The sequence below is a fragment of the Physeter macrocephalus genome, chromosome 1, assembly GCF_002837175.3.
Source record: "Physeter macrocephalus isolate SW-GA chromosome 1, ASM283717v5, whole genome shotgun sequence".
NCBI classification, from domain to species: Eukaryota; Metazoa; Chordata; class Mammalia; order Artiodactyla; family Physeteridae; genus Physeter; species Physeter macrocephalus.
The window spans coordinates 82509387-82581475 of NC_041214.2; the positions used below are offsets into that span (position 1 = coordinate 82509387).

Below are 72089 nucleotides of genomic sequence, written 5' to 3' on the forward strand. Positions count from 1 at the left end.
ATATCGGGATATATGTATACGTATAGCTGATTCACTTTGTTATACAGCAGAAACTAGCACACCATTGTAAAGCAATTATACTCCAATAAAGATGTTAAAAAAAAGAATGTTGTGTCGTTGTACTCTTGTACAGATTATTTCCTACTCCAAAGGTCTGAAACCTCATGTCTCTTCTTATTGGAGATGTGGTGTGTGTGTGTGTGTGTGTGTGTGTGTGTGTGTTATACACACACATATATATATGCATACATATACATATGCATACATATATAGATATCACATTGATATGAGTGTGGTCCTCATAAGGCTTGGGAATCGAAAGCTTTGCATATGAGATCAACTTAAGATTATTGGATGTATTTCTGCATGTTATATGTTATGTGATTGTAAGGATTTTATTTACTCTGGGAATATGAAAGATTAGAAACCTAAAGAAATTAAAATTTTGGTTTAATTCAACAAGTATGGATAGCGTATGTTGACGATTGCTTAAAGAGTCACAAAATTGAAAAAGACTTAGTCTCTGACATCGGGGGCTCAGAATTCAGAGGGAGCCATGCACAAATACATAAATATAAATCAGGCTATAAAGGGTTACAAGAGAAAAAGAAATAAAAATATCTGCCATAGTAATATACAGAAAGGAGAGATTAACTTTAACTAAGAGAATCTGAAAAGGTTATCAGAAAATAATGGTGTAGATATGCTCATGTATAGCCAGAGGAAACAATTTGAGCAAAGATGCTGATGATTTGCCCACTTCATTTATTCATCCAGTGTTTATTACTGATCTAATGCCAGCTAGCATTAGAGAAATGGAAGGCATGTCTCTGCTGATAAAGAGCTCTTAACCTGATAGGGAAGAGAGACACAGACAATAACAGTCTGATGTAAAAGGGAAGTTATCTATGGCAGTGAATTCCCCGAATCTCTGGGAGTTATTTTAAAAATTTATGATGTTTGGAAATCACAATCTCTGTGGGTATCTACTTTTTGGTAACCACTCCCCAGGTGATTCTGTTGAGCAAACTGTTTTTAGAGTCAACCAGCTATGAGGTAATGAAACCTGAGTCCAGAAGGAGACAGAGGAGTTAGTTAAGTGTTAGTTAAGGAGAGGGGAAGAGCAAGGATCTTCCAGGCAGAGGAAAAAGCTTTCTCCAGATGCTGGAGAGATAGTCATTGGTTCAAAGTAACATCGATGCATGTTAGAAGTCATAACATGTGAATTTGGAGAAGCAGAGAAGGGTCAGATTGAGAAAGATCTTGCATGCTATGTTAAACACTTTGTATTTTATCCTTAGAGTGATGAGAATCTTTGAAAGGGTAATGGGGAGCAATGTGGTAAAGGAGGCATGAAGGAATAACTCCTAATGCATTTGATACCCAAAGAATATTTTTCACTAATGTTTGAATTTTGTAGTTGGAATATTTCACTAAAATGGAGGAATCACATGATTGGTCTCCTTCTATCATAAGAGTTTCCACTCTTGGGCTCCATTTTGGGCTTTATCAATTTTAGTTAGTTTTATCTCTGTAAATCAGTTTAGCTTAGCAGAATTTAGTTGGTCCCAGGTTAAAAAACCAAAACCAAAACCAATTTTTGCTCTTCTGTTTTAATAACTCCTTAGATATGCAAGTAAATTATAGTTACTAGTGTGTATTCTATGTGTGTAATTAATAATCATGATATACTGTAATATCTCAGTGTGTTCTAATTAATGATCTCTGATCACAAAAAATTCCAATAAATTGAATTCTTAAGCACTTGCTATAAACAAGATATCTGTGCAATACTGCAGGTGATAAGAGGATGAGGAGGTGCCCTCTATGGCCTTATGAATCTCTCAGGCACTATGTAAAGTGTGAAGTGGAGGGGTTTTGGGTCTAATCAATCTCAGTAACAATTGAGTCACCTAGGATAAGATATTTTCCTGGAGGCTCAGTTTCCTCATCTGTTAATCCAAGGTAGCTTTCCAATTTTAACCATGGGTTTCCAGTGACCTAGTAAAAAAAAGTATGGTGATAATGCAATATGGAAGTCTATAGTACATAGTGATATCAGGACCACCTTCCCTGGAGTCAGTCAGACCTGGGTTTGGATCCTGGCTCCATTATTTGCTAGTTGTGAAAACTGGGATAAGTTACAATATCACCCTAATCATCTGTTTCCTTATCCATAAAGTATATGTTTATAATAGAACAACCTCTTACGATTGTTGGGAGAATGTAAAAAGATAACACTCAAAAATCAATTAGCTTAGTCCATAGCATGTAATAAGCCCTCAATAAATGTTATACAAGCTAAGAGTTAATATTGATTTAAAGGAGAGATTACCTAAAAATAGGAGCCTTGCAATGCACTGAAACAACGATAACATGTGAGAAGATCCTGGAAGATGGAAGAGCATCTCAGCAGGTAGGTTTGGGAGACAAGAATGCGAAGAGGCAAGAATGGGAGGAGAAAGTTTTCCTGAAGGAGGGCAGAACTTCACAGTGTTTATACACGTGCATAAAACAGGACATGAAGTACAATGGAACCTTCCACCCTTCATGAGTGATGTCACTGCCTCCCTGAGGGCAGATTGGTTGAAAGTATTTCACTGATAAATTCAAACAAGTTAAATGACATGCTTCATAGTTTCAGCACAGAGCTTTCGTCCTACCGGGATGGTAATCCAAATATCACGAGAGCCAGGTCTTGATTCTTTCCTATTCAGTGGTGGTTAGGACAGATCTTATATCTGACTCCTGCTTTAGGATTAAGGAGTCAGAATGTTGGACAGGTAACAGGTGGAATGGAACTGTCCCTGAACACTTGCCAGGTTTAAGTGGGTCTGCTGTCCTCGGGAGGACTTCCACTTCCCTGACTTACCTCCATTGGCTTTTATAGTTTCCATTGGATACTTGCCTCTCCTCCACTTTGGTTGCCTTGGATCCAAACCCTGATTTTGCCACCTTCCAGCTCCATCAGGTTGGGTAAGTAATTAAACAAATGATCCTTATTTTCCTCTTCTGTATATGTGATATGATGCCTCTCCAATTGTGTCTTTAATACAAAATGAAATAATACAGATGAAAATGCCTAGAAACTCCAATTAAATTGATTAAAATTAGAAATGTTGATACAGAGTTTTTTTCATAAATTCTTTAAGCACTGGTATATAGACCTTTTTGCTCATTTGATGCATAAGTAGAAAAATATACTTGATTTTTTTGTTTTAAGCCTCAGTTATATAGATTGGCTATCTACAATGATCAAATTACTGGACAGTTGTTAAAGGACCTTTTTAACATTTATTTTATTATTTTATTTATTTTGTTTTACAATATTGTATTACTTTCTGCTGTATAGCAAAGTGATTCTGTTTTACATATGTATACATTCTTTTTCATATTATTTTCCATTATGGTTTATCACAGGATATTGAATATAGTTCCCTGTGCTATACAGTAGGATTAAAGGTCCTTTATTTTCATGTAATACAAGCTAAGAAAGTCTAAAATGTACCTTGGACTGAAACCAAGTATATGGAATTCCAGCCCAATATTTTCTATTAAAATGCCCTGCATCTAGAACATAAGATACATTCCAAATAATCTATATTATAACTGGGCCACCTTTGAAGGACTTCTTTAGAATACTCATGCTAAATTTATAGCTTTTTCTCACAGAAAAACATCAAATATCTATTAAGAGCCTAAATACTATTGAATATCTTTCCTCCACTAGAATATTTTGTTCTTTGATGTATTTCTAGTGCCTAGCATGATGCCTGGCACATGGAACTTATTCATTCATTTATTCATTCACTCAATGAATGAATGAATTCACTCAATTTATTGAAACCTAATATTCAATAAAGCTACTCACATAGTTCCTCTTTCTATGGGGCTTAAAAATTTAAACAAACAAACATTCCCAGCACGTGAGCTTCTACAATGATGTCATCACTGTACTCGATATTGTGGAACATTTTAAGTATGGGCAAAAAATGAAATAAAATAAAAAAGGATTCCTGCTTGCTTATTGGTGCTTGTCACAACTCATTTCTCAATAATGTGATGCACATTCACACACCTCTCTCTTTGCTCAAGATGTTTCCCTTGTCTGTTCCCTTCCTTTATGTTCAGCGAGTTATTATCACTTAAGAACCAAATCAGCCATTTTCTTTTCCACAAAGCTTTTTGTAATGATTGCCTAGAGATATCAATCACTCCATCATTTATGCTCCTAAAACATTTTTCAAAAACATATATTTCAATACAAGATCTACCTATCTATCTATCTATCCATCATCTATCTATCTATCTCTTCATCTCTTCTCCCAATCAACTGCAAACTTCTTGAATGGTGTTTTATTAATATTTGGATATGAAGTAACTAACCCTGTGCCTGACACATACTTTCTACTTGGTGAATTTTGTTTGTTTGTTTGTTAAACATCATCTGGAGACATCAAACTAATGTATAGAAAACCTGAAATGATGGCATGCTAAACTATGTGATTAATGATTACATGTCAAACAGAGAGGTGAGTGAGCTAGAGATATCATATAAGGCTTTGTGAAGTTACTATTCATCCCTTGATTGATGATTAGGATTATAATAAATGGTGAGAAAAATAAAAAGCGTTCCATCCAGAAGAGATAGCATAAACATATGCTAAGAGACAGAAGTAACCAGAGGTTAAGAAAGAAACTGCATAATGTCTAGAATGGAAACTGTTGAGAAGGGCTGAATGAGCAAAGAGAGGTGATATATAATCTTCTTATTAGATGTGTATTAGCATTCTCCAGAGAAATAAATAAACACACACACACACACACTCGATTATGGAGGTGGGCAAATCAAATCCCAAGATCTGCATGGTGGGTAGGCAAGACCCAGGTGACCCAGGACAACTAGATACAAAGTGCACAGGTCTGAAAACCAAGGCCAATGGTGTAGTTCTCATTTTAAGGTTGGCAGGCTCTAGACCCAAGTTCAGTTTCAATTCAAGGCTGAAGGGAGGAAAAAAGCCAAATGCCAATTCTAAAGCAGTCCAGCAGGAAGAATTCTCTCTTATTCAGGGAAAAGTCAGAGCTTTTGTTCTACTCAGGCCTTCAATGGATTGGACGAGGCACACTCACATTAGGGAGGGCAATCTGCTTGACTTAGAGTACTGATTTACACGTTAATCTCACCCAAAACCCCCTCACAGAAATACCTGGTTAACTTGACCAAATATCTGGTCACCCTCTAGCTCAAGCAGTTTGACACAGAAAGTTAACTATCACAGGATGTATAGAGGAGACATTAGAAAGATAATTTTCATCCAGCATTATTAGTAAGAAGCTTTATGAAAAAGACTTCTTTAAGGATATATAGGTTTGGGATAAGTGGACTTTGGGTTTTATTGGGGGTCATTCCTGATAACAAAGCAGCATGAACAAAGGTGTAATTCAGGAAAGGACAGGGTATTCGTGGTTCAGGCAGTGGTCACCTACATGAGCATCAGTGAGGATACAGGGAGGGAGTGGCAAAATGACCCATCCTTGCCTCCTCTCCCCTCAACAGTCAAGACCTTTGCATTTCTGTTCTCTTCGCATTCCCTCCTGCTTTTCCAGCTCAAAGTTGATTGTGAAAATACTGCTGGAAAAAAATATGAAGATTTACAAAAATTAAGCTGGTGGATTTTTTAAAAATTAGTAAAATTTTAGCTCACCTGCCAAGGAATTAGAGGGACAATCAAGGCTTGGAGTTGCTTCCCCTTGGTGGGCAGAAGAAATAGATCTTGCAAATTATCTGATACAAAGTAGGGTCCCCAGGACCAGAGCTGCAGTGGATGCAATGGAGGTTATTCAGATTAGCCAGGAGGGTGAGCCTGAGCTATGCCCTAGGGAGCACCAAAGGTAAAAGCTAGGGAATACAATCAACTTCCCAAGTCCAAGGGGTCAGCGCTGGGATTTAAATGACAGATAAACTACAAAGGCTCTGGATTCAGGAAGACAGGGCAGTGGTACAGGGTGATGTGCAGCAAAGTGCAAGGGACAGAGTGAAGAGGGAGGACCCGAAATATTTTCCTAAAATATAATTAATTGACTAGAACTTGTTTTTATTCGCTTCCCCACACCTGGTTGGTAGCAGATCTTCTGGTTTAAAGGTTAAGGATTAGGGAAGTTAGGAATTAATTTTATAAGTAGTAGTAAAAAGGGAGGCTACCTGACCTGTCTGCTACTTGACCACTCTCGCTCTCTTGTCTAAAACCTTCAGTGGCTCTCAACAAGTAGCATGTTAATCCACGTTCCTTAATCTAGGATTGAGGATCTTCTGCAATGTGACTGTAACTTGCTACTCCAGCTTTCTTTTCCTCTACTGTCCTAAACATATACTTAACTCTCTGCACAGCAGACTTAGGGTTTATTCATCATATACTTTGTCCTTCTGCCTCTAGGCCCTTTATACCATTATTTTTATCACTGATGTCATCTAGCTCCAGTGTATTGAATGAAACCCCAAATTAGTCATCTATTGTCTTAGATAGGGACTTTGTGCAATTTTCGTTCCAAATGAGCTGAATTAAGAATACATCAATTAAGTCAACTGGATTGTAAAGGTGAGCACAAGGGCAATGATAAGGACACAACCTGATAGTTTATAAGAACATCTCCTACAATTTCCTGACAATTTCAATATTTTCCTGCTCAACGTGGACTAAGTATACACTGAAACTTCACCATTCATATAGCCTTCATAATTTACAAAGAATAACTGAAACTGACTCCCTAAGTGAATGCTTAAATATGTGGAGAGAAAACAAGCAGAAGGAAATGCAAAATGGTGAGCAAAAAAATCACAATTGTCAAAGTGAATGCGCTTGAGTCAAATGAAGAAAGTTCAACTTGTGAAATAAACCCTAAATCTGATAGATTTATTTAATAATTTAAATAATGAACATAAGGATATATGTGGAACAGTGCAGGCCATTCAAGAGAAAAGTTTCATGTTAGAATGGCTTCATGAGTTACCTGTTAACTCAAAGAGAATAAAATGCTAACCTTCGATACCAGGTTTATTACATTGCAGTTCCCCTAGAGCACCCTTGATAGCTTAATCATACTCTACCATGATGAAAATCTTGTTTTTCAAGGAGAAGTAAGTTACCGAATGAGTAATGATACATGCATTGCTGCTGAGGTTGAGATGTGATTTTTGACTAATGATTCACTGAGTCATGTTAAGGTTTGCTTAAGAAAGACTCAAATTCTGTGTAAGGTAAGAGATAAATTAGGAGCACAAGTTTTCCTGGACCCCATGCTCTCCAAGCATTCTCCAAATCAGAGTACAATTATCCCACCATGAACTGATTCATGAACCCTCTGCCAATGGTAATCCTTTCTCTGTTTGAACATCTCCAGTATCAAGAAACCCATCAGACCAGACCACCTCCCTTTCAGTCAGTTCTGATTTTTGGAAATTCTTCCTGAATTGAACACAACTTCGCCTTTCTGTGCTTTTACAATATTTTCTAGTTATGTTTTCTGAAGCCTCCTAGAAAGATTATTATTATTATTATTATTATTATTAAGGATTATTATTCCTTTCCCATTTGACAACCCTTCCATTATTTAAAACCCACTGTCGTGTTTACTATCTCCTTTATTTAGATTTAAAATACCCTCTTCTTCCCAACTTCCTTCAGTTATACTTAATATGAGATAGCTGCCAATCTCCTCACTAACTTCACTAACTGGAACCTTCTCCTCTAGGTGGGCTCCAGTCTTTCTTAAATGATGGTACTCAGGAGTAAACTCAGTGAATCCAGGTGTGGTCTAGCCAGGATGAGCACTAGAGTTTCAGTCTAACACTAAATGAGTGTGTGTAGAGGTTTTTCCATTGGAACCATCTTAGTCCCAGTTTTGACTGAAGTCACTACACAGTAAACACCACACTCCAAAATGAGATGAGGGACCCGGAGGAGGAGTTGCAAAAGAGGTGTCTTAGAACCAGTTTTGCAACTCTTAGTGGGCTAGCTATCTCCACCCTGCCCACTCTTCCCCATCCCTTGACAAAAAAAGACAAAGTTATCCCCAAGAAAAGAGATGAATATTAGGAGAGCTTTTTGGAGACTGACGTGTATTGAGTACCACTTCCCTGGTACCATAGAGGAGAATGATAGTTCTAATACCTTACTTTAAGCCCAGAGAAAGGAGTTCCAACTTGTCTACACTGAAAGTCTGGTATTTGTTCCCTGGACCTGGAGACACATAATGGACTGCTGTCCATCTCGGGCCCAAGAAATATAAAGGGCAGAGACCGTGGCAGGTGCGTTGCTATGAGGGAGGCCTGCACGAAGTGGGATTGGCTACAAAGGGCTTGGCCTCTGTACAGGAGTACAGATGTTTACATAACTGGAATGAGGCTGTGTCTTTGTGCCTTGAAATGACCCAAAGAATTTATATTACCTAAGAATGACAGAAATGTCATGGGACCTACCCTAGATTTCATCCTAGAGGCAGGGGAAGAAATGACTCAAAACGAATGGATTTGAAAGGATCATGGGAGAGAAAAATGAAATTTCTTCATGGTTACACCTTTTGTTTCCTCTGTGTTCAATTGAGTTGTTTTACTATGTATCTATGTATCTATGACCTCTATGTGTACGTACATATATGCATACACCACGTACACATACCTATATACACGTGTATATATATATATATATATATATATATGGCACATATGTAGAAGAGCAAGATTGTAACATAAAAATAATAATAGCTATAATTTATTGATTGTTTATTATGTTCCAGGCACTGTATTAAGACCTCTACAAATGTTATTTATTTTTCACAGCCATCTTAGACAGAATTTGTCATTTTCATTTTATTGAGCCAGCTATTAATTTAGAAGCAAGTAGCGTGCCCAAGAGCTCACGTATGTTAAGTGGCTTAGTCTGAACTTGGGTCTGCCTGACTCTGAGGTCCAAACGATTTAACCACTGGTTTATTTTGCCCTTAGTTATAGGCAGTATGGCCTTTGACAACAACAAATGATTTTATTATGTACTTTTTTCCAGTGAGCATTGGGCAATTAAAAAGGAGTGAGAAGATTATTCATAAGATGTGGTATAAATCAGCTTATTCCTCCTAAGGACGTATAATGAACATAGAAGGAACAGTGTGTGACCCTAACAGAAACAACAGTTGGCACAAAAACAACTTGCTGTTTTTCTCAACTGAAAATGCAGAGCTACTTCCACCTGCAGGCTAAAGGGACAACTGCAGTATTTCCAGCTGAGCAGAGACCGACAGTTAGGGTGCTGGACCGAGGGCACCACTCACTTCATCACCAGGTGGCTCTAAATCTTCAACCAGGAGTAATGCACATACTGGGTGAGTGGGAACACAGTGCTAACAAATCGACCACGATGTCTTAGGGATCCTGCAGAACGAAAAGCTCTGGAGCTGCAAAGATCATTGAGCCACTTCTGCCAGCCCAGTTTTTATCCTGGGGGACCCTGGATGATTCAGAAAGAGCAAGCTCACTTTTACTATCTCTTCTGTCGAACATGGGGGCTTTGAGGATTAAATGAAATTCATCACCTAGTTGTTGAGAGCCTACTATAGGCCAGGCAGAATTTTAAGCATTTGGGGTACATTGATGAATAAAATGAAGCTGTCTGTCTTCATGGAGCTTAGGTGAGATAATGTATTTGAAAATATTTTATAAACACTACTGGGTCACACGCAGAGGGATGATTGTCCTTTGTGTTTATACTATAATGGGAATCCCTGCATTTTTTTTTTTTTTTTTTTTTTTTTTTTGTGGTACGCGGGCCTTCCTCTGTTGTGGCCTCTCCCGTTGCGGAGCACAGGCTCCGGACGCGCAGGCTCAGCGGCCATGGCTCACGGGCCCAGCCGCTCCGCGGCATGTGGGATCCTCCCAGACCGGGGCGCGAACCCGGTTCCCCTGCATCGGCAGGCGGACGCGCAACCACTGCGCCACCAGGGAAGCCCCCCTGCATGTTTTTAACCAATATGCCTGTGTACTACTATTGGAAGTCGTACTATCACTTAAGACTGTACTCAGGGTTGCCTGAACGGAGATCTTCACTTCCTCTCATGTGCCGGGCTCTGGTCCACTCACTGTAGCTTCTCAAGGACAGGGACCAGGTCTTCCATATTCTATTTTCTCTGTGTCTCCAGGACCTAGCACAGTGCTGGTCAGAGTAGGCTATACGTATATGTGTACGGAGTGGAATGGAACTAAACTAGGATTGAGTAGATAAAGCTAAGTATTGGAATCGAGAGCATGGGCAGAAAGAATTGATTTAATTACATAGGCTCATGAATGTTTTTTTGTTTTTGTTTTATTGAAGTATAGTTAATTTACAATGTTGTGTTAGTTTCAAGTGTACAGCAAAGTGATTCAGTTATGTATATATATATATACACACACATATATATGCATATATATAATTTCTTTTTTCAGATTCTTTTCCATCATAGTTATTATACTGAGTATAGTTCCCTGTGCTATATAGTTGGTCCTTGTTGTTTACCTATTTTATATATAATAGTGTGTATTTGTTAATCCCAAATGCCTATTTAACCCGTCCCCTATCCCACTATCCCCCTTGGTAACCATAAGTTTGTTTTCTAGACTCGTGAATGGTTTATTCTGCATATGCACCTCCGTGCTCACAGCTCCCAACACATTTGTCTCCTCCTTTGAAGTACACTCACACTCCACCCATGGAGTCCTTCTTACTCATCCGTTAGTCTGCATGTATCTCCTTTCTTGGATCTCCTATCATATTATGGCCTCACCCACAGAAATGGACCCTTAAGCATGCTTGTCTTACGCTATTCTCTAAAAGTACTATACTTTGATTCAGGAACAGCTCTATAGTCACATTAATAGTCTCCCAATCCTTAACCACATAAGATGTCCAGTACAATTTAGGGAATGAAATAAATTAAGGTACAGCCTATATATTTCCTGTGAAGGAATCTCTGATTTCCAGAGATATATGTGTACTGGTGTGTGTTTGCATGCATAGTGCATGCATGGTGCTCAGTGTTTTTTTCCTTTACTTCACCTTCTTCATTAAGTCCTGATATTTGGATTTGGGACCTGTTATGGTACTAATTAGGGAAGACTTTGGTACCAAAGGTGTAATTCTGGTGTCCCCCTCCCACAGCTTTGTCTGTGAGATATAGTATAGAATGAGTCTGTAAAGTAATATGCTGGTTTTAATGCTGAGTTTTCTTCTCTTCTTCTTAGTCTCTCAAAGCATGGTCATCTTGTTCAGAATCAGAATTTTATACAAGACTTTTACAAAATGTGAACTCTTGACTTCCATTCCCAATTTTCCGAATCCACATCTCTGAGGGTGGAGCTCCCAAGTCTGCATTTATAACAAGTGGCTTTGGAGATTCCATTGTGCACTCAAGTTTAAGAACCATTGCCCTGGGGTGCACTGTTAGCAGGAAAAGTACATTGTGGAAGGTCCCTGGGTGGCAAGCTAGCAGCCAAGTCCAGGACTCTTCCTGTAATGGGCATGTGCTTTTGGAATTGGTTTCCCTCCCAGATCAGCAGAGCATGAGCATTTTATTTTATTTATTTATTTTTTTGCGGTACGCAGGCCTCTCACTGTTGTGGCCTCTCCCGTTGTGGAGCACAGGCTCCAGACGCGCAGGCTCAGCAGCCATGGCTCATAGGCCCAGCCGCTCTGCGGCATGTGGGATCTTCCCGGACCGGGGCACGAACCCGCGTCCCCTGCATCGGCAGGTGGACTCTCAACCACTGCGCCACCAGGGAAGCCCAGCATTTTAGATTTTAGGGTACAGGTACAGATTCACTTGTGACTCACTGAAGCAGCATGTGTGCGTTGTAGCTGCCTTACACCATAGGTAATTCCATTCTTTGAATGGGTACTTTAAAAACTAAGTGTTCTTTTCCCCAATTGTTAAGTGAAATAAGTCAAATAAAATAAATAAACTTAAAAGCAATTGTAATGTCGCTCACAAACTAATGATAACTACTGGTAACATAGATACTTTATTTATGGCAGTAAATAGACATTCCACATATGGTTTTACACATGATTTTACATTTATATTTACAGTTTATACTTTTGAACACAAATCAATTAGAAAACAACACATTTGAGTCACAAAAGTTTATTATTTTAATATAGACTTGAAGGATGTTTTATCAATACTGATTTTAGTCTTTTACCCTAAATATTATGACTGAATCATTATTAAGTGGAAAAAAGTAATCCCTTTCTGAGCTGTCACTAAAATAACTTTCTTTTTTTTTTTTTTTTTTGCGGTACGCAGGCCTCTCACTGCTGTGGCCTCTCCCGTTGCGGAGCACAGGCTCCGGACGCGCAGGCTCAGCGGCCATGGCTCACGGGCCCAGCCGCTCCGCGGCATGTGGGATCTTCCCGGACCGGGGCACGAACCCGTGTCGCCTGCATCGGCAGGCGGACCCCCAAACACTGCGCCACCAGGGAAGCCTCCATTTAGCTACTTTTGTCAGACACTGTTCTAAGTGATTTACAGATACAGTATCGTTTAATTTTCCCAAACATTTCATGATGTCTGTATTAATATCCGCATTTTACAGAAACCACAGACCAAGTGCCTTCAGCCTGTAACCTTCAGAGCAAGGATTTATACCCAGAGCTCTTTGGGTTAAAATGCGCACTCTTTCCCACTGAATGGTGTCGAAAGGTTAGGAGCCATGGCTCTACCTGGGGCCCAGGTGCTTGGAAACCCTTTATGGGCAGTTCTGCCCAGCACTTTGGAATGCAAACTCCCTTGAGCAAGCCCTTGTTAGCATAGTTTCACCAGTGACCTGTCTGTCTAAGGTAGTCAGCGAATATTAAAATAGTCCTAATAATAAAAGCACTCAGTCAACCATATAGCCCCCTTACTGAGGGGAGGAGGAGAATAGCTCACTTTCTCTGGAGGGCCTGAGAAAGATCAGTTTACAGGCGTCAGAATGGGGTGTGACCCTTCTTCCTTCTCTCCATCTTGGCGCTGGCACGTGCCTCTGGTGACCATCATCTCACATTAGCCCAAGTTCTGGGCAGAAAACATTACCAGGGCTCCTTTTCTCCCCCACCCAAAACATTCTCAGTCCTTTCACTGACCTGGCTTCTGATTGGAGGCTCATTGCTTCAGATAATGACCTCCAGGACCCCTCTGTGGGTTACAGCCTTTTTGTTTTACTCTTACCGCAGCTTAAGACGCCTGCAGTGGGGAGTAAGGAAAAGACCAGCATTTTCAACATCCCCAGGTACAAGAAGAACAGAAGACTGACAGCATTCCAGCTACCTGCATGGGTCCAGGGCTGGCAGCTGCCCATGTGTCCCTTGCAGACAGGCTGTTCGTTAAGATGAGGGATCTTTTTCAGTATGTCGCCTGCTTCTTTGCATTTCTCTCTACTGGGTTCTTGGTTGTGGCCACCTGGACAGACTGTTGGATGGTGAATGCAGATGACTCCCTGGAGGTAAGAAGTCAGCAGCTTCTTTTACTGACCCGAGCTTGTCCAACTTTTCTCTAAGCCCCACTGGCCCATTACATTCACTAGGACTAAGATAGTAATAATAACCAACATGGTTGGACTTGCTTCTTACTTACTACTTACTGAGTCTTTACATTATTAGCTTATTTAATCCTCACAGCTCATCTATGAGGTAGGTATTGTTGTTATCCCATTTTACAGATGAGGTAACTGAATAAACCCTTTTTTCATAAAGGTAAATTTACACAAGTGTAATTATATAAGCGTTCCAGAAATTCACCTCTTCCATTGCTGCATATACCAAATTGAATAACATTCCATTAACATCCTTTCTCACAAACAGAAATTTGCTAATCTTGAAGACAGCATTAAAAGTAGTATGATAGACTTTCTTTTTTTTATGATGATCACAAGGAGTGATCATCTAAATGTTGATCAAGTGATCAAACTCAAGTTATATAAAACCTACCCAATTACTGTGCAATGGAAAAATGTCATTGTAAGGCGTTTCCAAGTAGGAGAAAACATTCTGTGGGAAACCAAGTTTTTCCAGTGTGTCCCAAAGTACAGGAGACACATATGGGTTTAAGAAACCCTCTTTTAAAAATGAGTTGCTCTTGGGAACCTACTGTTCATGTACAAGATGAGTGAGTGCTTCATATTTGAAAATTTTATTTTTCTCACTGGAGAAGCTCTGAAAGAAGTAATTTTCAAATTTAGAATTATTTTCTGTGGCTATAGGAATCTGAGAGAGGTAAAAATCAATTCTTCAGACTCAGCAACTATTCATTTGTAAGGTTTCAAAGAGCATAGGTGAGAAAAAGAAACAATATATCAGGAACTCACTGAGAATATACAGCAACTCACTATGTTATCCTATGTACATCCTGAATGGAACGATTTACTCTAGCAAATGCTATACTTTATGAAGTTTAAGAAAGACACCTGAGGGTAAGTTTTTATATTTTTTCTTCTAATTTTATTTATTAAACTCCCAAGTTGGAGTTTCGAATGGAAAGTAATAATCTCTTATTTTTCTGTGTATTATTTTTGTGTTTTATTTTTTTCTTGCATTTAAATTTCCTCTGACTCTTACATGTATTTCAAAACCAAGAGGGTTTTAAGTACTTCTTTAGAACTAGAAAATTATTTTTCTGAAAATTGTGATAGAACTGAAATACTATAAAGGATGTCTGCTATATGTTAGTACAGTGGTGCATTATCTGGCCATGCACATAAGTGGTGAATGAAAAAAACAAACTAAAACAGTACTCAGAAAAGTGCAGATAGAAATGTTCTGCTGCCATTAGCTTGCTAGAGTATGGGCTGCCAATAGTAGGTGATGAATACAGAAATATGTTGGACTTGAGCTCACTTAAAATTATGCTTTTAAAAACATGCAAAATCTCATCTAAAAGCATTCTTAAAATATTTTCCAAAATAATTTGAAAATCTTTCTCCTTAAGCTGATGGAACTGCTAACTTCACTTGATAAGAAATGAAAGTTTAGAAAGGGTCAGACCTTGCTGAGATGGATTGGGAGTTCTGGCATTTAAAGTGCCTTCTTGCTTTCATCTCAGTACATACAACCAATCTGCCCTCTGTTCTGTGCAAGAACACTTCTAGGTAAAATGAGTGGAATGAGTAGTCTAGTTTATTCACCTTGAGTAAATCCTTGCTAACCTTGGACTATAGTTTAGTAGTTCTTAGCTTCTTTCATATTTCCCATGCTTGAGATGTATTGCAATAAATCTTCCCCAAGAAGCCTCCCCATTAAAAGAAGAACACTTTAGTAATTTGTAGACACGTGGATGGATCTAGAGACTGTCATACAGAGTGAAGTAAGTCAGAAAGAGAAAAACAAATATTGTATATTAGTGCATATATGTGGAACCTAGAAAAATGGTACAGATGAACCGGTTTGCAGGGCAGAAATAGAGACACAGATGTAGAGAACAAACGTATGGACACCAAGGGGGGGAAAGCGTCAGGGTGGTGGTGGTGGGATGAAGTGGGAGATTGGGATTGACATATATACACTAATATGTATAAAATGGATAACTAATAAGAACCTGCTGTATAAAAAAATATTCTAAAATTAAAAAAAAAAGAAGAACCCTTTAACAAATGAGGCCCCCTTCTCTCCAACAGTCTCTTTATTTGTCAGTATTTTTAAAGGGACATGGAACTCTCATAACAATTACTCCTTCATTTGGCCAGCATATAAAGTCATAATATTATCCATAAATGTCAAGGTTCTGATACTCACTGACTCAATTTTACTGTTCTGTCTCTTTGCTTCCTTCCTTGTGTATATATCATCGTTGGTCCATATTAACAACTCACTTTAAACAACTACTGGACAAAAATTGACACAATAAAAGGGCTTTAAAAAAAAAGCATACCCATAGAAAATTTAAAAAAAAAGGAATATAATGAATTTTTCTCTTTGTTAATCTTTGACAGTGATGTAGGCATCAGTGTTGGAAAATGGATTCTGTAGTTCAGTTCAACATAACAAACATGAAATGTATGTCATTTCAAATGTGCTACGCTAATCCTCCAAGGGGAGTCAAAGCTAAAGCAAGAGCCATTCCTGCCTTTCATGAGTGCACGTTTAGGGAGGAACAAAGATGCACATGAAACTCTAATAAAGGGTGAAGGCCAATTCATATTTGAGAAAGAAATGAACAAAGTGCCACTGCAGCAAAGAAGAGAGAATGATTATTTCCTGTCAGGGACATTGAGACAGGTCTCAGGGAGGAAAAGACATTTGAACAAAGTGTCAAAAAAGATGCCAAGGATTTCAAAAGTTAGAAATGGCAGCAGAGGTCTTCCAAGAGAGAGGACAAATAACAAAACTACAGGCTAAAGGTGGGTAAGAGGGAGCAAGAAGCAGAGCTCAGATATACTTTTGCCTTACTAGAGAATACTCAAAATACTACAAAATAGTATGGGGCCTCATTTATACCTGTCCTGAAGAGGAAAGTTCTTTGCGTTAAGTAAAAACATTAGGAAAAAGAAATAGCACACGGAATTGTGCACAGCCCCACTTCAGGGACCAGGGGTCCTGAGCTACCATGCTGCTCCTGTCATCCTTGATTCATGTGTGTCTTGGGGAAGACTGTTGTGTGAAGAGAACTTGGGTTTTGAAATTATTCCAGCCTGTGTTCTCATCTTAACTGTCTTCTATTGAGCAGTCACAGCTCGTGTCTTTGGCTCAGTTTCCTCAATTATAAAATGAAGTTGAACTCAGTTGTTTTAAGGTCCTTTTTAGTCCTACATTCTTTAACATCAGAACTCCTTGACTATGACTATGTCTAGAGACATGACTATGTCTTCCAGAGAGATGGCCAGCCGCTGGAGGACTGATGGCATCTAGAGCCTCCCTAGAAATTTCCACTAGGAAATCTAGTGTGAATAGTCTGCATTTTTCTGTTAACTTTATATGCTCTTTCTTCTTATTTCCACTCTACTTCTCTCCTTACTTTTTTCTCCCTTCCTTTCTTCTTTCCTCCCTGCCTCCTTCCTCTTTCTTCTTCTTCCTCTTCTCCCTTCCTTCTCCCCTTCTCCCTTTTCCTCCCTTTTAAAAAACATTTCATGCCCTACTTCTCTTTTATTCTTCTTTTTCTACCCCCACCCTTCTCCTTCATCTCTTTATCTCTCTTTTGTGCTCCCCTTTTTTTCTTTTCTTTCTATAACCTTTCATTCCACAAATGCTCTTTGATACCTACTGTCTACTTGGTACTGTGGTGGGTACAGGTTATGAAGGAGGATGAAACTTGGATCTTCCTTAAGTTTCTCCCAGCATATTGGGGGAGACAGACAGGTAAACTGATAGACAGTATGATATGACCAGTGCTATGATTACAGATAACTCTTAGTGGCCAGCTCACTCAATCGTGTATAATCAGTGAAGGCTACCCAGAAGAAATATCTAAACTAGGCTTGAAGAACAAGTGAAGAGGGCAGAAAAAGTAGAGAGTATTACATGCACAGGACATGATATAGGCAGAGATCTAGGTATGAGAGTGCTGTATGTTTATCACTTTGGACATATTGGAAAAAGTTTCCAACATAGGGAGGAGAATATAAGGGCTGGATCATCGAGGGCTTGTGTTCATGTAAAATATAGATCTTATACCATAGACAAGGGTGGTTCACTGTAAGCAAACATATATGTGTGTTTTAGAAAGAGCAATCATTCTGGCTAATGTGGGGAATGATTAGAAAGGGTAAAATGAATTATAGGGAGATCAACTAGGCAGCTTTTCCCATAAAACAGGAGGAAAACATTGATGGTCTGAACTAGTGTGGCAGCAAGCATAAAAATGGTACAAATGAACTTGTTTACAAAACAGAAGTAGAGTCACAGATGTAGAAAACAAACTTATGGTTACCAGGGGATAAGCAGGGAGAGATAAATTGGGAGACTGGGATTGACATATACACACTACTGTGTATAAAATAGATAACTAATAAGAACCTACTGTATAGCACAGGGAACTTTACTCAGTACTCTGTAATGGTCTGTATGGGAAAACAATCTGAAAAGAGTAGATATATGTATACGTATAACTGATTCACTTTGCTGTACATCTGAAACGAACACAACATTGTAAATCAACTATAATTCAATAAATTTTTTTTTAAAAAGACATGAAGATATGGGAAACTAAAGAACTCAAATTGATGGGATTAATAATTGATTGCATGTGGGGGAAGAAAGCTGATGGAGAAGAAGTAAAATTTGAAATCCACTTTACTGTTTTGGGGTAATTGGAGGAAGGATGGAGCCACTCACCTAGAGCTTAAATGGAGGAAAATTAGTCTCTATACAGAAGTCTTTAAGCAGCAACATCCCTGGACCATGCCACTATTTTTTTCTTACTTAGATTGTTGCACAGCACCTTGAGGGGGCCAGGAAGGGAATGCTTTTCAGTGTGGATGTTTACAGGTTGGACTTGATGTTACAGGGACCTGAGATTAAATCCCACCCTGCCAGGCAGTAGCTGTGTGAATTTAGACAGATGTTTAAGTTGTATAAAACTGCATTTCCTCTTCTATAAAGGGAGAGTAACAATATGCACATGGTAAGTGTCTTGTGAGGGTTAAATGAGCCTGTGTATCTAGCTGACCGCAGTACCAGGCAAGTACAAATCAGTCCATAAATTTTAGATATATTATTGTCTATTTGCAGTTTATTGTTTTGTTTTTGTTCTGGAGGAGTAGATGACATTTTGTACAATGTTCACTGAAGGGAGAAATATGAGATTTAAGTTTTGTTCCTATTTTCTCTATTGATTCTCTTGGACAAATTTTGTTTACTTCTCTGAGCTGTTGTTTTTTCCATTTTTACACTTATGACTGTTCCCTTTTTGTCTAACCAGGGGAATAAGACAGAGAATAGAGGCAAAATAGCATAAGTTATATATTAAATACATTTTAAAAGAAAATAAATTATGAATTAATAACAAAAATATGTTAATTACATCATAAAATGTATAATTCTTCATTATCCACAGTAAAATAGGAAAGTAGCTTCTTCACAAAGTTACTTGTCTCTCAATTATCAGAAAGAAAAAATGTTTTCACAAGTTTATTTCACTTTTCAGTTCAACTTTTGTTAATTATTTACTGAGAATTTGTCATGTACCAAGCACTGTTATGATTAAAATTTTATGACCTCAAATGAAAGGCAATCCACATTTGGATTTATTTTATCTTCATTACCAGGTTCTCCCCTGGGATTTCTATTTTAATTAATGATGCTACAATTCTTTGATACATAAATATTGAAATTATTAGAACTAGCATGTACTCTGATTATATATACTTGTTTTGCTTTCCAACTGATTTTAAACTCCTTTAGCAGACATTTGAGCCTAGAAATATTCTTTAATTTGCCTCATGGTCTCCTACAGCTCCTAGCACCCCCTTCCACATAATGGGAACTCAGGATGCATTTGTTAATATGAAGTGAATGGGTACCTATTATGATACTTGACATACTTACTAAAAGAATGAATAAGTGAGTGAAATATAATGTGAAGTGACAATTGGAAATCTCACATTGAACACTAAATAAGGAGTATCTCTGTAGAAAGACCATCACTTTTTCTTAGGGAAGATCTTTCATCTTGCTGCAGTTAAATTTTTTCAGGATATGGATTTGGTCCTTCTTTTTAATCAGATAGGAAAAAAGAGCTAATCCCCTGAGATGTATAATAAAGTTGGTGAAGAGTGTATTCCTACCTAGAAAATATACCTTTTCTTTCTGGTGCTTCAAAGATGGAAAGAAATTAAGAAAAGGAGAGAGAGAAAAGGAAATTAATATTTTGTAATAATTCACTCAATGTAAATTGTGATCTCCGCCACTGGCCAGTAATCTTTGCAAAGTTGTGATTCCATACTTTCATAAGGAAAACATTCTAAAATGATTAAATGTATGACTTAAATTAAATAATAAATATTAAAATTGAAATATTTATATAGTCCATATATGTAAACTAGGTAATATGACCATGAAGGCCACAAACATTATATTAATGCCTACTAAGTTTGCATTATCCCATTCTTGCCGTTTATGCCTTTAGCCAGTGCTCCACAGCTAAGCAAGAAGAGTTAAACCAAATATATTTTAGCAAATAAACTCATGGTACATAAATGGAGTAAAAAAGAAAGGTGACATCTATTTTATTTATTTTAATCTTGTTTTCTCATCCTTATAAATACCTGTCTTGAGTTCTTTTAGGCCCTGGGATAGTAAGAAAAAGAAAAGAAAATGTAAAAATTAAAAGTTCAGAACTCTAGCATGAAAAATTCAAATGCCTTTTTGTTCAAAGTGAAACTGTTTCATGTTTTAGTAGTAAAACATTATTTACTATAGTATTATTAAAACTTTTGCACCCCAATAAATATATTCAATTAAGTACTGGAAACAAGTAAGTTGTATCTTCAGCATTAAAGTACACTAGCATAGGGATGGTAAAGTGGTGTGAAAACTATAAATCTCTATTTTATGCATATGCAAGGTGGTTTTTAAAAGAATATATCTGCATGACATCCCATTTTTCTTTTGGCTAATGATTATTCTTCCTATATATATTTACACACAAATCCCAATGCATATGCATTTATAACATAATGCATAGTGACGAAGAAAAATCTTGTTTGATTGTGGTCAACCAAGAAAAAACATTTACTAAGCCTGCTGTGTATAATTACTATATATATTGGGTTGGCCAAACGGTTGGTTCGTTTTTTTCCATAGGATGGCTCTAGTAGCACTTAGTTGTCTTTTAAATTCATTCAAAACAATTTTGTTAGATTGTATGTGACAGCTGTCATATCAGCGTGCATTTAAAAAAGACATCAAAATTGGTGTATTTTTGTGTAGCCATTTAAATATTGAAGACGGAAGAAAAAAAACAACGTTTTCAGCATATTATGCTTTATTATTTCAAGAAAGGTAAAAATGCAACCTAAATGCAAGAAAAGATTTGTGCAGCATATGGAGAAGGCGCTGTGACTGGTTGAAGGTGTCAAAAGTTGTTTGCCAAGTTTCGTGCTGGAGATTTCTCTCTGGACGATGCTCCATCGTTGGGTAGAGCAATTAAAGTTGATAGCAAACAAATCGAGACATATTGAGAACAATCAAAGTTGTACCACATGAGAGATAGCCGACATACTCAAAATATCCAAATCAAGCACTGAAAATCATTAACACCAGCTTGGTTATGTGAATCGCTTTGATGTTTGGGTTCCACATAAGGTAAGCGAAAAAAACCTTCTTGACCACATTTCCGCATGAGATTCTCTACTTAAACATAATGAAAACGTTCCGTTTTTAAAACAAATTGTGACGGGCGATGAAAAGCGGATACTGTACAATAATGTGGAACAGAAGAGATCGTGGGGCAGGCGAAATGAACCACCACTAACCACACCAAAGTCCGGTCTTTATCCAAAGAAGGTGATGTTGTGTATATGGTGGGATTGGAAGGGAGTCCTCTGTTATGAGCTCCTTCTGGAAAACGAAACGATTAATTCCAACAAGTACTGCTCCCAATTAGACCAAATGAAAGCAGCACTCGATGAAAAGCATCCGGAATTCGTCAACAGAAAACGCATCATCTTCCATCAGGATAACACAAGACCGCATGTTTGTTTGATGACCAGGCAAAAACTGTTACAGGTTGGCTGGGAAGTTCTTCATTCATCCACCGTACTCACCAGATATTGCACCTTCGGATTTCCATTTATTTTGGTCTTTACAAAATTCTCTTACTGAAAAAAATTTCAATTCCCTGGAAGATTGTAAAAGGCACTTGGAACAGTTCTTTGCTCAGAAAGATAAAAAGTTTGGGGAAGATTGAATTATGAAGTTGCCTGAAAAGTGGCAGAAAGTAGTGGAACAAAACAATGAATACATTGTTCAATAAAGTTCTTGGTGAAAATGAAAAATGTGGTTTTTATTTTTACTTAAAAACCGAAGACACTTTCTGGCCAATCCAATATATATATATATATAAATTTCTCCTATGTAACAGGAGGAGAAAATGCCAATTAATTAAAGTAATTTTAAGTTTCTCTCTTCTCAAAAGATATATAAAATATATGGAGGCATGACAGGCACACTCAAAACTGCAGAAAATAAGACAATGCAGGCAAATTTGTGTGTTGCTACTTGTAAATATTTTCAGAGGGATAAGAAAGGGGAAATTGGCAAAAGCTAGGATAGAGAAAAGAGAAACCTTAATTGGAAACTGCTAAAGAGGTTAGAATAAGAAATCCCAGGATTAAGGAATTAATTTATGCCATTATAAACTCAACTAGGAAGAGGGACCATCAGTCCCTTTTCCTGAAAGTTTCCTGAAACTATTTTTCTATGTGGTAACCTGTGTATCCTTAGTATTGTGGTAAACACCTTCCAGAGCCAGTTGAGTAGATAGGGTCCAGGCTGACACCAAATCAGCATAAACTCTCTGGTCTCAATAATATTTCTTTAACTCCTGGATTTAGACATTCTAGTCTGCTCAGTCAAGTCAAAAGGACATATTAAGCCTCAATTGTGTGTACAGTATATCACTAACCATTTTCTATGCCAAGTGAGAAATGAGAGTTAATGTGTATGAATTAGAAAAATTGACAAATATTTTCCCTCAGTAAACATCTATTGAGCATCTATTATATACTGAGAAGGAGGTTTTGTAAGCTCCTTGAAGCAAGGTGCCATGCCTATCTTGGTCATTGCTGTATCCCCAGCACTTAGCCGGTTGACTGACACATGACAATTAGTGAACATAGTTTGAAAGGCAGACTTGGGAGACAGATGCACATAAATGCACATAAAAAGATAATGCAATATTATAAATGCTATAGAAATATGGACCAGTTACTGTGGGATCCAAGAAGAGATTAACTCCAGCTGGAGAGTCTGGGAGAATCTCATGGAAGAAGAGATATCTTTGAGGTGAGATTTAAATGACAGGTAGAAATTTGAAGATCCACTCAGCTCCTGCTAATTGCTGCTATGTGCAGCCAGGGAGTCCAGGTGGCCAGACTGACCAAGTTTCCAAGGGAAGCCAGAAATCTGTACTCTTCTGTAAAATCTCTATGTTTCACTGTTGGCAGGTAATTAATATTAAGAAATTTAGGTTGGCCTCATGTTTGTGACTTGCACTTTTATTGCCACACTTTGGATAAACTGACTTCTTCTCACTTCAGGACCAACAGATATTTATTGAAATGATATAAAAATTCCCTGAGTATTATTTTATATGTTATTTATTAATATATGAATCACATGTTAAGAGCACAAAGCTTAAATTTGTAATCGTCTATTTTGGACAACGCTGTGAGATAAAATTATTAGTTAACATTGTTTTTACCCGTTAAGTAAGGTTAACCGTAATATTTTAAGCATGAGTCTGCTTTGTAAGAACCTTGTCTTAAAACTTTAAAAAATGTAGATTTGCTTGTTTTAGAGCATTCTTAATAAGCCATTGTACAACAGGAGGATAAGTGAAGATTCTAAATTATAGGCAAGGAGGCCTTTCCTAAATGTGATAAATAACAAACAGTCTTTTAACCTTGTATTTTGTGCACAAAGGCACCTTTAAGGGTGTCTCCAGTAAGTGCTATATTAACACAGAAGTTTAGTTAATTACAGCCGCTATTCTCACGTACCTTAACTGAGTGTGAATACCAAGCAATCTAATATTGTGCCCCTAAGCATTAATACCTAATGAAATTGGATTCCTTGTTTCCTTTAATGAGCTCATTGCTTTTCTAAATATGGTCATTGCAGGTAAATGATAAATAGCCTTGAAAATGACACACTACTGGATTATTTTGGCAAGAAAAAAATAATCTTTTTAGTTTAAATATCCTCACATATATAGCTCAGCTCATTTTCTAAATAACCTCACATTTAATGAGAATGACTATAGTAGGTTTTATTTGTTTGTTTTAGTGGCTGAGTTAGACAGCAGGAAATTGGGGACAGTCGCTCTCTGTTATAGAATAGTGACTTCAGGTCCATATAACCTAGCTCAAATTGGAATGAACTGGATCCAGTGTGTTCCTGTTAATTGAGAGACTGAAGGGTAATAGGCTATGAGAAGGCTTGTCTTCTGTTGTGGTATAATAGTTCAGTACAAATCGTCTCTACTATCCATTTCCTAGGGCTGCCATAACACATTGCCACAATTTGGTGACTTAACACAAGAGACATTTTTCTCTTACAGTTCTGAAGGCCAGAATTTTGAAATCAAAGTTTTGGCAGGTCTACACCGCCTCTGAAGGCTCTAGAGGAGAATGCATTCCTCGCCCCTTCCAGCTTCTGGTGACATAGGCATTCCTTGACCTGGGCCTATGTCACTCCAGTGTCTGTGTCTGTGGGCACATTGCTTCCTTCTCTTCTGTCTGTCTCTCCTCTGTGTGTCTCTTCTTATAAGGACACTTGTCATTAGATTTAGGGCCCACCCTGGTAATCCAAGAGGATCTCCTTTTCTCAAAACCCTTAATTTAACTACATATGCAAGGTCCCTTTTTCCAAATAAGGTCACATTCACAGGTTCTGGGTATTAGAACATGGATACATCTTTTGGGGGGCTGCCATTCTACCCATTACATCTACCTTTCTCCACTTTCATCTGGTTAGTTAGTAATGCTGAACTTAGTCACTACTCAGGCTACTATGCTGTTTAAGTACTTTTCTAGTATTATCATTTATTGAGCAAATCATTTATGTTGTGTGTGTTTGTAATTTTTAATTCTTATAGTCACCCTAGCATTAGCTCCTTTATAAAGATAAGGAGATTGAGGCTCAAAAAAGGTAAGGCCTTGCCAAGGATGCAACACAGCTAATAAGAGTATCAATTTAAAGTCTGTGTTTTTTTAGTTAAAACTTAAATTTCATGTGCATGTAAGTTTAGATATTCACATCCTTCTTTAGAAATTGATATATCAGGTTTTGCAAGATGGATTTTCTTTATTAATATTTTGGTCTCTGTGGTGCCTCAGGTCAGATAATATTCCAATATTCTAAAACTTCACTACTAGATTTAATCTTAGGAAGAGCAAGCCAAAGTGATGTTTCATAGAATAATGGCCATAGGATGAGATTAAAGTTAGGGCTTACTACTTCACCCAAAACTATCTTCCAGTTTCCAATTCTGGAGTACTTTCACCTGAAGTAAAATTGGAATTTAAAAAAATAGGTTTTAAGTATACTGCAGTGCTTAAGAGCGTACACACAGACTGCTGTGTTTGAATCCTATCTCCTCCATTTAACTACACTTTCTGGGGTTATCGCTTAACTTTCCTGTGCCTCATTTTCCTTATTTGTAAAATGGACAGTAATAATGATAGATCACAGGATCCTTTAATTAATAAGTGAGGTGATAATACACTTAAACAGTAACTGCTTCAGAGTATAAATTCAATATAGAATTATTAATTATTACCAATTATAAGCATTTTACATGCAAAGTGAAAATAGAAGTACAACATTCAAAACTGTGATGGAGTAGCCAACAGTAGAGTTTTATTTGGTGCACAACACAACTTCAAAGCAGAACATGGGTCAAAGAGTTTCATAGCGCAAATATTCTCTGATATAATTTTCTTTTGCAAATCAAAATGTTCCATGTTCCTTCCTTTCTTCTCCACACCAGTTACAATCTCCCTGCTTTTGCATTTCTCTTCCCACTCTGCTCTGTTATTTATTCTTTCTTTAAGGAAAACTTTAAGCTTTCATTTTCCAAGATAATTTGTGGTTAAATCTTATTAAACTATTCCCAGATTGCCAAGGTAATGTGAATCTGTAATCAAATCAGAATAAACAATCATATTAGTTCTGTTCCATATGTATGAGCTCTGTCAAGAATACTTGAAAACATTTTCTGTTGGCATCTTTACAATTCTAGGAAATCTGTTTTGACTTACAGCTTATAGGTAAAGTATGAGAAGGCTCAGGACACTTGTACCTTTTAGCTCTAAGTGGATACTTAGAATCATCTGTACAGCATTTGTAAGTAAAAGTGATTTATGACTGCAAGCTTGTATGAAATTAATGTTCAGTTTGTTTACATCCATCTCATAGCTTAAACATTGGTAGTCCGTCAGTGGAGCAAGGAAGAAGTAGTATGGTCTTTATATTTCATTTATGGTCGTCTTTATGTATAACTTTCTTTGACCATTATTTTAAATTTATGAACCTCATATATAATAACATGTTTCTTCATGGGACTCATTGTTCATGATGAAGAAAAATTAATGTACATTCCTAGTAGACTCAAGATGTCAACAGTTATCACTTATTGTTATATTGATTTTTATTTTTTTGGATAAGTAAATGTTAGCATACGGTAGTGAAATGAATTGTCTCCCTATTAAACTGACTCGATGAACCAGCCATAGGCATTTGCATATGTTTAATTCTGATTTTATCCATTTTAGGCATGACTTCTTCCCGCTCCCCACCCCCAAATCAGGAAGTAATTTTACTTCCTGGTGGGGAAAGCCTTGAATTGTTAGTGCTTAAGGGAAAATACTCTAAAATGCATTGTGTTTGTTGTAAATGAAATTCTGATCATGCTTGTAACCACTGTACTTTGCTATCAAACTCACAACAGCCAAGTTCTTCCTTTGATCAAGGTGAATTGAAGTGTGTCTGCCTGCGTTGTTTCACATGGTGTCTTCTCCAACATCTAGGTGAGCACAAAATGCCGAGGCCTCTGGTGGGAGTGTGTCACAAATGCTTTTGATGGGATTCGCACCTGTGAGGAGCACGATTCTATACTTGCTGAACACCCCTGTACGTATGCCGTAGACATCACCCTTGTCAGGGAGGGAAGACCAAAGGAAATTGAACTCAGGTTTCCATTATGTGTTTTTGTTTTTTACTGTTCAATATTAAGGTTCTGTCCAGTTTTAAATGTTTCAATTAGAAATTTAGTTTATTTCTAAAATGTGAATTGAAACATTTTTAGCATATTTTATCTTTTCCTATGTATTTATAAATTCCTTTAGGGTAAAAATATTATCTTATTCAGTTCTGCTCTCCCACGAAGGGTCTGGCATAGTGTCTTATACACAGCAGGCTTATAGTAAACACTTTTTAAATTGAAATGAAATCTTCAGGGTGCAGTGATTTTATGATTAGAATTGACCGGTTAGATGAAAAGCATTTCGGAGATGTCTTTTAGCTATGACTTAGGTCAGATAGAAAGTTTACAGTATTTCAATGGATGACTTGCTAAGAAAGAGAGACAGTGGATATAGAGGGGCAGAGACAGAGACAGAAAAACAGATAGGGAGACTGATAGGCAAAGAGAAACACAGACTGTGGGATCAGAGAATGAAAAACATTAAAATATGTGACACATTCTTAGCAGAAATAATAAAGCCATCTCCTTCATCTTCCCTACCTTTAGCTTTAAATTATAATTAGGTGCTAACAAGGCCCATGTTTCCATGAATAAAAGATTTCATAGATTGAAAAACCTTATTGCTGATTCTCTCAACTCTTCTCCATACCATTTTTTTATTTATTTTTGTGTTTGTTTGTTTATTTACTTATTAGAACATCCAATCGTGCCAAGAAATACTGGTGCTGTTATTAAAGCAAATTGGTTTTAGTCTCTTTCAAATCAAATGATGGGTGGTGGTACAATATCACAACTTCTTTTCTCAAGATAAATGAAAAGTAAACCCTCAAAATGTGACCTTCCCCCCTGAATAGCTATTTCGGTCCAGCGAAAAGCACTTAAAAGGAGCTGTGCTCTACAAATATCTTTCTCTGCCATTTAGAATTTGAGTGCCTGAAACATTTTTTAATTCATAAAGCTTTTATTTCATTTTTTAGAAAAAGACCTTTTATGTTTTCCTCTTTTTTCTCTTCTTGCACTAACCTAGTTCTATCTACAAAGAAGCATGATTTGGTCAATAGGAATGGGCATTCATGTTCACGTGGACCCTAGGCTATTCCAGAAAAGCAGTGCTATGGTTAGAGTTGAGAAGTAAATAGAAAGATGAAATATTTCAAACTTTTAAATATTCTTTATATACATTTATGTAAGAAGAAAATAAAATTATTCATAAGCCTACTACACAGAGAAAACCACTGTTTATATTTTAAAATGGTCCTTTATCTTTTGCCTATACTATCTCACATTTGTCTTTTGATATATTTTTACCTATTACTTTCAAATAATATACTAAAAATCCATTAATTTTCTTTAAAAAATTCTATCATATGCTTAAAGACAAGAGAGATGAAAATGTGTTCTAAGAAAATAATGTAACTGTACCCTCTAAGTTAGGATGTTACCTGTAAGAGAGTAGATTTTATTTTTAGTCTTTGGTATCTTTTATACAATCAAAATTAGATCACCTTTCTCATTACCTTGTATACTTAGAGTATTTAGACCCAGATGTATTTTTTAGGGCTCCTGTTGATACTGTTAATTTGAGCCCTTCTCCACCCCCCAAATCAGGGTATTTAACATTATTCTGGCAGCCAAATCTCAGATAATCTCCAAAAGGAAATTCCTGGCTGGCCAACATTAGCAATCTCTTTCAGAGCTGCCCTCTTGGAACTGGGCTAGCCATGTGGCCCCTGGATGACACCATAGGCATGAGTCCTGTAGTTCCACAGAGCATCCCACTTTGTATGGGAACAAGGGACAGAGAGGGGAAGACCAGGGCCCACAATGATTTCAGGGCACCTCATCCAGATAACAACCCTGGCCCTGTTGATCCCAGGTTCCAGAAGAGGACTTAGAAAATTTCAAGGGAGGCATTCCAAAATGTGGGACCGCTTGGTTTGGGGCTGCTGAATAGGAAGCTCACTTATTTGAGGATCAAGGAGATCTGCTAAAATAAAGTAAAAACTGATATCACCTAATGAGTTACATATTTTTCTCTTTCCTTAATTTTGAAGAAAACAAAATGAACTTTAGATTTGGCCTAAATTTGAAATTTGAGCCTAAATTTTAAAAAATAATGTCACATTTTGAGATCTTAAATATTCACCTATTAATAAGATAGAAACTGATTTTATGCATTGATTTCCTCTCTTAGATGGATTATAAAAATATTTTATATTTGAAAAGAGGAAAATTGGCCACATTTTTACAAGCCATCTATAATTAAATAGCCCCTAAAATTGTCTCATCATTGGGGAAAAATTATTTCAATACAAGGAAATTCCAGATCACTATGAAAATAAAACATTATTATGATACCATCAAAGGAATAAATTTTATTATTCCTCTCCAGTAGCCAGCTAAAGTAACAATAGTTCTGACTTCAGATAATTAACCCTCCATTTGTGACAACATTATTCTAGTTTTAATTTAGTGTCACTGGGACTCACAGGTGAGGAGGCTTTCACAGTCGATGATGCTCCCATTGCAGATGACTGCTACTATTCTACTTCTATTTACCTGATCTTCTCTTTCCTGGACTTTCTACCGCATATTCTCATTGACCATAGCTTTAAAATATGCTTCGTTGACAATGCAAGGTTGAAGGGTTAATGCAGAGTGTTGGCCAAGACAGGTCACAACCTGAAGGAATAAAAGACAATATATAGTCTTCTGTTTAATAACAGAAGCTCCTTCTCCTTCTAAAGATCTGCTGATGGCTCCTACCTGAACTGGCATGAGATGTCTTGAAGTATTTTATTCTGCTCCCCTATTTTAACCAATTTGTTACATTTTTTTCAATAAAACTTCAAACAAATGTAGTGATTATTTATTTATTGAATATTTATTGGTTGTCTTCAGAAGAAGAGATACTCTACTTTCAATTCAGCATTAAGCTAATACTTGTGAATGAGACCCATTCCAAAACAGGAGGCAAAAAGGAAATAGTTATTTAGTCCCCACCATATGGCAGGCATTTTACTAGATGGCCAACAAGACTATAATAAGCAGTCCTTAACCAAATAATACTGTTGATAGTCTCATACTATTTTTGCATTTTATGAAAAATTAAGCGTATTTATTTTCAAGTTCATGCATATTTAAAGTCTGATTTTATTCAGTGGGCATGTGTTAATGTACGTGGTTGTCTGTTTTTTGGTGTACCTCTGTGTATTAACGTGTCTCCTTCCTCTGACTATGCTGAAACCACATGCTCTGATCTTCTAGTGAAGCTGGTGGTAACTCGGGCGCTGATGATTACTGCAGATATTTTAGCTGGATTTGGATTTGTTACCCTGCTCCTTGGTCTTGACTGTGTGAAATTCCTCCCTGATGAGCCATACATCAAAGTCCGCATCTGCTTTGTTGCTGGAACCACATTACTTATAGCAGGTATTGGTCTGGACTAGTGATGGGGATAAAGATACTCAACTAAGGTCTTGGGATGAAGAAAGGTGCTGTTCTGAAGTAGTTCATTTTAGGATAATATTTGACTTGCTTTTCTAGATTGAAGGAATAAGGAGCACATCCACCAACCCTGCTTTCCTTAGTTTTGGAATCAGATAATTAATCTTTTGTTAATATCCCTGGTCAGGGTTTATTGAAGTCCTCAAACTATTTTTTAACTATTTAAAAAGTTATATAAAGCTTTAAATTAAAAAAAATTTTTTGTGATTATTCCTGAAGTGAAATCCTAAAATAAGCCTCCAGCCACCACCTTTTTGCCTGTACACACCCTTACCAGTTCTTCTTGGCAATGAACTAAATTGTACCAAATCCTGTGTTAGACTTTTCTCATGTGCCAACTCACATGATCATATCTGTAACAATAAACAGATTATGCTATTATCTTTACTTAAGAAGCTGGTGAATAAATGGAGTTATGAAGACATAAATCAAGCATGAGTAATAAACAATAAATCAAGAATCACTTTATATGGTGTTTATTAGTGAAACAGCAAAATTGATATTTTACTGAGGTCTGTCATCAAATTCAATTTAGTCTTCCTTTATCACCATGTCTTTTTTGGATCATAATACAAGTTGGGAGGAAGTACACTGTGAAAGAAATCAAAGTGTAGGAAGATTGAAAACCAATGAGTCCACCCTCCAGAGAGAAAACCATCTTCTTTTATGGTAGCAGCAAAAAGTTAGCAAATGCTTGCAGATATATATATATATATATATATATATATATATATATATATACACATATACATATATAAAATGTATGACCTTAGGCCAGTCTGTCTCCTTTTCTTGGTCTGCAAATTAGGGTGAAGCCTCAGCAATAATATCTACTCCTAATTGTTGTTGTAAAGATCCCAATGTGGACAGAGTAAGCCCATAGCTGAAAGTCTCACCCATCACATAGTCAAGAGTGGGGTCTCCCTGATATTTTCACACAAGGCCCTAAGGATCCTTAGGTTGTACTAAAAAGACACAAGAATCTATACTTTGTTTTCCTTTTAAAGATATTCATTCCCATATCCAGCCTAGTGATAACATAAAGCTTTTGTATGTAACAACGTGTTCATGTAACAAATTTAAACATCATTTAATGCTTTGCAATTTTATTCTAGAATGCTTTTTGAGACATCACTAATCTACTGCATTTTTTTTATAAAATAGCAAAACGAACTAAATTTAAAGAAAAATAAGCCACTGAAGAAAATCCCTGCAGGAACGGCTAAAAAGATACTAAATTAAATTGCCAGAGATGGCCAAAGCCTTGGAATCATCATTTGAAATTAGTATGCCATGTATATATTTATATATATATATACACACACACATATATATATACACACATAGATATATACACATAACTAAAAGTGGGGTCTTGTTGCTCGCCGCTCAAAAGCCAATAAAGAGGTAAAGATTGTGGAAAGGAAAGTTTGCTTTATTTTGGATGCAGGCAAACAGTGGGGAGGGCAGACACCTGTCCAAAGGCTGACCGCCCCCCCCACGCCCTGAAAATCGGGGGGCAAGAGCTTTTATAGGTGGAGGGAAGGGGCTACATGTAGAAACAGTACAGTCAGCTCTGACAGCCATCTTGAAATCGGTCATCGGTGGTCTGACCAACATCATTTTGATTGTTTTAAGTACAGTTAATCTTCAGTCCCGTGGTCAGTTTGTTCCCATTTCTTTGAGGCCAGTTCTCCGAATTGTGGCAGCTTATGTCATGGCTACAGTCTGCTCATCATGTAGTTAACTTCTTCCACCAGGTAGGGGTTTCAGTATCTATAAAACAGCCCACAGGATATGGCTCAGAGTACTATCCATAGCCCTTGAGAAGGAACTAAAGGTCCTTGACTTTGCTTACTGACTAAACTATCATTGTTTTGTCCTGTCTGACTGCTTTTTTTTCTTCTGCATTTTCTCACATCTCTGATTAAACTTATTCTTTGGCTAAAGTTTTTCCACAGACAAAAGGCAGGTGGAGGACGTGGGGGAGAAAGGACCATAAGGTCCTACTCCGTTTCACACACACACATATATATGTGTGTATATATATATGTGTGTGTGTATACGTATATATACCAAAATCTGTTTCTAAGTTTCAAAAAAGAGTTTTCATCCTAAACCTATGGGTTATAGTATTATGGAAAAGGTATGGTAATTTACACCCTGTATTTTAATGGTTACTATGTGTTCATGATCTGGTCCTTCTTAAACTTCTTGCATTAAACAATTGGGAAAATAATGCAATTAAATTGTGACTTCAATAGATACCACAGACAGACTTACTAGAGAAAAAATGTGAGAGTTTCTTGGGGGTTACAGATTTCAGAAACACCATTTTCATATAGCCTTTTGTCTCACAACTCCCCACTCTTTTTTCTTACCTCTGAGCCCTGACATGCAATTTATACCTTTAAAGCAAGAGGACTCTAGTGGCATTGTTTCAATACAATCAATTTTCAGAAAGACTAATCTGTGAGAATTAAATTTTATTTAAAATGAACAAAATTTCTTAGTCTATCCTAATATGGTGTGGGTGTGTTAGAAAAATGTTCAATTTCTATTTTAGTTATTTGTTTTTAACCTCAAAGTACTAAAATGAAGGACTTTAAAAACATAGTTTCCATATGGGTGCTGATTATGTAGCTGACATAACTTCAGTCATGGGTCTGGGGAGCCATAGAATACGCTTAAATACAATACAGTAGAATACTCTTAAATCTCCTTGGATTTCAATTTTTAAAAGGCCTGCATTGAGTTATTTGTAGTGAGGTGGATGGACCTAGAGTCTGTCATACAGAGTGAAGTAAGTCAGAAAGAGAAAGACAAATATCGTATGCTAACACATCAGGGAGATCAGCTCGGTGCTTTGTGACCACCTAGAGGGGTGGGATAGGGAGGGTGGGAGGGAGACGCAAGAGGGAGGAGATATGGGGGTATATGTATATGTATAGCTGATTCACTTCGTTATACAGCAGAAACTAAGCAATTATACTCCAATAAAGATGTTAAAAAAAAAAAAGCCTGCATTATTTTTAGCAATTTTCATCTCCTTCAGGTGCCCCAGGAATCACTGGCTCTGTGTGGTATGCTGTTGATGTTTATGTGGAACGTTCTTCTCTGGTTTTGCACAATATATTTCTTGGCAACCAATATAAATTTGGTTGGTCCTGTTGGCTTGGAATGGCTGGGTCTCTGGGTTGCTTCTTGGCTGGAGCTGTCCTCACATGCTGCTTATACCTCTTCAAAGGTAAGAACAAAATAAAATAGCGAGCTTCCTTGCCTCCAGTATCATTCCTCCCAACCCAATGGAAATACATCTCACCAGCTCAAAGTAATGTTGATAACTTGATCCCTACCTATTACCATTAGAAATTTCAGTTGTTCAAGGACAACTGATTTGCAACACTAGAACCTTACTATCCTGTTAGTGGTATATTTGTTGAAAAGAAAAAAAAGAATACTACAGCTACAACTGTATCTAACATTCAAATATATAATGGTTATTTTGATGTGTCATAATCTTATATATCTCACTTCACCCAATCAACTAAATTTATATCTAGAGTTAAACAGAAAAGTAGACAGAGAGCCAAGTCAAATGCATACTTGCTGTTAAAGAGTGTAATGTGTTACTATTGGGTTTCTCAAAATGTCACTGAAAAAAAATAAGGAAATCCCTCTTCTCATAAGAAAGAAAAGAAAAGGAAATTACTTGACTGAATTTTAAATCTAAAAATAACTTTCAAGTTGAAAATCTTAGAGTTTCTTCTAGGTTCTTAGATGATTCCTTCTTATAATATTTATATTATTGCCACTTTTGGGTAAGAGTATATAAAATTACATTTTCCCCCAAAGTTTTCTGAGCCATAATTATTTTTATATCGCTATGTTTATCTCTTCCAAACAGATGTTGGACCTGAGAGGAACTATCCTTATTCCAGGAGGAAAGCCTATTCAACTACAGCTGTTTCCATGGCCCAGTCATACGCAGCCCCTCGGACACAGACTGCCAAAATGTATGCTGTAGACACTAGGGTGTGAAGTGACATATATCAGTCTGTGTGTATATGTTGTTCAACTAACCAATCAATATGTTCAAGTTAATAAAATAGCCGGCCAATCCAGGAACAGTTATCTAGACTTCCTGTTCAACTAAATTAATTGCTTAGCTTAATCAAAAAGTTTGATTCTCCTATCACTTCTCCTTCTCAATTATTCTTATATTCTTCCATATTCTTTTACCCTCTCTCTCACACACATATACACACGTACACTTTCCCTGTATTTTAAGATAAGGTTGCTGGGATATAAAACTGTTTGTTGTGATATTGCTGCTAGAGATAGTGACATGGTGATATTAAAATTAAATGACACTTTAAGAATAGAAAACAACTTTCAAAAGAGGTCAGAGATTCTAATCTTTGAAAGGATTGACAAGCTCTTAGCTCTTTCCCTGGCTTTTGGCTCACTTTTTGTATTCTCAACTGAGTGAGTTATTTGATAACTTTGAAGAAGATGATTCTTCCAAATTCAAACAAGCATATCAACACTTACCATTGTTCTGATTTTGTTAAAATAGAAAAAGAAAATAACAGCTTCATGTACCAGCCACTGGTAGGAGTTAAAGATAAGAAGGTCCCCCTCTAAACTCTAAATATCAAAAGCAAATGCTAAATTAATACCAGAGTCAGTGCTGACCTTCTTCCTCATTAACCACATTAAAGATCTGTGTATTTTTTAATCACTACTCCAAGTTTGCCTATATATTGTCAAATATTAAACTACAGCAGTTAATAGCTAAACCGGGGAGTTCACTTAGTATTGATTGGGCATCCAAATGTATCTCAAGAATGTACCATATTAGAATTCACCAATTCAGGTGTCCTCTCACCACTGGATCCTCAGCACCCAGCAAAATAGCTGACATAGGATAAAATGTAAAAAATATTTGTTGCTTGAAAGCAATAAAGGCTCAACAATTCTCTATTGAAAAAAATCAATTTTCCTCACAAAATATGTGCTTTTTTGAAAAAATAGAATTATATACACACTTAAAGAAATCAATGAATAATTGCTAATGGGATTTTGTTCATATCCATAATATAACCATATTTCAATTTTTTTAATTGTAGAGTTTTTTTTTAAGTTATAAAATTTAACCTCAGGTTTTCTGGTTCCTTGAAACTCACATGAATAGCATTAATAGCCATACAGTATTTTAACAGACTATCAACTGAACTAAAAATTAGTTCTTTGGAAAATGGAAATTTAGTTGTGAATGTCTGAAGCTCCCAAAAGAAGTGTTTCCAATTTAAAAAGCTAAAAATAATGTGAGAACGAGATGATGGAAACTGGTACATACATTGCTGAGAATGATGTTCATGACTTCACACGACATCTCTTTACTAGTATCTCAGGAGAATTTATAATATAATCTTAGAATTAAGAGCAACTGATTCACTTTTATTTCATGGATGTTATTAACTGTAACTGACATTTAACAAAAGTAATTGTAGATTATGTTTACTAGTTATATGGGTATTATTCTAAGCATTTTAAAGCTTATTTTGTGTTGTTCTTTTTTCTCAACTTAGCTTTTAAATTTTTTATTCCCATATTTATTTTATGATATATTGTCTGTCATGTTTTATATATTCTAATAAGTCTCTTGAAATACTTCTGGGGAAAGGCAGGGTAAAATTAATTAAATAATTAATTAGATTTTAGAGATAAAAATTTTTCCCTCCTGAAAGATTTCATTTATATGAGGAAATATTTCAGAGGATTATGGTGATAATCAAAATCTATTAATGTTTTGAATATTTTTCTCAATAAAAACATTTTGTATACCCTGGGAAGAATATTAGTATTTTTAAAAAAATATCCCTTGGGAATGTTCATTCCTAATCCACTGTAATCTAATGAAGCATTCCAAAATAAAGCATAACAAAGAATATATTTTGTACAGCAACTACAAAATATATTTGTTGTATAGTGAACAGCAAAATAAATATCAAATTGTGAAGAAGCAATAATTGACATAGTGGTAGCTCAACATGCTCAGAAAGAAAAAAATAACATAAGCCCAAAGTATACTCATATCTGGTTATTAGGTTGAATCATTAAAATAGCCCACAAAATTCTGAGTACTATAATTTAGTCATGTCCTGTTAATTGCAATAGGAAAAAATAAAAATGTATAAAATGAAACAATCTTATTTACCTATCCCTTTATTAATCATGACTTTCTAATATCACATTTTAACTGAAATTAGCCTTTTTTTATTATAAAAGTTATATATGTGCATTGTAGAAAGTTGGAAAACAAAAACAACCAAAAATGTATCTTGTTTAAATACCATGGGACCATATTCTCTCCACCTATATCACTACTCCTAAAACCCTATTGAACATCTGCACATTCTTCCAGATATTCTGTTTATACACATAACACACAAAGACTATATATTCTTCTTTAAGAGATCATTCCATATCTGTGGCTTTGTAACCTAATTTCCCCCCATTAATTATCATTGTCTTTTCATAGCAATAAATTTTCATCTTATTGATAACCAATCCATGTTTAAATTTACCCAAGTTTCTCAAAATGCACCATACTACTGGTTTGTTTAAACCAGTATTTGCATTTCCTCTGATTATTATGCCCCTTAAGTCTCTTTTAATCAAGCTACATTTTTTCACCATCCCTGATTTATTAAAAAAACAAAAAACAAAACTGAACCAGCTTTCCTATAGTTTATTCCACCTTCTGGATTTATCTGGTGATGTCACTTAGCTTGTTTCTCTATACCTTGTATTTTCAGTAAATTGAAATTGAAATCAAAAGGCTTTGATGGAATCAAGTTAAATAGTTTCTAAAATAAACCATAGGTGATGTGAAGCATATCTGGAGACCTAATATCTTGTTGATTTAGCCTTATTATGATAAAGTTGTTCACTGGATTAGGGTGATGCTAATCTGATCCCTCCATTCATTCTTCAGTTGTACATACTTTTCCTTTAGTGACAAAAGCAACTGATTATTGTGGTGTTATTTTGGAAACCATAGGAATATCCTATCCTCCATCAACCATAATAATAATTTTAAAATAATACTTTTAACAATTGATAATCTTTATTGGAGTCAGTACATTTGTTACAGTTTGTAGAAAGATGGTTTTCTAATTCTATTTTATCTTCATCTGTAGTAAAAACTCCTCATAAAATAAGCCTTGGTCTCTTCCTTTGAGTCTATTTAGTTACCCTGAAAAGGCAGGATAAATGCTTAAAATTCTTCCCCTTCATTTATCAATTCACAATACAAAATAAGGAGCTGGCTTATTAGTGAGATAATATGTAATTTATCAGCCAAACAGGGACAATTTGAGAGTAAAAGTGGGGCCCATTAATAATTAAATCCTGGGAAATTAAGGAGGTACTGTCTTTCTTTTAACTCAAAGAGTGATGCGTATTATTTTTCAATATTTCCTTATATTTGAGTGTCATTATGAACCTACAGATTACCATTGATTCAATGTGCTTTAATCCAAAATAACTATTATTATTATTATGATACTTAAATTGTTCATCTTTGGTCTGCCTGGGCTTTTTTAAACCAGCTGCTGTGTTTTCTTGATACAGTACTTTAAAAAAATTTTTCTTCCGTAACCATAATGTTGAGGTACATCCAGAAAAATACATGTTTACAGCTAGATGAATTTTCACAGAGTGAATATACCTGCATAATCTGTATTCATGTCAATAAATAGATTATCCTTTCCCAGAAGCTTCCCCTGCCCCACCTTCTTGTTCTCACCCTCACCGTTCTGTGGGTAACCACTATCCTGACTTCCAAAACCATCGATTAGTTTTGTCTGTTTTCGAACTACTGTATGTTTAATTCTTTGAATGTAACTTCTTACCCAACATTATGTCCTAAGATTCAAAATTCATCTATATGGTTTCATGTAGTTTAGTTCACTTATTTTCATTGTAGTACAGTATTCTATTGAAGAATATACCACAACAAAATGTTTAATCCATTTTACTTGTAATGGACATTTGGTACGTTTCCAGTTTTTAGCTATTACAAATAGTGCTGCTATGAACAGTCTTTGTTTCTGTTTTTTATTGAAGTGTAGTTGATTTACAATATTGTGTTAGTTTAAAGTATACAGCAGAGTGATTCCGTATTTTTGCAGATTATATTCCATTATAGGGTATTACAAGATATTGGGTATAACTTCCTGTGCTATACAGTAAATCATTATGCTTAAACATTCTTGTACATGATTTGGGGAGAGCTATACCTTCCCTTCTCTGATACCTAGGAGTGGAATTGCTCCATCACAAGTGCGCTTGAGTTCAGGGGTAGTGGATATTACCAAACCATGTTCCAAAGCGTTTGTACCAATTTACACACTCACAGCAGTACATGATGATCCACATCCTTGTCAATGCCTAATATTATCTATCTTCTTTCATTTTAGCCATTCTAGTAGGTATGTAGGGGGTCAAAAAATAAAAATTTGTAGTTTTTAACTCATCTTCCTAATAACTAATGAAGCCATACACATTTTACTTTGGTTATTACCTATTTGAATATTCAGTTTAGTGAATTATATGTTCAATTTCTTTGCCAATCATTCTATTTTCTTTTTTCTTTAAGGAGTTCTTTATATATTCTTGATCTGAGTGCTTTATCAGATATATGTGTTACAAATATCTTCTCCTAGCCTGTGGGCTGCTTTTCCACTTTATTAGTGAAATTTTCTAATGACAAGTTATTTTTAATGTAGTCCAGTTCATCATTTTTTCCCTTTATGATGATAATTTCTTTGTATCCTGGTTAAGAAATTTTTTATCCCCAAAATTGTGATGATATTCTCTTCTGTTTTCTTCTAAACTATTTTAGTGATCCCTTGTATATTCTTTTATGTATTTTCTTTCTTGTATTTAAGTATAACACATATACAGAAAAGTACACAGAGAATGTGTATAATTTGATAAGTTTTTACAAAATGAACATACTATGTAATCAGCATCCAGATCAAAAATAATACTATGCCGGAATTTCAGATTTATTTTTTATGTACTTCCTAGATGATTCCTCTGCAGCAGCTTGCATTGTCCCACTTAACCAACCCAAGGGTGAAAATCACTTTTAGAAAAATATCTGGGTAAAGATAATTTCCATAGAAGGAGATAGGATAATACAACTGTACAGATTTCCGATTATGTCCTTCACCATATAATTTCCTTGTTCATAGTACCGTAAACTTTAAAATTTTCAGATATACTGATATTAGAATGATCAATATATAATTCACACGTGCACGCACGCACACACACACACACACACACACACACACACACACCCCTACATACACAATACTTACTGGGAGTAAAATCAAGTAGAGCAATTAGAGTACAATGTTGAAGAGTTTTTCTTTGGTCTCCAGAGTTTAAGTCCTCTAAACTTAGGTTATATTTCATGGGTGCCTGGGATTCATAAAGATTCAATCTTCCATTTTGTTTGAAAGCATGAACAACTGTTTCTTTTTAAGTACAATAGGAATCTCTGTCACTTATTCACCCTGCGGATCAAGTTTGCTACTTAATTTAAATATGAATCCAAGTGTTTTTGAATAAATTTAAAGAACAAAATAAATAGTATCCATAACCAGCATTTTATTGGAAGATTAAAGAGTCCAGGAAAAACATCCTATACAAATCTCCAATGAGTAGGTCAATTGGCTTTAACAAATTTCTTATAAAAATATTAATACACTTGGTTAGAATTTGTTCCCAGACAAACTGAAATGAGGTCCTGAAAATATAGTTCTAAGATTTATTTTTAATGTGACAATTACTCAAACTAATAATTTTAAAATAACTGATTCTTTTCAGTTTTTCATAAAAATGTATATAAAAATATAAAATATAAAAAAATAAAGAAAGGGTGAGGGTATTCCAGAAAACTTTATAATAATTCAAAATATGTAAAAAATAATAGGATGTCATCTAGATTATTATTCTATTTGAAAATTAGCCTTCCATAGTGACACCTATCGGTTTAATTATTCATATCACCTTACCCTCATTTAACTCTCATGTTAGAGAGAAGTAATCATAGAAATGGAAATCTAAGTATCACAGGGTATCTTAACTAATTCTCTGCATAGAACTAGAAATTCACACACACACACACACAAACACGCACAGAGTGATCATTGGGAATATGGCTATTTTCCTTCAATTTCTTTTTTAAATTAATTAATTAATTTATTTATTTATTTTTGGCTGTGTTGGGTCTTCGTTTCTGTGCGAGGGCTTTCTCTAGTTGCGGCGAGCGGGGGCCACTCTTCATCGCGGTGCGCAGGCCTCTCACTGTCACGGCCTCTCTTGTTCCAGAGCACAGGTTCCAGATAAGCAGGCTCAGTAGTTGTGGCTCACGGGCCCAGTTGCTCCGTGGCATGTGGGATCTTCCCAGACCAGGGCTCGAACCCGTGTCCCATGCATTAGCAGGCAGATTCTCAACCACTGCGCCACCAGGGAAGCCCTCAAATTGTTTTTTAAAACATAAAAAAAAAAAAAAGTTTAATGTTAGAAAGGAATCACTACAATAATGATTTAGAAGTAGAGATTTAGTCCTAGAATGAATTTTTGAGGTCATCTTGTTTAACTCCCTCATTCTATAAATGTGCTTACTGTTTCAATTACTTTTGATAATAACATGATAGAAGTAAAATAGAGAAGTGGTGTGGTGGTGGTGTGATGAATTGGGAGACTGGGATTGACGTATATACACTAATATGTATAAAATGGATAACTAATAAGAACGTGCTGTATAAAAAAATAAAATAAAATTCAAAAAAAAAAGTAAAATAGAGGATTTTTTTAATGTAAGTGGTGTCATACACCACTAGACACAGTATTATTCATTAAACATAGTGTTACTATTACTATATAATATTCTGTAAAAATATTCTTAATATTCTATGAGAATCTGTTGTTAATTCATTCAAAAACATTTATGTTGTGCTGTGGGCTAGATACCAGGTATTTTATGCTTAATAGAAAAATGAGAAAGTTGTCTTTGTCTCTCTTATTACCTTAATTTCTACAGCCAGATGAACATTAAATGTCCTTAAAAGCCCTGTAAATCATTGTTTTGGTTCAAGTCATTATCTCCATCCTAGTCCAAATTGTTATCTTTTCTCTCTTTGATGATGGTGGCAGCTTCCTCTTTTCCTCTTCCAATCCATGTTTATACTACAGCCAGATAGAGCTTTTAAAAAATACATATCCAATCATGTTACCCCTTTGCTTAAATATCTTCCTATTGTTTCTAGGATAAAGTAACAAAAATTTTAACATGATTTTTAAAGGTCAGTCATGACTTGGTCCTTGGGTACCTCTCCTACTTCTTTTAGCACTCTCTCCTTTGCTCCACCCTCCAACCAGACTGTGTTTCTTTCTCTGCCTCAAAAGCCCCATGCTTCTCTTGCCTCTGGCTCTGGAAGAGCTTCTTCCTTTTCCAGTTCTTATCCCTATCATCCTTCCTATCTCTAGTAACACATCACTTCTTCAAGGGAGGCCTCCCTGACTTCCACTAGACTAGGTTCCCTAACACCTGAGGGGTCTGCTTTCATTGCCCCCATTGCACTTCATTTATGAGTGTGTGATCTCCTGCAAGTTTGCAAGCTCTAAAAGGGTAAAACACTTTATACTTTGTGTACACTCTGTTCCCAGCAGCTGGCACAGTGCCTGATACATAGTAGATCTTCAATACATATTTTTGAATAAATGAGTGAGTGAATGATGATAATACCCTAGCCTGGAGAAACTAAGCATTTTATTTGTATCCATTGTATGCAATTATTTGTTCATGGGATTATTCCTTCCATTATTAATGCATACATTTGTGTAGGTTTATTGAAAGACCATCTCTATGTTTTCAAGCAACCAAAGACACAGAGAGGACAGAGGCATAAAAAAAGAAGAAACTTAGAGTACAATAAAATAATTGCTATAATGTGGGTATGTATGGAATGTCATGGAAAAAGCAATCTCTGCATCTGCCTGTGGAGTCAGGGAAGGCTTCATAGAGGAGGGAAATTTCAGCTGCATGAAGAAAGATGACAGGCATTTTCAAAGAAAACAAATTAGGGGAAATAATTCTGTATAAAGAGGAAAACGTGCACAAGGAAATAGAATAAAGAGAGGGCAAGTAATGTGCTGAAAATTACATGTAGTTCAATGTCCTCAGAGCATAATTGGGATAAGGAGGTTTTGATATATTCACAAATTAACTCTAAAATGAAAACCCTAGGAAGATAGTATTTCCTTCTTTCCAAGTAGGAAAATGGAGATGAAGATATTTGATAAAATGCCCTCAGTGCCACCATTAGAAATGCAAGCCAAGGTCATAAGGTGCTAGTTTTATTCTGTAGGATAACTATTCTGCTTTCCCTCCTACAGTCAGCTGCTTTGAGGAATCATCCAAGGAGCAAAGTCTTTTGAAAGACAACCTTCACCATCACAGAGATAAGTTTCATTCCCAAATTAATATTCCTACCATATCTTCTCCTTTACACTTTCATCTTCTTTCAAATCAGTTCTTTTACCTTTTTGGTTTTGTTTCTTTATCTCAACATCCTCATGTTGGAGAGAATAGTTCCAATTTCATTTTAAGGAGATAAACTGGGGATTATGTGGAAAAAGCATTCCTAGAGCAGGTTCTGCAGCTTTTGAGCTACGAAATAATTGCTCTCCAGTGAATAATGTTGGCCCTTGATATGCTGTAATTAATTGGAAAACAATATAATACACAGTCCTATATTGGTTACTCTATGTTTCCATTCAAAAAAGCTGGTGATTTGTCATTTAAAATTTTATTGAAGTAATCTTTACTTTTTTAAAACAGAAAAGAATAAAGAATAAAACAAACAAAAACACCATTTATCCCTGTACCCAGAGAGTGCTTGTTAACATAGAGGAAAATTATAGGTGCATAAGATTTTTCAGAAATTCACAGTACAGAAATGTAAATATTAAACAATGTTTCTCTTACCCACCTCCATGGTTTCCCACCACCACCTCTCTCCCAAGAGATGTACCTATCACATATTTCTTATGTCTTTACAAAGAAAATAAATTTATGGCATATATAGATCATTTGAAAATGTATACACCATACTCTTTATCTTCCCTTTAAAAATAAAATTAATAGTTAACTATACTTATTGGCATTTTCCATATCACCTTATTCTTTTTAATGGCTGCATAGTTCTTTGTTCATATGTACCATTATTTGTCTAATTTGTCCCCTTAAACGTCTCCATTGCTTCCTTTGCTTTTTGTATCATAAGCACTGTGGCAATGAATATTCTTTTAAAAGCATCTTTGCCTTCTTACAGGATTACAACTATAGAATTACTTTCCAACTGTGTCTAAAAGTAGAAATGCTGAATCTATGAGAATATGTATTAACATTTTTGATACACATAGCCAAATTGGGTTCCAAAAAAATGTTATGCTAATTCACACTTCTCCCAGCGGTATATAAAAAGGCTTGTTTCCTCATATCCTTGCCAACATAAGATATTAGGAACGTTTAATATTGTTACCACTTTTATGGTAAAAAAATGATATATTATTGTTTTCATTAGCATTTATTTAACTAAATTGAGTACAGTTGATAAACTTCTAAAAATAATCACTAATTGTTTGAATATTTATTTCTGCAGATGGAAATTATTTTTTTATTGTTTTTACTACCCTGCTATGGTCTATTCCCAATTTCAAAACATATATTTATTTTCTCAAAGTGTGTTATCCTTCCTACCCATGGTATTTGAAATATTTTTAGGTGGTACATTGAATATTTTTATTTTACAGCTGTCTATTTATTTTTATGTGGATATGAAAAAACATGTTTTCCACTTAGAATACAATTTGAACTTTTCATTTAAATACATTTAAGTTTGAAACTGAGTTGATTTTAAAATATAGTAAATAAAAATAAGTAAAAATGCTTTTTGGGTTATCAAAAATGGGTAAGTCCATATTTGGCTGACTGAATTTTGGTATACAATGGGCAAATCAACGTAATATTCTTAAAATAAAATATATGCTAAGCAAAACTTTCAGTAGTTTATTAAGTTTCATTGCTCAGGCAAAGTAGAGCCACAGGCTAGAATTAGAGTTAGCAAGTGAAAAATGGACATACGCTCAAATTCAACCTATAGGCTTTCTCCAGAGCCAAAAACTAAGAAAGTAAGAGTATTTATTTATTTGGTTATTTAAAATAGATCTCAGAAATCAAATCATTTCACTCATAAATACCTTATTATATATATATATATAAAACAGATAAAGACTTTTTAACAATGTAACTACAATACCATTATCACAGTCAACAACATAAACAACAGCTCCTTAATATCATTCTTTCCAATGTCTATTTTGTTCCAATTGTCTGAAAAATGTCTTTTCCTTTTACTAAATTTAAACTACATTATACAGTGCCTTTGTTTTCTAAAACTATGGAGCAAGAAGTATTGATTAGAGGAGGAAATCAGAGGGGGGCTTTATTTTATTGGTGAAGGGAAAAGCTTCAAGTTTAGTAAATAAAAACAAAATAAGCTAATTTGGTTAATATAGCAGCAACTGAAGCATTTAGCAAACCTTGTCTAAAACAGACAAAATAAAGGTGAAGGAAACTAAGAATAAAATGCATTATTGGAAAATAAAAATTGGAGGCTAAAAACACAGTGGAGGCTTAATCACATGGAGTTAATGTTCCAGTATTGGCTGTTCTGAGCATATGTCAATTCTTGTTTTCTTCTTAATGGAATCCTCTCCTTATACTAATAAATTTATAGTAAAACTGTATTTATAAAGTAGAAAAACTCTCCTCTGAAGCCTTACACAGTTTAGTTTTGGTCCCAAACACTTAAACCTTAAACAGAAAAGCAGAGTTCCTGGGGTTACACAGACTTACCCTTTTTAGTGACCATCTATTGTTACTTGAGTGTGTCCCCTGACTGGCTTACACAGCTTATCAAGGCACTCCTTTCAACCACAAACTCTCCTTTAAAAAAACCCTTATCTCCAGAAAGACTTTAGAACCTCAGTAATGTTTTGGTATCCTTGAGAGATTGGCCTCCCAACCCTTCATCCAACTCTCCTCATATAGCATCAATCTATTTTGTTGGCCACGTCACAGGTGACAAGCATTCCACATGGTATCAGGTAAGCATGCAATCGTCCACTGATTGTTTAAAATCAGTCCCTAGGCTTTCTTATTTTGTGTCTCTCAATACTCTTCATGAAAAAATAATAGCTCCAGACCTTCAAAATCTAAAAGGCAATTAGTCAGTGGTACCTAAGGCTCTTTAACAGTATAAATTTATCCAGATTTAGATAAATGAGAGAATAATTTGAATTGAAAGAATTGAAAGATGAATTCAGGTTTCATAGTCGATGAAAAAAGTTAAACTTGACAATTTACTAAATATAAAGAGAGACAAAATTATATTAATTACTAGTGAAAGGGAAATCTCTGAGTTTTGCTTACTGCTTACTTGCTTACTGGGATGCTTACTGCATCCCATAAACAGATTTTCCAAAGAGGAAACTTTTCCTCAATAATCATGAGAATGAAACTAAGACACCTGAATTCTTTAATAATTTCAGTGCTTCCAAGCAATACCATTTTTCATCTTACTAATATAAAAATCTGACATCTTGATTGATATACATTACTTGCTTCATGAATCAGATAGATCTAGGCTGACATAATTTTAGAAGGGGAAAAATAACTATTTCCAAATGCACAAATATAAATTACATTTTGTTTATCACCAAATTATATCATTTTGTAAAAGGATATTACTTTCATTTCATTTTCCCAGAACTACATTTAGTAAAATAACAAAAAAATATATACTATTTTTCCAAGATGTAGTATTAAACAGGAAGAAAAAAGCTTGTATTGTTATTTTGTACAAAATCACAAAGCAAAATGGATTTAAAAGTGAAAGATTCCTTTGGAATGTATACTCTATTTCCTTTCTTTGTTCTGATTAAAAAAGTATTTCTCTATTGAAAGTGGAGCCTTATAGCCAACACATATTCATGGTGTCATTTTCTCTTATTCAAACCTGAAGTATTTCACATTTTGCCTTAAATATAATATTCTGGTTTAGTTTCATTTCATTGTCCAGCTGAATGCTATTCAGTCTTATCCTAGCTCTATTTCATTTCCCTGAAAGATATTGAATTTTATAGTTGTCTTTTATAAAAGTTGTGCTCCTAACACAAATGAAACAAATTGGAACAACAAAACTGAAAATTAAAGGGGAACTCATGGTCAGGTAGAAAAGTATAGACTAGACCTATAGGGTCAGTGCTGTAGGTGTTACAGACCACATAAGGAGCATATACACAAATTACCCTGCCTTTTTAGGCAACTCAAACTTACAAGTGTCACCCTCAGAAGTACAAGTATATTTTAAATTTTCTAGACTCTGATGGCAGGCATCTCACCTGATGCTCACCTTCATTGTGAGCAACACGAGCTAAAGTACTAAATTCCTCTTTGCAAATTTGAACCTCATTATTATTCCATTCTGCTAGAGTGTGTCAAAAACCTAGCTTCATGGTTTCCCTTAGCCATTAAATCAAATCTAGCTAGTGGGCTAGAATCATGGATAGGCCTTCATGCCCTCTGCTGGACATTCAAAGAAAAAGCTACTCCCTTCAGCAGTAAGAAAAACCTTTTAAAAAATGAATGCTCTTTAAAATGGGAAGAAAAAGAAAATCTAGTCCTATCAAAATTAAAATCTGAGATGCCAGGTTAAATTGAATTTTAATGACTTACTGATGAACTAAGATGCAGGCAAAGATTTTCAGAAATGAGATGACAGAAAGGAACACAGGTTTCTTTTTTAAAATTTCTATTTTAAATATCATGATAATCTTATAACCCAAATTAGTTTTATCATTTTATTATTTGCAGTAGTTTTCAGTGGACCATAAAGGGCACTTGCTACGGAACTTTCAAGTCTCTGTCTGGAGGTCAGATTAAAGTAGTGGAAACTCTAGTATCACGAAAAATAATACTAACAAAGTTTATCGGAGAAATACACCCAGAACCTTGTACAATACTTGACATACAGCAGTCATTCAGTAAGTATTTCTAAGACATTAAATTAAAATGTGACCTGTGATATTCGATAAAAAATCTTTGTCAGAAAATTTCTCTGAAAACAAACTATCTTCTGTCAACCCTATCCACCGGCTTACAGCCTATTCGCCACACTTCTTCCCTAGCCCCCAAAAGTAAACCAACCAACCACACACCAAGGATGAACTTTGGTTAGACTTGCACTGACACATAAAATGCAAGTCACTTAAAAATGAATTCTGACGGCTTCAACCCTGACTTTCACTAATGTCTTCATCAAATTCCAGCTGCTGAATCACTAGCCCTGTTTCCAGATGTGCTTATACTTTTCTATGCATTAATTATAACCTCTGCCTGTTCTGTAACTGGAATGCATTTTAACATACGTAGCTTATAGGATATGACCAAAGTCTCTTTCGTTAGAGTTACTTATTTGAAATAAATGTAATTACAACCCACATTTTCTGATGTTTATTTCTATAACCACTTTTGAAGATAAAAGATCATAGTGAAAAAACACTTGCGACAGGAATTAAAAGATCAAAATAGTCTCTAGTTTTGTCTCACACTAATTAGCTATGTACCTTGAATAGTCAGTTATATTTCCAAAGCCTATTTTTCTCATCTATTAAATGAAGGCAGTGTTTTGGCTCACGGGCCCAGCCGCTCCGCGGCATGTGGGATCCTCACGGACCGGGGCACGAACCCGCGTCCCCTGCATCGGCAGGTGGACTCCCAACCACTGCGCCACCAGGGAAACCCGTGTGCTTTTTTAAAACAGAATTTTGCTGAGATTTTCAGTTATAAAAGTAATGTACACATGTTATTGAGCAATTAGAAGAATCCCAAAAAGTGAATAAAAAATAAAATCACCTATAGCCCCACCACCTAAAGACACTTATGTTTAACATTTTTCCTTGTGATATGATTTCCTCTGTTTGTTTGCAGCTGCAAAGTATGAATCTGCCAAACATTTATTTAAGTTTATTTTTATTAAAGTAACACTTGCATTTAGTTTTAAAAGTCAAATAGTACTATAGGCTCATGATGAAAATCAACACGTCTCTGCTCTACTTGTTCCCACACAGCATTATCTCCAAATACTATTTCTTGAGGAAATAATTTTCAACTCTTTGGCATTTTGTTTCAGATATTTATGATATTTCCACATGATGTGCTTTACTACTATTTCTTGATTTTTAAAAAAATTTAGATATTATTCATTGATTCCACACAATCTGAGATTAGGATTTACTTTCTAAGCCTAACCCACCTCCCCTCATCCAAACTTTCCTCCTCTGCCTACACTGTCTATATGAATAACCCTCATTTTATAATTCAACATCAATTATTTACATTATTCACAACTTAACCATTTGGGCGGTTAATCCAACTTTTGTTTTTCATAGATGTATAATCACCTTGTTTTTTCAGTTTCTTCATTTTCCATTTACCAATCGTTAGTTTATCACCGCATTTTCATTACAGATTTTTTCCTTAATCTTACCTCTTATTCTCCTATAGCTATTCACTGTCATGTTCTGATTAGAACTGGCTCTTCTCTGGGCTGCTTCAATGCTATCTTCCTGTAGATGAAGTTCATCATCATTCCCAAAATTCTCTTCACCTCTCTTGCCTCTAACTCTTGGACATTTCTGCATTGGTACAGCAGGAATGTGCTTGATTATTCTCAGTTTCTTTCCATAAGTCCTTTAGCATAGTGGAGAAACTTGAAACCCCAGTCAGTTATTATTTATCTATCTATCTTAGACATCTTTCCATGTACTAAAACTTGCTGCTAATTTTCTTCATCATCTTCTTGCCACTCTCTTTGTTCTTGTGAATTAAAAAGCCCTTTTACTCCTTTACTATAATCTTCGTGGGTTTAAGAAGAGAATGGATATGTTCAATCTACCCTGTATAACTTAAAGTTAATACAGCATTGTCAGCTGTCCCTGGCTCTTAGCCACAGTCACTTTTGTAAGGCTTCATTCCTGTCAAATTCCCATCCAGTTATTTTTGGAAATTTTGAGAACTAGTGAGCTTTACTTATAAAATTGTTTGAATACATACTAAGTGCCAGGATGCTTTAGAGGCTTGGGATATAAATTAGTGTATAACACAAAGATCCCTCCCTTCATGGATTTTTGTTCTAGCAAGAGAAGGCCGACAGCAGATTATAAATCGAATTTTACTATGCAGTATAGTAGAAGATGATAAGTAGAAGACAATAGATGTTATGGGTAAAGGAGTAGTGTACCTGAGACAAGGAGGTGAAAGTGCTAGGGTTGGGAGAAATTGCAATTTAAAGTAGGGTAATCAGGGCAGACCTCACTGAAAAAGTGACTTTCAAACTAAGACTTACAGGAGGTGAAGGCATGAAGCAATGTTGATATCCGGGAGAAGAGTTTTACAGGCAAAAGGAACAGAAAGCGCTAAGGCCAGAAAGGTCAGATGGGGGTCGGGTACAGCCTGGCAGGTCTGAGGGCAGGGTTCCTGGAGCAAATGAGTAAGGGCGAGAGTCACTAGAAAGGAGGACTGAGAGGCATATGGATCCTCTAGGGACATGTGTCGAGGACTTTTGTCATTTTCTGAGTGAGATATGTTGTTATTGGAGTTTTGTTAAGGAACATGATCCTCCTTATGCTATAAGAATGCTACTCTAGTTACTGTGTTGGAAATGGAATATAGGAGGGCAAAGCTGGGAGAAAACAGACCCGTTTAGATGCTATTACAGTAATCTAGGGAAGAACTGACAGTACATGGCTCACACCAGAGATGGAGTAAGAAATGTTCAGAATCTAGAACTATTCTGAAGGTAGAGCCAAGCTAAGACATTTCCTGATGTAGGAAGTCACATAAACGGAAAACTCAAGGCTCAAGTTATTTGGTCTGAGCACCTGGAAGGTTGCTATTACCATCAATTAAGATAGGGAAGGTTTGGATAAACATGTTTGGGAAGAAATTAGTAGATAAGCTTTGTCAAAGTTAAATTTGAAATGTATATTAGACTAACAAGTGAAGGTGTCAACTGTTCTGTTCAACAAAGACCATATGGCGTCTGCCATGGATGTCTTTTCCTGGACCCCTTGCTCATGGCCACTGCAAAAATATCACTTGATGATAACTCACGGCTACTTCTGTAGTTAGAGTCCTCAATGGGAATACTGATATCTATGCCAAGGGTTCTTACCATGGTTTGCTAAGAAATGCCAAATCTTGAGCCACTGGTCTTGGGCTCTGGAGTCTGCACTCACAGACTCACAGAGTCTGCTTCTCCACACTGTGGGATTACATGTGCCTCACAGCTTAAGTAGTCTCCTTCAGCTTCAATCAACACTTTCTCCCTTCTCAGGCTGTGACATACAACTCCTTGAACTTTTCATCTTCCTCTTCATTCATCCTTCACCCTTCAGCTCCAAATGGTCCTTCTTCCTATTCTCTCCCCTCACCCTAATTCAAATATTCTTTTTCTGGTTCTGGGTCTGGACATGTGTGCATCTCTATTTGGGTCACTGTTAAATTATGATAATTTTATTGACTCCATACAAGGGAAGAGGTCAAATTAAAATAGAGATTGAGGCAGAAAAATTTGCGATGTGTACGACAGCGGAATCCTAAACTTAATGGAAGCCACTCCTTGAGTTAAGTACTGCCTATTTGAGTACATGGAGAAACTTGATTAGGAGCATAAAATTATAAAGCAGTAGTGACATACCAAGAGTCCACTAATTTACTATGGAAACATCTCCATGCTCCAAATTCTTTTCCTACAGTCATGTTTTTGTCTATTTGTCCTTTTTTAGACTACACTAATTGATCTCTAGGAATTCCCACTAAATGAAAGAACTGTTCTTAAATTTTATGTTTTGGAATTAAAAATATTTCTAATAGTTTCAATTAATCATCCAGATCTAAAATCGGCTTGATTTTAGAATTTTTTCATATGGAGGTGGGGGACCTAGAGCACCAAAACATGGAACATGATACAGTTCAGGATTTTGAGTTTGAAGGTGCATTCCAACAGTTGGATTCACAGATGCTTCTGTCCCTGGAAAGAGAAAGGTGGAGACATAATCTTTCTAGTCAGCATAAAACAGAAGCACATGAACTGCCTAATAAAATCTGGCATTTCTTGGATCACTAGAGCAACAGAAAATTGTTTGTTCCCTTGAGAAAACATTTACAACTATATCACTCTTTGCCATGATAGTTTAGTCATTACAGCAAGAAAATTTGCTCTCATGAACCGATTAGACCATCATTGACTAAGCGATAAAGAAGCATCTACAACTTAACAGCTGAAACTAGAAGAAATATCCCTTTCAGAAGACCAGAAGACAAGATTCCTGTAAACACTAATGGCATTTTAGCTAATGCTTCCATCATGAGATATGCAAATATCACTAGAAACATTAAAGTATTACCTCTGAACTTCATTATTTTATATGTATGCTCTGTAAACTGCAACTAACACAATTAATTAATTTCAACATCTCTATGATGAATAGTAAAAATATCAAGTTGTGAAAAGTTTACAATTAAAGTATACACATGCAATAAATGAAAGGCATTCTCAAATTTTAAATTTTGAAATCAAAGCTCTTGACTTTACATTATGCACACTACAAACTATTACATATCAAAAAACAAACATTTTCTTCCTTAAACTGATCACCTTGAGAGATCATGAACTTATTCCAATAGTTCTTTGGGAAGTCTTCTATTAGTATTGGCTTGAAAGACTGTTTTTGAGTCACACAGGAAATCAACAGTAATATTTTATAGCCATTTCTCTCTTTGTATTTTTTCTTTTATTCACAGGGGTCTTTCCCTTTCTGGGAATGATTTGGCTTCTTCTTCCCAAAACAATAATAACAACCATAAATTCACCTTTAAAGAAGAAACTACACCCTTAAACTAAATCTGGCCCTTTGACTGTTTTTGTATATTAAATTGAAATAGCACAAACATGTCCATTCATTTGCATATTGTCTCTGGCTGCTTTTTCTACTATAATTGCAGAAGTGAGTCGTCCCCACAGAGACCATACGCATGCAAAGTCAAACATATTTTGGCCTTTAATATAAAAAATGTGCTGACCTCTTTCTTAAAGGATTAAGATTCAATACCATTGAGAAGATTCCAAAGAACATGCCACAATTATCAAAATGATTCCAAGAGTAGTTACATATTAGGCAATAGCTGCTTCACTGGAATCCATATGTAGATTACTCAAAATTATTACTTTGGAGTGCATTCTATTTATTTAGAATCATGAATTTCCATAGTATAATAATTCAAATATTATTATAATATGTGAAGGGTGGGGCCATATTTAGAATATAAATCTCACCTCCTGGTTCAATACTTTTCTTAAGGGGTTATTTATTTAATTGAATAGTCTACTCCTAGGTTATTACACAACTTTTTACACCTCAGTTTGCTGTTGTGCCATAAAAATCTAGTGATGGTATCTACATCTATAAAAACAAGGCTAAATGAATGTAAAGTGCTTAAAACAAAGCCTGACGCACATTAAAATTGATTGTCACTATTATTAGTAGTGAAAATAGTATTAGCATTATTACTATATAGCAAGAACTGTACTATGTTAAGAGTATGATGCATTTTCTTTTATTTACAATAGTATTTCCCAAACTATCCTATTTTAATGGTTAAATAATGATTTAATCATTATCCTTACTAATGTTACAACACAGAGATTACTGAATGAAAACTTTCTTGGAGTTAGAGCCTTGAATAGTTAGGAAGTTTAGGATGATGTAGGCTAAGTCCGAGGGTCTTGATAAAACAGAGTTAACACTGGCAAAGTGGACTTGCCTCAGTACTTCCCTCCGTATGGATACCAGTAGTAAGCACTGTCCATTTTCCAGATGTACTGCTCCTGGCATATCCAGTACAAAGTCAGAGGTCATTTGGCTATCATTGTACTTGGAGTGGTTGACCAGATTGATTCGACACAATTATTAGCTCACATTTATTTCCACCACTGCTATTATTAATATCATGCCCCAAGCAACAAGATATTGACACTTGCTCTATGTGATAGGAAAGTTTTACTGTTATTTCCTTACTACAAATTTGTCCATTGCTCTTAAACTTGTGAAAACCACAGGGCATTCATTTGATAAACAGAACTAAGCTCAGAGAGCTTTTGTAAAATTGAACATATACCACTTTTCAATTTTTTTTCACAGCATGTTTACATACAATATCATGTGATTGTGAGGGGACAGGTATTATTTTTGTCTTTTGACAAATTAAGAACCTGAGAGAGCTCAGTTAAAAATGTCTACAAAAATCCTATGGTTCTGACAGAGCTGTTGGTAAAGATATTATAGTTTGTTTTTTAATTTTGTAAAATACACTCACTGACAAGTTTTTACAGCCAGGTTTCAGATTCCCCAAGTCATTAAGAATCACTCCAATGGACTTAGCTTATTTTAACATGCCTTTCTTCCTCTTCCTGCTCTGTTCCCTTCTCTGTGTCATTCTGTTCTCTTACAGGGGGGTGGCTAAGATTGCCGGAATTTGAGTCACTATTCTACCATCTACTCTGTTGCTTAATCTCTAAGTGCCTTTGTTCCCTCATCTTTAATGTTCAGAATGTTAGTGAACCCCTCACGGAGTTGTAGGGAAGAATAAACGAGATGAGAGATGTCAAGGGTTAGCCCAGTGCATGACACATGAGTGCTCAATAAACGTGAGCCATTACTATTATCATGCCTGTGCATGACAGTGTATAAAGGAAATACTCTCATTCCTTTCCTACAATGAGTCCCAGAATATTTACATGAAGAACACAAAGCACATGAAAATGACATTTCAAAAAGGATCCTAAAATAAGACAGGATCCTGGGAGAGGGGAAGGGAGATGAGAGCAGAGTGTGTAAGGACCAGCTTTTTGCCTGACTTTGTCTAGTCCTCCTTCCCCTCCGCAAATCAGAGAACTCACATTTAATCATGGCTGGAAGACTAGTGTTTCTATTTGCCCTGAAATAAGAAAAAGGTAAGATTATTTCTGAAATTGCAGAAGAAACGGGGTCAGGGAGATTGGATAGTTGAAAGGCAACATTATCAAGGAGATCAGGCCAAGGAGGAGCTAAGCCAGAACGAGTCCCAGGAGGGGTGTCTCTGTGGCTCTCACCTTGCTGTCTTCTCAGGAAAGGCATGGGACCTGCCGGCTGCCTCGTCAGGGACCCAGCTCTGATCCACGTGAGGTAGGAAGAAAAGGATTCCATGTAGATTTTATAGTAACTTATTATTTTTTGTTAAAACTTATCTTTTGTTAAGACAGATAATGGTTGGGATCCCTCTCCTAAGCTCTTAAATTCTCTCTTCTCTAATGAACACTAGATTTTTTTTCTGCTTCAAGCCTTTTGTTCTTCTCTCACCTCCTAACCCCCAAACTTCTTTCTCTTCATTATCTTTAAGTGTCATATTCTTCTTAAATAAGGGCTTTCATTCAGCTTCACAACCTTATTTCCAATGAAAACTTATTTTCATCCATATTTTTGGTGAATTTGAAAAAAAAAAGTTTTTAATAAATTTAAAAACTCCTCTGTCACTACTTATTTTTAAATAAAAATTCAAAAAATAAAGCAATTAATCGAACAAACCCAAAACATTTTAATTTTTTAAAATCACTTGTATTTTCTACCTCTTCACCCTGCCTGTATAGACTTATAAAGTGGAGAGCATCGATCAAAAATAATAGATATTTGGGATATGGATTTTTGTGTGAGAATTTTAATAATTTTCTCCTCTTCTTTTCCATCTTTACTAAAAATTTGCATACATCCTTTAAAAAAATCACTTTCTATGGGCCAACATGTGGTCTCATTCTCCATTTATACATTTGAGGAAAGAAAAAAAAACTGGTTGCAAATCTCCTATGTTTTCTGTTGAATTATCAGAAAGGAGGTTGTCCAAAGCATCATTAAAATGGGAAATATAATGAGATAAGAAAGCTTTGAAACACTAAATTATTTTTACCCCTTAGATAGGTGCTAAAAAAAATGAATTATACCGGAACTGTTAGGCTCTGTTGGTTGAGAGAAGAGAGCAAGAAGGTCTCAGAGACTACTTCATGGATGATCCCATTCAAAAAGATGGAGAGCACAGAATGGATCCCTTCTGGGCTTAGAGCAGAGATGGTAAGGGAAAACTGGATCCAGAAGATGAGCCGGGGATAGGGGCAGGAAAATAACAGAAGAAGGAACTGTTTAGGAGACCCTGGACCTGGGTCCAAGAAGAGGAGGTGGGCCTGAAGAAGAAGAAATAGCATAATTTTAGGGCTTGTATAAAATAAATAGGTTTAATTTCTGCCTTTAAAATATCTCCAACTTCAAACTGTAAGTTCCTTCTCCTTTAGCTCTTCATTCTTCCCCTCCTCCTGCACTTTCTTGACCTTATTTTGGTCTTCCTCCTTCTCCTTTTTCTCCAACAATACCTCCCCTTCTTCTGTAACCTCCACAGGAGTATTAGAGAGATTAATTCTCCTTTTATTGGTGCATAAAGAGCTTCATCATAACATGTTATGATATGGAAACATACACCCTATAAAAGGGGAAGGAAAACTGATCACCGAGCCAGCAGAGAACTGTGAAAAGGCATGATTCTTGGTCCAGGAGATGCTCTTGAGGCCTGGGTGTTTGGCTGAGATTCCTAAGGACCTTTCCCAGACAGAAATCTCATCAGAAACTGTGATGGGCTGGGCTGGCAAGGCTTTCCTTAAACACATTTGCAAGGATTCCCAAGCCAAGTGTTTCCCTTTCTCTCTTTAATATTTCTAATCAAGATAATTGACTACCTGAGCCATGAAATATTGGCAGGAATTCCCAGTGAGAGAAGTTTCCTATTTTATATACTTCAACATCAGTAAAGTTCACTCCATTCCAGCCTCTGATAATCAGTCAAAATTCTCCTCTTTGCTCTTCTCAGTTGAGGGCAGCTTTCATGGGGTCCTGAGAGTCAGACTTCTGGCCCACAGGTCAGAAGAGCAGAGCTATTTCAACTAATATATTCAGCAAATAATGGAAATAACAGGAAATATGTTTTGAAGAAATAAAACGAAGGTCTCTGAGGAACCTGAGGTTTATATATCAAATCTAGTCTCATCTTTAAAATGTTTTAAATGACTTATTTCCTACATTCTGTATTCAGGAGGGAAGGTTCTATCTGCCCCTCTGTGCTCAAGGGGTGGCAGGGAGTCCAGAAACCCTATATTCTAATATGTCACCAGTATTTTTCAAACGAGTTCTCATTTGTACTCAGAAGTACAAACCCATAAGCTGTGGTGTAGACGGATGAATCCAGCAGTACTGGACTCGGCTCTAAGCTGGGAGCACAAACTTTTTCAGGACTGTGAGGGCAGAAGCTGTGGTTCGACCCTTACTTTCCTCTGTAGCCATAAAAAGATCCTGTAATATTTCCCTCACTTCTGTTTTGGAGAGCACCTCCTTTTATGGAAATATTAGGTAGAGAGGATCGTTTGTCTGGAGAAGTAAAAGTGTAATGAGAATCTAGTGTGGAAAGGAAATCCAGTGTGGGTCTGGGTTTCAGACTGCCTTAAAATATTGGTTCTCTAGAGTTTACTTCCAGAAATTACTAGTTAAGAAGAGGTGACTAGAGATCACAGAGAATACCACTTCCTAAATTACTCTTTTGTGTTTTGTTTTGGAGAGCAGGAACAGGAATGGCAAGAAGCACAGCTCTGAGAGCCATATCCACATCAAAGATGATGTGAATGGCTGTTCACTGCCTGTATAGCCACGCTGGGCATCCATAGGGCAGGATGGGAGGTAGGCAGTGGGTGGGATAACCCAACACTGATCCCAGCATAGGTGAGGATAAAAAGAAACGTGAAGAGGCCACCGAGGTTGTATTCTCTGAGATGGACATCAACAGAAGTGAACATGGTAATGCAATTTAAGCTGAGAAATAGTTAAATGTTCCTTGCGCAAAATAAGAGCCAGAGCTATACCTGAGGGATTAGGGAGGAAAGGATAGAATGAGGAAGGGAATGAGGGAGGAAGTGAAGATTCTGGAGAGCAATACCTACCACTGCGGAATCACCCAATGGAAATGTCTGGACGTTCAGGTTATAAAGCCGTACTTAGTGTCCAGGGATAAGGTGGCTAAGCCATGTGTGCCCTGCCTAAATTTTCATTGCTCTCTATCCTCAATTCTGGACAATCTGTAGTTGAACTGCAGCAAAGATTTATGGGGTATATTTATACAGTAGAATGAGAAAAGTAGATAACATCCTCTAAGGGAAGTAAAAGCCACTTTTCTGAGCTGGTATTTAGGAATTAGAGATAATATCTGAGAAGCCCCTGACCTAGTGCCTAGTACTTGGTAGGTGTGAATTAAATTGTGATTGATATTCTAAACAATTTCTTCCTACATATTTTCTTCTGTCCATAATGACTTCAGGGTAATGTAGAGAATGTGACTCTAATGTAACTCACTGCACTCAGTGCTATTACATGCAGATTATTGAAGTACTATCTCAGTCTTGACTCCTTTTCTCACACTCATTTGTGTTCAGGGAAATTCAGACAAATTCAAAAGCATGTATGTAAACCACCATCCAGGAAATATAAAAACATTAGATAAATGGGGATTTAACTGTGGCACATAAACTGCCTAAAAAGTGATAACAGTCTAACTGGGTAGCTTATTTACTGAAAATTTAAAACAAATTTTTTTATGCTTCAAGGCTGTTTAGTGAGAGTCTTCCTCAGAATGAGAGGGCTGAAAATACCACTGTGGATTTTCCTCTTTAGGAACTCAGGTCAAGTTGGAAGAAACACAATTGCATTTATTTATTAAATACCTCTTGTTAGATAAAGAAAAATAGACCAATGTGACCATGTTGATCCCTTTGACTAAAGTATTTTGTTAGAAGGTCAGTGACCCTATTTCCCTGTACGCTCAGTGGAAAGTGTTTTTGATTTTAGGAGAAAAAGCTATTTTCATTGGCGACTTTAATTATTCTTCCCCAAATAACCATTTCTCAAATTGACAATGTGTTTCCCTGTTAAATAACTTTAAAAAAATCCAATAGTGAATATAATCACTAAATCTTAGTACTGTATTTTGATATTAAAACATTTTAGTTTATTTTTACCCCACTTCCTATTTAGCTGTTAGTTTTTCCAGGACATCTCCTGCTCTGTTGAAAATCTTATGCTGTTTCAAGTTTCTGAAGGGCAGCTGTTAATCTCTACCAAGCACTCTTGAAGCAACTGTAGTATACAATGCAGTGCCTTAACAGGAAAGTCTCATAACAGATGGTCTCTGGATGAGGACACTGCTTAACATGAAGAAATAAACTATTAGTTGTCACTTCCCAGAAATCAGAAAATTATCATTTTTCTATTTACAGCTGAGGCTGGCAATTACAAATAACTCAAGACCGTACTTTCCTCCATTTCATACCTCTTAATGCAGACTGGAAAATAATAGGAAAGGCATGGTTTGGGGGCTGGGGTTTGGGAGCAGACAGGATCAGGATGCTGCCAATATGTCTGGGGATAAAGGACATGAGTATTGACACTCGCCTGTCCAATTTCAGTATTTCAGGCTCTGCAGTGGCAGCAGACAATCTGTAAATTGTTGTTCAATATTACTGCAGGTAAGTGAGACATGGAGAGCTTTGTAAATGAGACTATGAACACGGGGTAGGATAGATGGATATCAAAAACCCAGAGATGCTCTTCTGTACCTTAAACCTTACCATTCACTTGGAGTGGACAGCCCTGTGTATCTTTTCCCTTCTGCTTGCTGACTGAATGACATGTTTAGGTTCTATCCCCATACTCAACTCTGAGTCACTTCCCCAGGACACATTTTTTTTTTTCTTTTGGGGTCTTTTTCTTCTGAAGTTTTCTCATTTAGACTCTCTCCCCAGTGCATGCCTTTGAGTCTTCAATAAACCATGTCTTGCTCTATGTTTACAAATCTGCTTTTCATAAATTAGCTTTTCAACCCACACAAAACTATGAGGTTTCCAAAGAGGAAGTCTAGAAGTGTGTAGACAGCTTACCATAAACAGGGTCCAAGTCTCCAACAGCAAAAACAGCCATGGTGCGTCTTCGGGGACCATTTTGGAGTTTCCTCAGCCAGCACTGGAGGCAGAAGAGCACTGCTCCACAGAGAAGAGCCACCAGGAAAATCAGCAGCAAGAACCTTATGTCAGAAGAAGAGGGGAGGAGTGATGTGGAGCATTCTGGGAAGTTAAGAGCTCCTGCTACTTCCTGGAAAGGGGCAAAAACTCAGCAAGACTGGATGCAAGCAATCTGGGAGGCCAAATTCCTTAAGCAATCCCCCACCACCACTCATACATTTTCACTGACTCTGGAATGTTCTGTGAGCTTAGAGGGGGTCAGTCTTGCCAGGTAATCTTAACTGTTTTCTCTTTAGAAATTAGAGAGTTGTTCAAAAGAGCAGCATCTTGATTCCTTAACTCCTTCATCCATTATTCCTTCCATTCAGCCATCCATTCATTCATTCAACTAGTACATAAGTGACCCAATAGATTTTAGATGTTGGAGCTGGGGATTCACAGGTTGACAAGACAGGGTCTCTGTCTTTGAGGAGCTAACCATCTAAATGAGAGAACTGGTAATGTTTAGTTTTGAAAATACAGAAGCCAAGATTTAGGAAGTTATAACAATACTTTTTTGTCATATTCTGAATGGCTTTTAAGGTCAGAACTAAAATCAGTGGAGGAGTCATTTTGGGAGATTTCAAGATCAAGAACAATGATTTTACCTTTAAAAATATTCAACTTGGGAATAAACTATTATTCTTAAAAATAGTAAGTTCTCTGTCATAGGAAGTGTTTAATTAAACACTGGCCAACAACCTGAAAGTGATGTTTCTGTTGATCCACATGATCCCTAAAGTTTTCTTATGCTCTATGATTTCATATTCTATCTCAATTATTTAGGAAAAGGAGTGTCATATACCACCAAAGGTTTTATAACACAAATTGAGGATGTCCTTACCAGATATACCAGCCATCTGTGTACTGATCTTTATAGTTTGTGCACCTGGTCATAAAGGAAGAGCAGTTAGTGCTGGACTTCTAGATGGACAAGGATTATTCTTCTGGACCATAGTATTTGTTCTGACCACACTTGTTTCCTCAACAATCACCTACTCACTGCACCCCCCTTAATTTTACAAATGTTTACTGAATGTCCACTTCATTTAAGGCACTGAGAATACAGGTAAATGTGAAACTGTCAGATATGTAAGCAGATAATTGCACTGTAATAGGCTTGATTCTAGAGTTACGAATACTGTTGTGCATTGAGAAGGTAGTGACTAACTTTTCAGGGCTAACATGTCATAGGTGTTAGGCATTAGGCAGATAACCATCGCAGTATTCTGTTTATTCAGAGACCTAGAGTTTTTCAAAATGCAAATTCTCCAGGGAAATTTCATCATCTCTATTATCCTTTAATATCTTGGTAAGGAAGATATTACTAAACCAGGCCTGTAAACTGGTTGGAGAAAAAAATTAGAATAAAAGGAAAATGGGTGTGTGTGGTCACACATACCATTTACCAAGGAGTTAGAAGTTGATCTTCCATTAGGATGGTTAAACCATTTTTGTATCTAGGCACAACTCAGTCATTCCTGGGTTTAGGTTAAAAAGATGACACAAAAACGAAGTTCACAGTGTAATTTTCAGGAGGTTTAACTCCCCAGGGATAGACATTCAAGTGCTATTCATTCCAGAGTCCCTAACTATATCAGACACGGGCACTAAATGTATGTTTGCTGATGGACTCTTTCCACACCTTGGTGTATGGGCCGCTGTTAAAATATTCTAGCATTAAATAGTGGAAAACAGTTCATCACAGCCTGATGAACTTCTGAGATCGAGCTGTACTTAATCATGTCTTCTTCGGCCATTGTTAAAATAATACTTAGTGCTTTTCAGCTTGAAAGCATTTTTAAATGTCAGCTAATTTACTGCTCCCAGCATCTCTAAGGAAGCAGTGTGTCATGTTTATTATTATACTGGCCAGAAATGACTTTTTAACATATGTGAAGTATCAACTTAAAAATTTTACCACAAACATTTAAGACAAACGTCAGTCACCCAGACGACAAGATTTTTTGTGTGTGTGCACCTAGAGGGTTTAGCCAAGTATATAGGTACAAATGGCAGGGGGAAAAATGGCAGCTGAAGTATAAATTTCAAAAACATCCTAAACCAAGTGATCATCAATAAAGGATAATAAAGATAATTAATGGAACATCCTTATAAAGGAATATTACCCATTCATCAAAGAGAATATAGATTTATATTTATAATTAAACAAAATAATACAGAGAGCTCAATTCTACTTTGTATATTTTCTTTTATGTAAATACAATGATTTCACTACATAGGTATTGTACAGTTAGTATGTATACATATATATCAAATCACTAACAATGCTTGCTTCTCTTGAAGATGGTATTGTGAGGCACTTTATATTTTCAGTATTTCTATATTGTTTGAATTTTTATAATATACATGCATCACTTTTGTAGTCATAAAATTTTTACATAGTATATTATAAATACAGAAAATCTTTAAAATGTAGTATCCCACTTTAAAGATGTATGTAGGGAAGTCTTCCTGGTGTCCTGGCTCAATAAAACAGCTCAGGGGTTTCCCTGGTGGCGCAGTGGTTGAGAGTCCGCCTACCGATGCAGGGGACACGGGTTCGTGCCCCGGTCCGGGAAGATCCCACATGCTGCGGAGCGGCTGGGCCCGTGAGCCATGGCCGCTGAGCCTGCGCTTCGGGAGCCTGTGCTCTGCAACGGGAGAGGCCACAACAGTGAGAGGCCCGCGTACCGCAAAAAAAAAAAACAAAAAAAAACCCAGCTCAATGTTCTTGGTTTTGAATCTTGAAATCTAAGCTTATGACCAGAAAAAAGTATGGATTGCTTTATCTTCTTCCATATATAAATCTCTGCTTCTCTTCTTTACATTTAAAAATAGACCATATACTTATTAAAATGTCAATTCTTTTTTTTTTTTTTTTTTTGTGGTACATGGGCCTCTCACTGTTGTGGCCTGCAGAGAACAGGCTCCAGACGCACAGGCTCAGCGGCCATGGCTCACGGGCCCAGCTGCTCCGCGGCATATGGGAGCTTCCCGGACCGGGGCACGAACCCGTGTCCCCTGCATTGGCAGGCGGACTCTCAACCACTGCGCCACCAGGGAAGTCCTAAAATATCAATTCTAAATATTAACTACCTTATGTCATTTGTTTTTGACAATAAGTGTCAATTATTGAATGGCTCTTATTGAGCCACTCAATATTTTTTTCAAGTGCTAGCAATTATCCAAACTTATTTACTTTACTTCCTTTTTCTGACCCTGTGCACACACTGGTGAAGTTACTGATACGCAATAAAATGGCCAGGAAGCAGTTAGCTGGAGAAATGCAAAGTGGTCATACAATTTCACAACTGCAGGCTCTTTTGGGATCATTTATTTCACCTTTAGGATTTTGCACACTGTGCAACAGACACTCACAGTGGGAAAGGAAATGGGGAGGTCACTATCTGACCAAAGAACTTAAACTAGAATAGAGGTCGTCTGACTCCATGTGCCTCCTTCTTCACCATTGTTTCCATGTCTTTCACAAGTTCAATTTTTAAACAGAAATTTTTTGAGTTCTTAAAAAAAATTAAAAGTGTCTGAACAGTATCAGTATTTTGAATATTTAAATTTTAGGTGCAAGATCTTCAGTGTAGAAAAAGTTATTTACTCAGAGATTTACTTATGCTTGATCAAATTGGGATGAGGATGCCAAAAAGATTTTTAAAAATCCAGGAGAAGTGAGAGCTGACTATAACGTTTAACGAAGACATTTCCAATAATCAGAGCTCTCTAGAAGTAGGTGTCAAAGGAGATAATTTCTGTCCCTTCCAGAACAACCAGTGCCCTACTTTGATGTATGGAGATAATTCCTGCTCTATAGGGGTGGTTAAACTAGTTGATCTTAATTTTTTTTCTCAGTGCTGAGAATCTGTGGACCTAAGATTAACTGCAAATTCATTACTTTGATAAATAGAAGAAGAGTGCAAAGTTGTTTCATTGGCTTCTCTACTAGAGTTATCCATAATTTCCTGTGCTGGGCATTCTTCTAAACCAGTTGTATAACTTCATGTGAATTAACTCACTTTCAAACTTAAAATGCTATAAAGTGGGGTCACACTATTATAATCCTCACTTTACAGTTGAGACAATTCAGTCATAAAGAGGTTAAGTAACTTGTTCATGATAAGATGGCTGGAAGTGGCAGAGGCAGGCTTTAAACCCAAATGGTCTGGCTGTGGAGTTCATGTCTCTTACCACCGTGTAGCATTGTAAAATTCATCTCTAGCCTCAAATTACTATGTGGACTACTGCCTGAATGGATTCAATATTCTGGGTTCTAAAATGCTTTAAGAAAATATTAAAAATACAAAAAAAATTAGAAATGAGAGCACAGAGAGTATCAGACAAAGAGAATAAGCCAAGAGTGAGATCAGTTTGTAAACTGAATGTAGTAAATCCCATATATAAAATTAGTACTGAACTACAGATCTGGCTTAAGCTTCCTAGCAGTTAATAGGATGAAAGAGAGAATTGGTTATATAGTATCCTCTAAAATTAACAAAAACAGGCAGCATTATTCACCAAATGCACAATTATTCCAGCTATAGAAATGAGAGACAAATTCAAACTATGGGCCTTCATAAAGAGGCTGTCTTTAACAACAGGAACAATGTTTCTCACAGTACTCTTAGAATAAATGCAATAATAAATTTCATGGGTCCTTTTTGTAAAAATTTCTCTTAACAGAAGCCAGAATGCAATTCAGCTATAATAATTTGGGGGAGGGACAGGTGCCAAATCATATCATCCAGAGACCAGTGGCCTGACTTAATTAATCTGGGGTGGGTATATTGTACAGTACCCAAAAGGATGGTTGGATTGTGTATCCCTAGGTATTTCACCAGGTGTGTAATTTTATCTAAATATTGGACATGCAGTGTGGATTTGTAGTGAAAATCCCAGGCTCAGGAATCAGTCATAGGCCCAGATGCCAGCTCTGCCTTTTACTTGTTTACTCTTGAGCAAAATACTTAACTTCCCCAAGCCAGGTAATATGGTAGACTATCATCAGCAATGTATTAATGCAATTAATTGACAGAATCCCATATGTGTATGATTTTATTTATGTTTTGTAAAATATCCTATTTATGTACATACATGTACATCAGTGTACGTGGTTATTTCTGGGGAAGGGAAAAGATTAAAGGTGTAATTTTTCAGAGGGACTCTGACGTGTTTGATTTCATACACTAAATTACTTATAATATCTAAATTATGCACAAAAAGTCTAGCAACGCATTGTTTATACTAAAAATGCAGTTATAAAAATAAATTGATCAGCAGCCACATAGCACAGGGAGATCAGCTCTGTGCTTTGTGACCACCTAGAGGGATGGGATAGGGAGGATGGGAGGGAGATGCAAGAGGGAGAAGATATGGGGATATATGTATATGAATAGCTGATTCACTTTGTTATGCAGCAGCAACTAACACACCATTGTAAGACAATTATACTCCAATAAAGATGTTAAAATAAATAAATAAATAAATAAATAAATAAATTGATTGGGTTAGAGCAGAAAAAAATTAGTCTTGTGCTGGAAAAAAAATGTAAATAGAACTAATAATAGATCCCACAAACACCTTCCTGTGTTGGCAAAATATTTGAAATATTATGTCTACCTTCAATACATTTACTTACCGTATACGAGCTCTCCACAAAATCAGCCACTTTCTTGCCTTCTCTGTCTTAATTTTCTGTTAATTTGCATTATATTTGAGGTGGTTTCTTGTTTTTATTCAAGAGCAATGATATTAAATAATGACTAATATAACAGACATTTACATGCAAAATGATGTAGCCAAAAAGTTTGCACCTAAGTACTAATTTAAGTCCTGCAAGTAATTTGTTACTGTCTCTCCTTGGGCCTCAATTTCCTCACCTGAAAAAAGGCCAGTAGCCTCAGTGACTCTAAAGTTAGCTTATAAAGTTCCTCAATACCATATTCTCTTGTCATGTTGATTGGGGAATTAGATTCAACATTTCTGATCCTTTCCAATTATGAATTTCTTTATTCTATTATTCTGGGTCAAAGGCAGAAGAAGAAAGGGCAAGATGAGACAGCCATGAGGTCCAAAGTTAGGTAAGCACACCAATAGTCAAAAGTCCATTATGTCACCCACTCCAGAAGACAGAGAAAAAAGCAAGTCCAAAATCAATGCAAAGAAACAGCAATGAAGAACCATGCAGTAGCTGAAAGAGTGGCACATATTTAATAAGCAGATGATCAATAATGGGATGATCCATCAGAAATAGGTGAAGGATTCCAGGGCCAAGGAAAGCATCCCACCCAGCATGGCCTCATAATCTGGAGGCAATGCCCGGAGACCCCGGCCTTGAGGGTAACAGTCAATGATCATTAAAAACAGCAAGCTGACAGTGAGGGCTGCTCCCAGGAGAAGATAGGGCTTGGCAGAAGTGCTTTCTGACACTTGCACAAAGTCTCAGTACATTACAATTATCGTTAATCATCAGCAGCTTTATTAATGGCACCTTCTCCCCATCTCCTGAATAGAATTCTGAGAAGAATTAAGCCTACAGTACGAAAAGTGAGAAAATTGTGTCAATTATTCACATAACATAATCAAAAGCACTTTGAAAGGTACACATAATACAGGTTAGATCTTTGGTAGTTTGCTTATATTTGAAACCAAATTACCCAGAACACTGTCTCCCATCATCCCTGTGAGTTACACATGTGGATGGAGTCATAGAGGAAGTCATGATTCTTTCATGAACTTAAAGGACACTTAAAACTTCAAGTGTGGAGAATGCAGTGAGGAAAAGTACCTAGAAATCAACTAGGCCCCTTATTTATTTAACAAGGCTGATCATAATGAAAGTGCAGCTTTTCTGCTTTTAGAAAAATTGAGCCATTTGCATTTAAAAGAAATTTACTTTTTATTTTTCTTGCATGATTATAATAATCATTTGAAACTCATTTGGGGATTCTCAAATGACTTGAGACATTTTTATTCTTTGAATTTTGAAAATGCTGAATACAACCATGGAGCCTCTTGCTATTTACTTACATTTCGTTTTCTTCACATGGTGAGTCCGATAGCACCAACTGAAACACATGTTTAGAACAATGAAATCCAAACATCTCATGTCTAATCCTTTAATACAGCGCCTAGAGACAATGTGGGTTTATATCATTTCACTTGTTTTTCTTTTTTAATTAAAAGCTCCGCAGCAGAGTCTATTGGTGCAAAGAATTGTAATTGAGAAACATCTCTGGGTAGATTCTCCAGCTCAACAGTGACAGGAGATATATACTGGGAGCCAGATTCCTATCCTACACACTGCCATAGGTGGGTGTGAAAACACTTTGTTTTTTCTATAGGCAGATTTTGCTTTATCTAAAGAGCTTTTGTGCACCTTGCATTTTTCTTTGTTTTCACATTTTAGCTAGAGGAAGGAGTTTCATTACTTGTGAATATTATTTTCACACAGAGGAATCAAGTTCCCTACATGAAAACTGAAGTCCATTCCCTTAGAGTTAGTGGTTATTAAATACATGACCAAAGGAGGGAGTGATTTTAACCTGCTCTAAGGCTAAGGTCAACCTAACATCCATTGACTTTCCTGTTGAGATTTACATTTTTCTCTTTATCAGAGAAGAGGGGAAAACTAATAACCTTGATTGCTTTGTTTTAAAAGACCCAAACCGTAAGTATTCTAACACAATTATCTTAGTCCTCTGTGTCGAGCCTTATAGGTTACAGTAACTCACGTCACAGAGGAAAGTACTCCTATCTAGAGGACTTGCTTGTAGGTTTGTTTTTCTCTTGAACTGAGACCCTTTTCGTGTACAATGAGAAAAATTGTTGAATATTATTTATATGTAGCCCTAAAAATTGTGTTGATGAGGTCAGTGAAGTATTTATTTTCCTGGACCCTACATACAAATATCAATACAAGTAAGAAGTTACAAAATTTAAAATCATAGACTTGGAAATTTTGCGTGAGATACGTTTTTTTTCCCCTTAATCCCAAACTCATCTTCTTCAGCACCTCATATTTTTTCCACCAAGTCTGTCTGGGCAAAGAGATTTGTGGAGTTGCAGACGGGGTCATGAATTGGCCATCAGAGAGCATGGTAATGAACAGTTTATAAGCACAGAAAATGAGTTGCACTCTCTTTTGCTAGAATGCTGCAAATAGACTTGCATACTAACTGAGAGGAAAATGAACGTTCAAATTTTGTCCATAAAGAAAGTTTATTTATGAGCAGATGAAATCATTTAGGATCCAGCTTAACAGATAAACAAATAAAGCCAGCATTGCACTTTCAAATCACTTCCTTGAAACCCTAGCAAGAAGTACACAGTGTTACATTATTACCACCTCACTTCCAATGTCAGACTTTGGAGTTATCAAAGAATGGGGAGTGAAGTCTTAATATATTTCATACCTAAATCTTTCAGATACGCTACATTCAAGAAACACAGATACAGAAATGCAGGGATTAGTCAGAATGAGATACTAGAGCAGAGGAATCAAAATAGACTCTAAGATGGTTCTGTCTGCACTGTTCAGCACTGAAAAACTGTTGAGCCTCAAGTATGGCTTTGGGCAACAGTAAACATGTCTTAAATTAATCCTGACACAGCATTTTATGTCAATAGCACTTCTGATTTTTAAAAATTTTACAACATAACAGAGTTTAAAAAAATTAATCACATCATATTTCAACAGCAATAGAACTAAATAAAGAAGACATAGGACTAAGGTCATAAATCGTTTTGTTATCTGTATGTTTAACCAATATATATAATGCCCTAAGATTCTGGCAACACATTCTTAAAGGAAATCTTCTGTCGGAGTTGTTGTTACCCAAACCACAAATCTATAACAAATCAGATCCTTAGAGTAGTAGCTTTGAAAATCTTTTCCCAGAAAGAGAGATGGTTACCTGGAATAGTGGCAAACACAAGTTTCCTGTTTTTGAGACCACCGAAGTGACACTTAGAAGTCTGGATCTCGACATAACTTAAAGGACAAGAGGCTCAAAGATAGTGGTTTGCTGTCTGTGTTTATCTCCGTCTTTCTCAGAACTTGTTAGCTTCTCTATAAGTTCTGCTTCCTGCCAGGGCACTCATTAATGCTGGCTCCTTGTGACTGGTAAAGTGCCTGCCAGGAGCAGGAATTTTAGGTGCAAGCTCACAGGTACTGAAAGTTCAATGACTTCGGTTTAAGCTCAGAACACTGATAATGTTTCTCAAACCCTTAAAAGCCAGGGTAATACATGCTGACCTGCAAAACTAGCTGGCTGCTGAAATAACTTACAACATTCGAGTGCACGTTTTATTCCAGGGTACTTCTGGGTTGGTTGTTTGTTTGTTTTGAAGAATTTTTTTTTGGAAAATTTATTAGTTTTCTTCCCTTTGCTGGGCCTCTTTGCTCTTCTTTTCTAATACATCATTTTCAGTCCCAGGTGTAACCCAACCTTGGGCATAAAGCTTTCCCTGTCTCATAATAATTGCAGCTTACTTTTAAACAGAGTATATTTCAGTATTTATATAAATGAAACAACTCGAACACAACTGCCAACAAAAAAGTTACCAAAAATGTCTAAGGAAGTTCTGAAAAAGAACAACTAAAGAGGCACTAAACTACTATATATTAAGACATTATAAAAGTATAAAAATTTACAAAAGTCGGTACTGACACGTAAACAAAAAGATAGATGGAACAGAATAGAGTTCAGAAATAAATTAAAATACACATAGAGATTTATTTCAGCTACCATTTTACTTTATTTTTTAACATCTTTATTGGAGTATAATTGCTTTACAATGGTGTGTTATTTTCTGCTGTATAACAAAATGAATCAGCTATATGTATACACATATCCCCATATCCCCTCCCTCTTGCTTCTCCCTCCCACCCTCCCTATTCCACCCCTCTAGGTGGTCACAAAGCTCCGAGCTGTTCTCCCTGTGCTATGTGGCTGCTTACCACTAGCTATCTATTTTACATTTGGTAGGGTATATATGTCCATGTCACTCTCTCACTTCATCCCAGCTTACCCTTCCCCCTCCCCGTGTCCTCAAGTCCATTCTCTACATCTGCGTCTTTATTCCTGTCCTATCCCTAGGTTCTTAAGACCATTTTTTTTTTTTTAGATTCCATGTATATGTGTTAGCTCACGGTATTTGTTTTTCCCTTTCTGACTTGCTTCACTCTGAATGACAGTCTCTATGTCCATCCAACTCAATACAGATAAATCAATTCCATTTCTTTTTATGGCTGAGTAATCTTCCATTGTATATATGTGCCACATCTTCTTTATCCATTCATCTGTTGATGGACACTTAGGTTGCTTCCATGTCCTGGCTATTTTATATAGAGCTGCAATGAGCATTGTGGTACATGTATCTTTTTGAATTATGGTTTTCTCAGGTACATATTCCCAGTAGTGGGATAGCTGGGTCACATGGTAGTTCTATTTTTAGTTTTTAAGAAACCTCCATACTGTTCCCCATAGTGGCTGTATCAATTTACATTCCCACCAACAGTGCAAGAGGGTTCCCTTTTCTCCACACCTTCTCCAGCATTTATTGTTTGTAGATTTTTTGACGATGGCCATTCCAATGGTGTGAGGTGATACCTCATTGTAGTTTTGATTTGCATTTCTCTAATCATTAATGATGTTGAGCATCCTTTCATGTGTTTGTTGGCAATCTGTATATCTTCTTTGGAAAAATGTCTACTTAGGTCTTCTGCCCATTTCTGGATTGAGTTGTTTGCTTTCTGATTTTGAGCTGCATTAGCTGATTGTATATTTTGGAGATTAATCTTTTGTCAGTTGCTTCATTTTCAAATATTTTCTCCCATTCTGAGAGTTGCCTTTTTGTCTTGTTTATGGTTTCCTTTGCTGTGCAAAAGCTTTTAAGTTTCATTAGGTCCCATTTGTTTATTTTTGTTTTTATTTCCATTTCTCTGTGAGGTGAGTCAAAAGGATCTTGTTGTGATTTATGTCACAGAGTGTTCTGCCTATATTTTCCTCTAAGAGTTTTATAGAGTCTGGCCTTAAATTTAGGTCTTTAATCCATTTTGAGTTTATTTTTGTATATGGTGTTAGGGAGTGTTCTAATTTCATTCTCTTACATGTAGCTGTCCAGTTTTCCCAGCACCACTTATTGAAGAGGCTGTCTTTTCTCCACTGTATATTCTTGCCTCCTTTACCAAATATAAGGTGACCATATGTGCGTGGGTTTATCTCTGGGCTTTCCATCCTGTTCCATTGATCTATATTTCTGTTTTTGTGGCAGTACCATACTGCCTTGATTACTGTAGCTTTGTAGTATAGTCTAATGCCAGGGTGACTGATTCCTCCAGCTCCGTTTTTCTTTTTCAAGACTGCTTTGGCTTTTTGAGGTCTCATAGTTTTCTGTATACAGGTCTTTTGTCTCCTTAGGTAGGTTTATTCCTAGCTATTTTATTCTTTTTGTTGCATTGGTAAATGTGAGTGTTTCCTTAATTTCTCTTTCAGATTTGTCATCATTAGTGTATAGGAATGCAAGTGATTTCTGTGCATTAATTTTGTATCCTGCTACTGTACCAAATTCATTGATTAGCTCTACTAGTTTTCTTGTAGCATCTTTAGTATTCTCTATGTATAGTATCATGTCATCTGCAGACAGTCACAGTTTTACTTCTTTTCCAATTTGGATTCCTTTTATTTCTTTTTCTTCTCTGATTCCTGTGGCTAAAACTTCCAAAATTATGTTGAATAATAGTGGTGAGAGTGGACAATCTTGTCTTGTTCCTGAACTTAGTGGAAATGGTTTCAGTTTTTCACCATTGAGAACAATGTTGGCTGTGGGTTTTTCATATATGGTCTTTACTATGTTGAGGTAGGTTCCCTCTATAACTATTTTCTGGAGGGTTTTTATCATAAATGTGTGCTGAATTTTGTCAAAAGCTTTTTCTGCATCTATTGAGATTATCATATTTTTTTATCCTTCAATTTGGTAATATGGTTTATCACATTGATTGATTTGCATATATTTAAGAATCCTTGCATTACTGGGATAAACCCCACTTGATCACTGTGTATGATCCTTTCAATGTGCTGTTGTATTCTGTTTGTTAGTATTTTGTTGAGGATCTTCGCATCTATGTTCATCAGTGATATTGACCTGTAGTTTTCTTTTTTTGTGACATCTTTGTCTGGTTTTGGTATCCGGGTGATGGTGGTCTCATAGAATGAGTTGGGAGTGTTCCTTCCTCTGCAATTTTTTGGAGGAGTTTGA

The 72089-nt window shown here is 36.2% G+C and overlaps 2 protein-coding genes across 2 annotated transcripts; one reads left to right on the top strand and one right to left on the bottom strand.

Annotated features, from left to right (window-relative positions):
• The first annotated feature begins 13062 nt into the window (after positions 1-13062).
• CLDN16 (claudin 16) lies at positions 13063-36281 on the top strand. Its single transcript, XM_007102273.2, has 5 exons — positions 13063-13507; positions 26744-26846; positions 30187-30351; positions 33482-33673; positions 34334-36281. The coding sequence occupies exons 1-5, from the start codon at positions 13337-13339 to the stop codon at positions 34465-34467; spliced, it is 765 nt and encodes a 254-aa protein (XP_007102335.1). The 5' UTR covers positions 13063-13336; the 3' UTR covers positions 34468-36281.
• Positions 36282-51534: 15253 nt separating this feature from the next.
• Positions 51535-68818, bottom strand: TMEM207 (transmembrane protein 207). Its single transcript, XM_007102276.1, has 5 exons — positions 68744-68818; positions 66858-66895; positions 60661-60705; positions 59697-59839; positions 51535-51671 (listed from the first exon to the last, which is right to left on the bottom strand). The coding sequence occupies exons 1-5, from the start codon at positions 68816-68818 to the stop codon at positions 51535-51537; spliced, it is 438 nt and encodes a 145-aa protein (XP_007102338.1).
• Between the last annotated feature and the right edge of the window lie 3271 nt (positions 68819-72089).

Excerpts from the sequence above, each read along its gene's own strand:
- CLDN16 (XM_007102273.2), top strand. The coding sequence starts at position 13,337 with ATGGGTCCAGGGCTGGCAGCTGCCCATGTGTCCCTTGCAGACAGGCTG. Across the intron at positions 30,352-33,481 it reads AACCACATTACTTATAGCAG|GTGCCCCAGGAATCACTGGC; the intron begins GTATTGGTCTGG and ends CATCTCCTTCAG. Across the intron at positions 33,674-34,333 it reads CTGCTTATACCTCTTCAAAG|ATGTTGGACCTGAGAGGAAC; the intron begins GTAAGAACAAAA and ends TCTTCCAAACAG.
- TMEM207 (XM_007102276.1), bottom strand. The coding sequence starts at position 68,818 with ATGTCGAGATCCAGACTTCTAAGTGTCACTTCGGTGGTCTCAAAAACA. Across the intron at positions 60,706-66,857 it reads CCATGTGAAGAAAACGAAAT|GTGCACAAACTATAAAGATC; the intron begins GTAAGTAAATAG and ends CTTTATGACCAG. Across the intron at positions 51,672-59,696 it reads AGACTTGGACCCTGTTTATG|GGACAGAAGCATCTGTGAAT; the intron begins GTAAGCTGTCTA and ends TTCTCTTTCCAG.